Genomic DNA, 72089 nt, shown 5'->3' with positions numbered 1-72089 from the left:
TGACCTCACTCTAAGTGAGTTTTACTACTTGATGCGACCCGGTACACTTGCCGGTTAGTTTTGTGTGTCTGGGATTCGTTTTCCGAAAATACACATCAACCACCATATCAGCAATACCAACCATTTCCAGAGGGATTCAATTGGGAACAATTGCAAGGAGATGTACACCAAATGAAGGAAGACCTATACCATCTAAGGGAGGATGTCAACCAATTCAAGGATAATCAACAACAACAATAGAACCAAGTGAATCAGAGCATACAACAACTCCAAGGGAGTTGGAAGCACATGAGGAAGGAGCAGCAGGAACAGTGTGAATCAGAGCATACAACAACTCCAAGGGAGTTGGGAGCACATGAGAAAAGAGCAGCAGGAACAGTTTGATTGGGGAGAGGTGCAAAGTGTACTTGATAAAATCGTAGAGCAAGGTAAATGGCAACAGAGGTATGATGCTAGAACCATTTCAAGGAGGCAATATGATATCAACGCACAAGCGAAACTGAATCACTTGTGTAAATGCTGTGGCCTCTCTAAACCCAGGATACCCAACATTCATGCAAGGGATGGAGGATTTAAGTGCAAGACAAGAAGAAATTCTGGCCAAGCATAAGAAGGATGAAAGAAACTACATGAGAAGGCTAGGATTTTGGAAGCCTAAGGACAAGAAAGCACAAGAAAGTAGTAAGCAATAAAGACCCAAGGCTCTGAGCATCAACTACTAGGAAGGAAAGAAGCATTAAGAAGCTCCCAAGAGTTAGAGAACCTAGTAGATTCTTGTGGTGAAGATGTGTCAAGAAGAGGCCTGGGCAAGTAAATTCTTAGGGGTGTTTCAACACCTAGTACCCTAAAGCCATCTGGTTTGGGAGTGCTAATTGAAAGCCAAATTAAAGGGTTGTCTTGAGACAAAACACTTAGAAGCATGGCCAATAAATAGAAAAGAAAGAACAACCAAAAAGAAAATGAAATAACTCTTGCAACTTCAAGGTGACAATCAATAAAAGAGGACCCCTAAAGCTTATACTTGAAGGAACCCTCAAGGATCTATGAACCTTTGTGACATTGAAATAAAATTATTCATGCATGTGTTAAGCACTTAGTCCTAATCTTAGTCATGTTTGCATCTATTCAAGGTCAAAGTCTCAAGTCATAAAAAGGGGCTACTCACACTAGTTTGCTTGGGACAAGCAAAGCTTAATTTTGGTGTTGTGATGACTTGCATCATCTACCCTTTTTTCCTGCATAAAAAGGACCATAAAAGGGCATAATCTCATTAAATCATTGCAATTCAGGCATCAATTGATAAACATTACAGTACATTGCTTTGAAATGAGTTTGTGCTGAATTTCAGGAGAAAAAGACATCAAAAAGGGGAAGAAAACAACAAAACAAGCTGGGTGTGCGAAACGGGCGTGCCACTTAAAGCAAACACCACAAAATTGCACTGGCATGGGACGCCAGGAGCTGGGCGTGGCACGTCAGTACTAAAGTCCAGAGAGGATCCCCCAAGCATACACATGGGCGTGCCACGCCAGGAGTTGGGCATGGCACGCCAGTACAACTTTCCAGAGAGCAACAATGAAGGCCACCAAAGGGGGCGTGGCACGCGAGGCTGGGTGTGGCACGCCAAACCCACCACATGAGCCATGGGCGTGCCACTTAGTGTCAAAGGCGTGGCACGCCAGCTTAAAAATAACTTGGGCGTGCCACTTGAGGAACCAGGCGTGGCACGCCAAGCTAAGAAGGACAGAAATGAATGGGCGTGCCACTTGAGCAGCTTGGCGTGGCATGCTGGTACAAAATTCCAGAGAGAAAGTTGAAGGTTAAAAAGGCTGGGCGTGCCACTTGAGCAGCAATGCGTGGCACACCAAGCTTCCACCCTTACTTGGGCATGCCACTTGAGCATCTGGGCGTGGCACACCAAGGTACAAAGAAGGCCAAAGCAAAGGTTGGGCGTCGTACTTGGTGTCGAAGGCGTGGCACGCCAGCTCAAGATCCTTACCTGGGCGTGCAACTTGAATGCTAGGCATAGCACGCCAGCTACTGGAACCAAGGCAAATGTTGAGCGTGGCACACCAACACCTGGGCGTGGGACGCTAGTTATACTATCCAGAGAAGGAGAAACAAGGCCAACCATATGGGCGTGCCACTTGGTATCGAAGGCGTGGCACGCCAGCTTTAAAAATCAACTGGGCGTGCCACTTGAGTTCCAGGCATGGCACGCCACCATCACTAATCACCTAAGAGAAGACCTAGGCGTGCCACTTGAGTTCTGGGCGTGGCACGCCAAGCAGAGGAGCCAAGCATATGAAGGGCGTGGCACGCCAGACCCTGGGCGTGTCACGTTAGTTCAACTTTCCAGAGACAGAGACCAAGCACAAAGCATGGGCATGGCACACCAAACCTTAGGCGTGCCATGCTAGTTCAAATTTTCAGAGGCTAATGATGAGAGGAAAAGGCCGGGGCTTGCCACTTGGGCTCGAAAGCGTGGCTCACCAGGCTAACCAAGGCTTTAAAAATGCCTGGGCGTGCCACTTGGGCTCGAAGGCATGAAACGCCAGGCTACCCAAGGCTTAAAAGAAACCTGGGCGTGCCACTTGGGCTCGAAGGCGTGGCACGCCAGGGTGGTCAGTGAAGGGAGGCATGCAACTTGAGGAATAGGCGTGGCACGCCAAGGCAGAATCAGAGTAGGGCGTGGCACACCACTGAAGCGCCCATCACACGCCAGCTGTGAGATCATGTTTTATGAGTTTCTTTTCCCTCCAAAATATAATTTTACTTTCACTTTTGTATTTTTCTTTATTTGCTATTGCTAGGAGTAGTATATATATCCATTGGAAGTACTGAAAAAGGGATTAAGCAGTTGAGCTATTAGTTGAAGCATAGTTAGATTCACTTTTTCCATCTTTTACTTTTTCTTGAGCTATGATTTGCTAAATTCCCTCTCATTGAGAGAGGGAGCTCTATTGTACTTGATGGATTAATGATAGTGAATTTCTTCTTCTCTTCATCTTCTCTTTGATTTGCTAGAAGGAATTTCGTTCTTCATGCTAGTGTTTAATCACTTTGGAAAAGGGGTTGAATGCAAAATGGGTTTCATGGGAACCTTGGAAAAGGAAACATGAAATCATGCTAGAAATCCCTTCTCACACTTGAGTAGGATCTAGGTTTTGGTGTTTGGATATGGTGACATAAAATCCTGCCTCTACTTGGACCTATGATGATGTGTGGTATAATCAGGAACCAAGCATATCTCTCTTCATGAGCAATTAGACCATGTAATTGGCTATTGATCAAGATCTGAGAGAGTGAGTCACCAAGGAATTAGGGCTCAATCAATCATGATTGCCAAGAGGTCAATGAGTTGCATGATTGAAGAAGATATGAGCTGGATTTGATCCCAAGAGACAACATCTCCTGATCTCAATGAATTCCCCTATTCTTATCTTCGACTTTCTTTATAGCTTTCTTTACATTCTATAATTTCCCCCACTCCCATTTACTATTAAGTCATTTAAGTTTCTGCTCTTTAATTTTGTTGCCATTTTCAATTCTTCTGTTTACTGCTTTCTTTTACCTTTGAGTCATTTATATTTCTGCACATTAATAATTCTGTAATCACAATCTATTCTGCTTAGCTTGACTAATTCACCAATTGATTAAAGTTGCTCAAATCTACCAATCTCTGTGGATACGATCCCACTCCACTGTGGGTTATTACTTGACGATAATTTTGGTGCGCTTGCCAAAAGAACGGATTCACAAATTTTATAATGGGGTGTGAATTCTACTCATCAGTTCTCTCTTTACTTTCTTCCTTTCACTAGTTGCATTCCCTTACTCTTCCTCTTAGTTAGTTCTCATTCATGTTTTGTTTGTTTGTTGGATTTTCTTTCTTTCTTTTTATTTTTTCTTTTGGTTGTTAAAAATGAGGATTACTCTTGCATTGATGAGTTGGATTTCCTTAATTGCTTTCCCTTGCAATGTGTGGTATGCTATGATGATTGATGATGCTTTATGGGATGTTACATTGTCACCCTTCTCTAATTTATGTCATAATAAGGGATGCACACCAAGTGTTTGATGGAAGGCATACATGACTTTTTGAGTTAAATTTGGCTTAGTGTCTTCCACTTAGTGCTCTTTCTCATTCACTTGCTTGTTCATATGAGCATTGAGCTTAGTACTCTTCTTGCTTCATTTCCACATGCTCATCCCTTAACACTTACTTCTTGTTATTGATGCTGAGAGTGTATGCTTCTCATGCTTCTTGTTTGCATGCCTATACCACTCCTACATCCCATGCTAGTGATTGGCCATGATTTTCATTGTTGGCTTAGTTACATGTTGTAGCTGTCATGTATCTAAGTCACTTATTCTCTTACGCTTTATCACTTGCATGATTATTATTTTTTGGTGCTTCTTTAAGTTTAATTTTGCCACCTTTCCCTCTTTTCTAGGATGGTTATTAAGAAAGACAAGGGAAAGGTATCCAAGAAGGCACCCCCACGGTTTGCTAGCAAAGCACACCAAGTGCCTAGCGCCAAGCCCCTCCTCAATAAGACAAGGAGCGTTGCTAACATTGATGTTTTGGAAAAGGACAACCCGGCAAGGGATCCGAACAAGTTTCCCAACCGCAATTGCGAACTTGTCTACCCCTTGATCAAAGAAAGGAACTATCATGCGGAGCCTCTTCTAGCCCCTCCGGTTCATATCATTTCCCTTGTGATGCCCTGCATCGAGTGGCGGCAATGGGAGTTCCTATTGAGGAAGCCACGGGAAGCAAACTTGTCCTGGGTGGTATTTGTGCGTCGAAGACAAGTTCCCGTCACAGAGGAGGCCATTCAAAGTGTGCTTAAAACCGGACCGTTAGCGGAAGTAATTGATGCATATCAAGAGATTTTGTCGGCACGATGCGAATATGAGTTTGATTAGGATGCCATCCTCAAGGTCATTGCTATACCCGAATCATTCTGGATTCGAAGGAGGATGAGACCTCGGCCCAAGGGCATCACCGCACGTTTTATCACCAGGGAGGCTCAGCCGTGGGCCCAAATTCTAGCCTATTATGTGCTCCCAAGTACCCATGGCTCATCTATCACTGCCGAGTTAGCCTTGTTGGTTTGGTGTGTCCTCACAGAGAGGCCGGTGCATATTCCCCGTCTCATTCGCCAAGCTATGGGCCGCATACACGCTAAGGGGAACCTACCCTTTCCCGCTCTAGTGACCGACTTAGTTGCCGCAGCCGGTGTTCCCCGAGAGACCAAGGATCAGAGGGCCATGATCCCGATAGATGGTGATGTTGTTCCAAACGGGAGATATCTCTACCCTCCGGCAGACACAGAGGATCTGAACTTAGCCATCCCCATGAGCATTCCCACCACCTCAACCGTACCACCAAAATCATCCTTGCAACGCATAGAGGACCTCCACAAGAAGCTCGATCGTTATGAGCGGCGTAACCAACACCGATACACTTTTATCAAGAAGCTTCTAAGTTGCTTAGCACCACCTATGGAAGAACCGGATATTTCCACGTCCACTGGCACCGATAATGAAGATAGCGATAATGGAGAAGATGATGGATGTGGTGCACGAAATTGTGATTCACACTTTTCAGAACTCCGCACAACTAACCAGCAAGTGCACTGGGTTGTCCAAGTAATACCTTACGTGAGTAAGGGTCGATCCCACGGAGATTGTCGGCTTGAAGCAAGCTATGGTCATCTTGTAAATCTCAGTCAGGCGGATTTAAATGGTTATGAGGTTTTGATAATTAAAGGATAAATAAAACATAAAATAAAATAAAGATACTTATGTGTATCATTGGTGAGAATTAAATTTTTTATGCTAAGCTTGTTTGAAGAATGTAATTTGGAACATGGATTTTGAGCTAAGAACAAAAGCGAGTCTTGAGCCTAATTGTGTGGCTACATCTTCTAGCCACTTACCTTCCTTCTTGTGTGCGTTGTTCTCTCTCTATGATTGTGATCCTTAATTTGTTTGACTCTATATGTCCATTATTATATGTATGAATGTATGTACATGATTGAGGCTATCAATTCACTCAGCCACTTACCCAAATGACCTTACCTTATAACAACCTTTGCAACCAACTTTAAGCCTACGCTTAACCCACTTATTCTTAATTTTAGCACATTACAAACCAAAAGCGAAAAACCATGAATGTCCTTATTTGAATTCTTGAATAGCTAAGGGTAGAGTGTGTGTCATTCAAGTGTGGGGAAACAGGGGGGACATAGGTTGAGGTAAGAGCATGTTGTTGTTTTTGTTAAAAAATATTGGGAAGTGGATACATACTCATGTATTGATTAAGAGTATAGACCTTATGCATTGATGTTCTTGTATATAGTTTGGAATAAAAATGAGAAAAAAACAAAAGGAAAAAAATATATAAAACAAAAGAAAACAAAAAGAAAGAGAAAATAAAAGAAAAAAAGATAACTAATAAAAGGGGACAAATGCCCCAAAGTTCGACCTAAAAACAAATTAATGCATATGTATAATGATCAAAATTAAATGCATGAGTAAGTGAAAGAGTGAGGAATGGGTAGTTAGGTTAGTACATAATTGTATAGGATGTTATATAGGTTAGGTGGGGAGCTTAAGTTAATCAAAGGATTCAATTTTTAGCCCACTTAGCCAAATATATAACCCTACCTTAACCCTAACCCCGTTACAACCTAAGGAAAGACCTCATGATATATGTATGAATGCATAGAACAATTGTTGATTGTTAGAGGAAGAACAAATTTTGGAAGAGCATGAAGTAGGGGAGAATTGAGTGATCAACCCTATACACCGAGCGAATAGAGTGCAAACACTTCCGGTGAGGGGTTCAAAGCTCAATTCCTTGTTCCCGGCTCTTGCGAGCGTTCTTCATGCAATCTATGCATATTTCACTTTGATGAATAAAATTGGTAGAGTTCATGCATCGCCATCCTCTTGCCCTATGTGCATATATACATGTGTTCTAGGAAGATTGAATTGCTCTTGACGAAGTAGATAATAGCATACACCCTAGTTGAATTCATGTAAGTAGATAGCATCCCACGAGTCTCACTCTCTTGTGATCCTTTGATCTTTTGATTTCCTTTAGCATGAGGACATGCTATACCTTAAGTGTGGGGAGGCAAAACATGCTTTCCTTTCCCCATTTTGCTTCATAGATGAAAACATGCTTCTTTTGCATCAAAATTGATATACTGTAATCCTCCTCTATTACCATTCGATGCCGTGATCGGTTTATTAAGTGGTTTCAGAAGTTATAGGACAAAAATCGCCAAGAGGAGTGAAGGAAACATGCATGAATAGAAGGAGCATGGAATAAATTAGAGTTTCGGAATTTGGACATGGGCGTGCACGCACACCGTACGCGTACGCGCGGATGTGCACCCCCAGAGCCGGCATAGTGGAGCCGAACGAGAAGCCGGCGCGTTTATATGGCTGGGCCAGAAATCCTTGGACGCGCGCGTGCACTGTGTGCCTGCGCGCACACTCGCAAAAAGCCCTAGGGGCGCGTACGCGTACTGTGCGCGTACACGCCGATGGGCGCATGTGATTTTTTAAGAAGAAAATATGACCAACAATTTCAGGCAGTTGCAGGCCCTATTTTGGGGCAGAATTCTAGAGGAAAAGCTTAAGAAGACCAAGGATTAGGGGGGTTGGGAAAATTAGTCATAATTCTAGATATTTTGGGTAGTTAGTTACATTTTGCTTTTAGAGAGAGAAACTCCAACTTCTCTCTAGGATTTTACTCTCTCCATTGCAATTCTCCTTTGATTTCTTGGTGAGATCCATTGCTAATTCACTTTTACTTTGATACAAGTTGTAGATCTATTCTTCTTCTACTCTCAATTAATGTTCTTTTGATTCTATCTGTTGGATCTAGATTTGTGACTTTGTTACTTATAAACTTTGGTTAATGAATTGAAGAATTTCATTCAATTGCTTGATTGCTGATGATTACTTGGATTAGATAGCTTTAATTCAATTCTTTTCTCTCAATTACATCATGTCTTCTATGATTGCCTACCAATTATTTGTGATAATGACAACCCTAGCTATGGAGTAGATTTCTCTTACTTGGCTTAGGGGTTGAGTTGTTGGAGACACTTGAGTAGTGGATATCAATTGTTGATTAGGAATTGAGAATTGCTAATTAACTTGGAGTACACTAAAGCTAGACTTCCTTAGCATGAGACTAGGACTTGTGACTCAAGTTAGTTACTCTCACTTGAAGCAATAATCAATTCTTATCACAATTGGAGGAAGCTATAATGATGGAACTTCCAATGCTCACCCTTAGCCAAAGCTTTTATCTCAATTAATTGTTAGTTACTTTTGTTAGCTTGAATTCTTGTATCAACTCTCAAAACCACAAAAGACTTCCTAATAAATGATGTGCATTCTAAGTCAAATCCTAGAGAGAACGACCCGGGATCAATACTCTCGGTCATAGATTTTAGAATTGTTTGATTCGATATTTGCGTGTCAGTTATACTATACTCACGATTGGATTCATTGCTAATTTCTAATCTGGCAAAAGAATATTCCGTTCATCAAAATGCGGCTGTTGCCGGGGACTTGCTTATGTGTGCCATTTAATTGGTTACTGTAAATATCTTAATATGTGGATACTTGCATTTCTCTCTTGATTGTTTGTTTGCTTGATTGTTAGTTAGGATTAATCTTTGCTTAAGTACTACTTGATGTCATGAGCTTCTTATCTCCTTCATTGTATGACGCATTCACTACCGAATCCGATCTTAGCACCATTTGATTCGGAAATCGAAAGAACTTTGCTTCATATTAGGCAAGTTCGGAGGTGGTTAGACTTTGAGGAAGGTGAAAAGGTTTTTACCAATTCACAAACCATATCACCGTCATCCAACGAAGGCGCTAATTACTCTTCCGTTGATACTACTAATAGTTCTTCATTTGATCTAGGCGTTGACAATATAGCCGCTCAAAGGAGAGTTACTCTCAAGGAAGCGGGTGTACCGGACTTTGTTCTCCAACCTCTTCATGTACTTCATCCCAAATTGAATGCAAACTTCAAACTCAAACCCGCTCTCATCAATCTTCTACCAAAGTTCCATGGACTTCCCGCACAAGATCTAATTAGACACCTCAAGGACTTCCATGGTGTATGCTCGACCACTAGGCGGGAAGGATCCGATGAAGTGGCCATATGGTTGTTTGCCTTCCCTTTCTCTCTTGACGGAAGAGCCAAGGAGTGGTTTTATACCTTACCTAGTGATGTTGTCTCCGATTGGGACTTGCTTAGAATAGAATTCCTTGATAAATTCATGCCCGTAGAAATGACGGACAAGCTAATGAAGGATATCTCTTCTATTGTACATGGCGAGATGGAAACCCTATATGAATATTGGGAACGGTTTCACAAACTTCTTGACTCATGTCCCAACCACATGATTGACACTCAAGTATTGCTTAGCTATGTGTGCCAAGGCAAGAAGGAGAAAGATAAGAATCTATTGGATGCCTCAAGCAACGGTTCTTTTTCAAAGTATAGGACGGCGGAAGAGGCACGGCAACTCATTACCGACTTGGCCGAGTGTACTTAACATGCTAGACGGAGAATCAACCGCCCAAAGGCCATGAATGAAGTCTGTTCTAGTGGTGAGACTGCCACCCTTACCAAAACCTTGTGTGAGATGACAAGCCTTCTAAAGCAACTCCAAGTGAATCAACCACAGCCTCCACCCTCTCCTCAACACCAACAAAGCCAACAATTGATCCCCAAAAAGTATGTGGTATTTGCTCATGCTACTCCCACTACACGGATGAATGTCCGAGTCTCAAGAAGATAACACTCTAGCGGCTACCCACAACTTTTATGATCGCTCCTACTATGATCGCCTTAATCAAGGTTACCACTCATAAGGAAGCAATTTCAACCAAGGGTACCCCCAACAAGGAGGCAATTATAACCAAGGGAGTAACAACTCTAATCAAGGTTGGAGGGATAGTTTCAACCAAGGTTGGCGGGACAATTATCAACAAGGAGGAAGGGACAATGGAGGCAACCAAAGATAGAACACCAACAATCCACAAAACCGATACTCACAAAACCCTCCAAAGCAACAACTTAACTAAGGAAGGAACTACCAAACCTACATACAAACTCATAGACAACCACTTCCACCCAACCAATCACAAGCACCACAAATCACCTATCCTTCCACTTCTTCAAATCAAGATGAGACACTTCGGTCCATACTCCAAGGGCAAAAGGAACTCCAAAATACACTCAACTCAAGTCTTAATAGTCTCACTTCCACCCTCCAAGCCCTCATTGCTCGCATGGATCCACCTTCTACCTCCACTCTTCAAGCTCCAAACTCTAGTGCCATACCTTCTCAACCTCTACCCAACCCCAAGGGTGGCATCAACGCCATAACCTTGAGGTCCGAAACTCAATTGAAAAAAAGAGACTCAAAGGCACCTAGTCCAATGATAGTTACTTAAGAGGAGAATGGAGTTGAGATAGAAGAAATTGAAGAGGAGGAGGAAGCACATGTGATAGTTGAAGATGAAGACCCTCAACCAAGGAGTGAAGTCCCTAGAAAGTGGGTCAACCAATTCCATTTCCTACATTAGCAAGAAAGGCTAAGAAGCATGTAGAACTTGACCCAAAAATAGTAGAGATGTTCAAGAAAGTGGAGGTAACTATCCCTCTCTTTGATGCTATACATCAAGTGCCTAAATATGAGAAATTTCTTAAGGACTTGTGTATGAACAAAGATAGAATCTATGAGTTAGAAACCATTCCGTTGGGAGTTCTATTTCGGCTTTGATGGGAGCCACCCTGAAAAAGTGTGTTGATACGGGCCCTTGCTTAGTCTCTTGTGTCGTTGATGGAGTCTAATTCATTGATTGTATGTATGACCTTGGTGCATGCGTTACCATTATGCCTCTTTCCATTTATCATATGTTGAAGCTCCCACCGTTGAAGCGGTCGGCAGCTAGGTTTTTCTTGGCAGACAGGAGCATAATAATCGTGACAGGTATTGCGAAAGATGTGTTGGTCTACATAAAGGGTTTGATATTCCCAATTGATTTCCATATCCTTGAGATGCCACCAAGTGAATCCGAAAGGACATCATCTATCCTACTTGGGAGGCCATTTTTGAGGACCTCTAGATTAAAGTTGGATGCATATTTGGGAACCTACTCATTTGAGATAGATGGGAGAGTTGTAAGTCTTAGCTTAGAAGAAGCAATGAGGCACCCACCGGAGAACCATTCCATATTCCGGTGTGATTTAATTGACAACATTGTGGTCGAAGTGCATTATGCAAAGCTAGATGAGAAACATATGATTGAAGAAAATGGTGGAGACCCAAGTGAAGAAGTTCAAGTGTCAAGTCAAGAGCAAAAGCTAGAATTGAAGCCACTACCGCCCCACCTAAAGTACTCATACCTTGATGAAGCCCACAAGTTTTCGTTGATTATAGCAAGGGAACTAAATCCTCAACAAAAAGAGAAGTTGCTATGTGTTTTGAGGAAGAACAAAAGGGCAATAGGGTGGAGCTTGGCGGATCTAGTGGGGATAAGTCCCCAAGTGTGTGAGTACCGGATCCTTTTAGAAGAAGAAGCTAGACCCGTTAGACAACCTCAAAGACGATTGAATCCTACTATTTTAGAGGTTGTCAAGAAGGAGGTAACCCAGTTACTCGAGGCGGACATCATCTACCCCATTTCGGATAGTGAATGGGTGAGTCCCATTCATGTTGTGCCAAAGAAATCCGGGGTAACCACAATCAAGAATGAAAGCAGGGAGTTCATAGCAACACGGGTGCAAAACTCTTAGCGAGTATGCATAGACTACCGAAGGTTGAACTTGGCCACTAGAAAAGATCATTTTCCACTTCTGTTTATCGATCAAATGCTCGATCAATTATCTGGTAAATCCCGTTATTGCTTTCTAGATGGCTATTCGGGGTACCTCCAAGTACACATTGCTCTAGAGGACCAAGAAAAAATAACATTTACTTGCCCTTTTGGAACTTATGCCTACAAGCGTATGCAATTCAGCTTATGCAATGTACCGGCACCTTTCCAAAGGTGCATGATGAGCATATTTATGGATTTTCTAGAGTAATGCATGGAGGTATTCATGGATGACTTCACGGTATATGGTGATTCTTTTGATCATTGCTTAGATAACCTTAAAAAATTTTGGAAAGATGTACTAAAGCCAACATTGTCTTGAATTTTGAGAAGTGTCATTTCATGGTTAGGCAAGGCATTGTTTTAGGACATATTATTTCAAAAGATGGTATTTCTGTAGACCCAGCAAAGATTAATGTTATATCTAGCTTGCCTTACCCCTCTTCCGAGAGGGAAGTCCGTTCTTTCCTTGGACATGCAGGATTTTATCGAAGATTCATAAAGGACTTTAGTAAGGTAGCATTGCCTCTATCAAGATTATTGCAAAAGGACATTGAGTTTGATCTAAGCAAGAAATGCATGGAGGCTTTTGACAAGCTCAAGGTAGCATTGACCCAGGCTCCCATCGTGCGAGGGCCGGATTGGAGTCGGCCATTCGAAATAATGTGTGATGCTTCAAATTTTGCGGTGAGAGCTGCGTTAACACAACGCGAGGGTAAGAATCCATATGTCATAGCCTATGCATCAAAAACACTAGATGGAGCCCAATCCAACTACACTACCACCGAAAAAGAACTATTGGCAATAGTTTTCGCCTTGGACAAGTTCTGAGCATATCTACTTGGTTCAAAGGTGGTAGTGTACTCGGATCATGTGGCATTAAATTATTTGTTGGCTAAGAAGGAATCCAAACCGAGATTGATTAGATGGGTTTTATTGATGCAAGAATTTGACTTGGAAATTAAAGATAGGAGTGGTTCGCAAAACCTAGTGGCGGATCACTTAAGTCGCCTTGAAAACACCAAAGGCGATACCACTCTTATTAATGATTCTTTTCCCTTTGAGGGCTTACATGCAATCTCCGAAGCTATTCTTTGGTATGCACCAACTGCGAATTACTTGGTGTCTGGCACTTTTACTCCTAATCTCTCCAAACATCAAAGGGATAAGCTAAAAAGTGAATCCAAATACAATGTGTGGGATGACTGATTGAGCACGGATACCGTCGATAAGGAATTTCATAAGATTTTTTGCGTTGCAAGTATAGTCCTCAACCGACAAATAGTCCGCGAATCAAATTTAGAAGGAATTGGTTGTCACAAGTTCAACCCCAATAAAAGTAACTGAAGTATTCAAACCTCGAGTCGTCTCACAAGGAATGGGCAAACATGTGCTTCAACATTGGTTAGAAATTCGGGGTTGTAAGTCATGAGCAAGAAATTAAACTAGGAATCCTAACAAGCAAGTAATCTTGAAATGCAAGAAACTAATTCAATTGATTAAAGCAAGATGTAAATAATTCCAAACTAATAAAGTAACATCCAATGTAATTCTATTCTAAACTAAACAAGTAACTATAACTAAGACAAAGCAATTAAGATTTTTGGGTTTTCAAATATGAATGATAAAAGCAACTCTTGGCTAGACATGAGAATTGGGGTCACTATCCTTGTCTAATAACCATATCTTGACAATTATGAGGAACCAAACTCATTAAGTCTACTTCTATACTTGAAGTATGTTAAATGGTTTAGTCAACATCAGCCCATAAGGTCGAACCTAACTACTAATTAACTTAGTAGTAGTCTAGTGTCAATGGCTATCAAATTGACCACTAAGGGTTCCCAAATCATCAAATCCATTAAACCCAATGACTCAAGTTTACCTAATTCCCTTAGCTTAGGCCAAGAGTAAAGAGAACTACTCCATAATCAAAGGAAACATTTCATCAAACACATGGTAAGCATTAATAAAAGACCTATTCAAATTGCAATTAAATTGGAACTAACAAGTAACCACTAGCAATTATCAACATACAATCACTCAAACAACACAATTAATCATGGAAATCATCAATGTAACATTAGCAATTCAAGATTCACAAGATTCATGAAATGGGTATAAGATGACAATTGACTAGAAATCATAAATCTAACACAAGATCTAAACAAAAGATATGCTAAGGAATTCAAATTAAGCAATCAAAAATAGTAATTAACAAGATCCAATTCAGAATTCAATAAGGGAAGATCAAATTAAAGCTAGATCTAGAGAGGAACAAGGGTTTCTCTCTCTAGAAGAACAAGAACTAAAAACTAGCTAAAAATTGTGTCTAAGTGTGAATGAATGATCCCCCCCTTTCCCCCTAGCATCCTTGGATCTTTTCCATGCAGAACCAGCTTGAATTTGGGCCTCTTGAGCCTCAAAAATTGCCAGGCATGATTTCTTTTAATGAGGTCATGTGCAGCTTATCGCGCGTGCGTGCGCGTTGGTGGGATTTCTCTGATCCGCGCGGATGCGTCAATTTACGTGCGTCGCTTCCAGCTATCCACATCCACGCGTGCGCTTGAAGTGCGCGTGCATGCCCATGCTGAAGTTTCCAAAATACAAATCTTCATGTTCCTTCCTCTTGTGCGTACTTTCTTTCTCTCTTCTAGGCCATTCTTGTCCTAAAAATTCTGAAATCACTCAACAAATACGTCACGGCATCGAATGGTAATAAAAGACGATCAAAATATAGCAATTTTAAGGCAAAAGAAGCATGTTTTTCATCATGGAGCAATAATAGGAAGAGAACACAAAACCATGCATTTCTTGTGAATAAGTGTGAAAAATATTGACAAAACCCCCCAAATCGCTCGAGTGTATAGGGTTCGTCACTCAATCTACTCCTAATCATGCTTTCCAAGATTTGTCCTTCGTCTAACAATCAACAATTACTTAATGCATGCTCTCAAGTATCATGAGGTCTTATTCATGGGTTGTAATGGGGCTAAGGTGAAGGTATGGATGTATATGGTCAAATGAGCTTAAAAATTTGAATCCTTGATTAACCTAAGATCCCACTAGACACACAGAACAACCTATACAACTATAATACGATACCTAGCTACCCATAGGTTTCACTTTTTCTTTTGCATACTCATGCATTCTTTTCAATTCACATCCCATATGCATTGTTATTATTACTCTGTCTTGGGGCATTTTTGTCCCCTTTCATTGATTTTTCTTTTTCTATTTTTGTTTCTTCTATATATATTTTTTTTCTATTTCTTTTTCTTACATACTCATATATACACATAAAAATTTTTTTTGGTCCCCTTTTTCTTGGGGTTTCATATACAAAAGTTTCAATGCATATGGTTCAATCATTCAATACATGAGTATGTTCCCAAATCCCAGAATTTTTAATTATAATTACAATACACCTCTTTACATCTACCCAAGTTCCCAAGTACACCCTCCCTTTTGAATGATACACACCTCCACTTACCTAAGCTAATCAAGGATCCAAATTTAGGGACATTCATTATTTTTCACTTAGGGTTGTTGATGTGCTCTATTTAAGAACAAAAAGGGTTTAACATGGGCTCAAAATTAGTTAGCAATGGTAGATAAAAGGGTTAAGGCCGTTTGGGAAAAGTGACTATTGAAATGATGGCCTCAATCATGTAAATGCATTCATACACAAGGTAATGGACATATAGAATCAGACAAAGCAAGGATTACAATCATAAAGAAAGAATAATGCACACAAGAATGAAAATAAGTGGTTATATGATGTAACCACGCAATTGGGCTCAAAACTCACATGCTTGCGTTCTTAGCTCAAAAACCATGTTCCAAAATAAATTCTTCAAGCAAGTTCAACACAAAAATTTTTCAAATTGGTAGGGTACCCTAAAAACAGTTTCTTGGAAAAGAAATCATCACCTTCACCAAGTAGTCCTAACATAAAAAGAAGTTATGAAAAATATGTACAAATTCTAACTAGCATGCAACCTACCATGGAACACAACAACTAACAAATAAAGAAATTGGTGTTGAAAAAGGAGGTTGTTACCCATGGAGATCGGTTGGACGACCTCCCCACACTTAGAAATTTGCACCGTCCTCGGTGCATGCAAAGAAGAGCAAGGTGGACGGGTAGCTACAATTGATGTGCTCCTTCAAAATGTTGTGCGGGTGAATGAACGAACTGACTTTTTCTAGTTTAGAATTTTTATTAAAAATAGTCGCATTGTAAGTATAGTTTCTAAACCAACAGAGAATCCTTTCGTATAAAAATTTGGTTGTCACAAGTAACAAAACCCAATAAAATTTATAACCGAAGTATTCAAACCTCGGATCGTCTTCTCAAGGAATTGCAGGGAGGTATGATTTATTATTGGTTATGTAAAAAGATATATTTTTGGGTTTTTTAAAATAAGAAACAAGTAATTTAAATGACAAGAAAAATAAATTAATAATTATAAAAATCTCTTGCAAGGTATAAGAACTGAAAATCCTATCCTAGTTATCCTTATCAACTGTGATGAGAATTGGATTTTGCTCCCACTTAGTTAACCCTTACTAAATAAAGGAAAGTCAAGTGGACCAATCAATTTGATCCTCATGTCCTAGTCAACTCTTGTAGAAAGACTAGCTTTAGAGCAATCCAAATCAATCAACAATTCCCAATCTCAATCTACTGCTGAGTTTGATAACTCAAGTGTTACCAATTATTTAACCAAAGCAAAAAGGGAAAATAAATCATAAATAAAATAAAACAATCATAAATCTGAAATACCTCAAAATATATTAAATAGAACATTCAAATCTTAACATGGAAAAGTTCAAAACCAAATTGGCAATACAAGTAAAAGCATTAGAATGAATAAAAGTAGAAAATAAATTAAAGGAACTTTGAACCTGTGATTGTAAAAGCAATCCTAAAATAAGAGAAATCCAAATCCTAAATCCTAAGAGAGAGGAGAGAACCTCTCTCTCTCTAAACTACATCTAAAACCTAAAAATTGTGAATATGAATGTTGTATATCTTGTATGATGATTGAATGAATGGATCGATTTTCCCACTTTATAGCCTCTAATCTGTGTTTTCTAGGCCAAAAATTGGGTCAAAAATAGCCCAGAAATCGCCCCCAGTGATTTTTGGTATATCCAGGTCGTTGCAAAGTCACGCGGAAGCGTCGTCCACGCGTTCGCGTGGATTGAGTTTTTGCCAGGTCACACGTCCGCATGATCCACGCGTGCGTGTCACCTGGATTCAAAGAAGCCATACTAAGTTATATATCGTTGTGAAGCTCCGGATGTTAGCTTTCCAACGCAACTGGAACCGCGTCATTTGGACCTCTGTAGCTCATGTTATAGTCGATTTAGTACCAAGAAGTCACGCTGGACAGCTTTAGCAGTTCCTTCAGTTTCTTGTATTCCTTCCACTTTTGCATGCTTCCTTTCCATCCTCTAAGCCATTCCTACCCTATAAACCCTGAAATCACTTAATGCACATATCACGAAATTGAATGGTAATAAAAGAGGATAAAATAGCAAATTAAGATCAAAGAAACATGTTTTCAATCATAGCACAAAATCAGGAAGGAAAACATAAAACATGCGAATTGTATGAATAAGTGAGTAAAGAATTGATATAAACCACACAATTGAGCATAAGATAAACCATAAAATAGTGGTTTATCAATCTCCCCACACTTAAACATTAGCATGTCCTCATGCTAAGCTCAAGAGAAGCTATAAAGGATGAAGAGGAATGGTAGAATGTATGAAATGCAACCTATCTATGTGAATGCAACTATATGATTCTTGCCCACTTGGTTAAAAGTAAATAAGTTCTTTAGGACAAACATAAATCAAATTTAACTAATTCAAATTATACAGTAAAAACAGGTAAAATTGTAAGAAGACAGCTCATGAAAGCAGGGAACATAAAATTAAGCATTGAAATCTCACTGGTAGTGTATATGCACTCTAATCTCTCAAGTGTATAAGGTAATTCACTCTAGTCTTCCCTACTCATGCTTTCTAAACTTTGTTCTTTACCTAACCATATTTAATGTACCAATGCAAACATCATGAGGTCTTTTCAAGGTTGTAATGGGGCTAAGGTAAGGGTGAGGATAAATGTATGGCCAAGTGAGCTATAATATGAATCTTTGATTAATCTAAGTTCTCATCTAACACACATATACTCTATGTAACTCTAAATTCATGTCTAGCTACCCATAATTCCCACTTTTTCATCTCATATTCATGCATCAACCTTTCTTTTAATTTTTATCACATATACATTGATCTTTTCCTTAACTTAACTTAGCATTGGGGTAATTTTGTCCCCTTGTTTATTTAAATATTTTTTGAATATTTTTGGATTTTTCTTACTAGGAAAATAAACATAGCTTATCAATGCACATGGATTTTTAATTTTTCTAGTTCACATGAGTAGGTACCCAATTTCCCATTATTTTATCATGACACATTCCCTTATTAACCCTTGTTCCCACAATCTTCCCATACTCAATTAACACACAATTTCTATCTTAAGCTAACCAAAGATTCAATTGGGATATTTAATTATTTTTCTGCTTAAGGCTAGTAATGTGGTAAAATATAGAACAAATGGGATTTAAAAGGCTCAAAGTGGCTAACAAAGGTAATTTAAAGGTAGGCTTATTTGGGATAAGTGAGCTAAACAAGTAATGGCCTCAATCATATGCATGCATATAACACATTAAACATTGGACATATAGGATGGAACAAAATAAAGATTACAATCATAGAGAAGTAAACACACAAGAATAAAATTTTTATGGTCAAATAATATAACCATGTCATTAAGCTCAAAATCTCACGGATTATGTGTTCTTAGCTTTTAACTATGTTCCAAATACAGCTTCAAACAATTTTAACACAAAAGTTTTGATTTAAATTAGTGAAATTTTTCAAAAAGAATAGGGTCTTAGAAGAAACTTATTATTTTTCAATCAAGTAGAACATGCATGCAATTAACCTATTACTATGCAATCTATCCTATTCTATAAAAGAAAAACTAACTAAATATCCTATTTTTTTGATGTTTAGGGAAGAGAAATTACCTCCAGAAGTCAGATACTGACCGACCTCCCCACACTTAAAGCTTTGCACCATCCTCGGTGCCATCTATTAGGAACAAAGGGAGGATGTAGCAGTATCTCCACAATCGGGACCGTCATGGCTCCCTGTGCTGGTAAATGAAGTGGAGTCCAGGGTGTCTGGGTTTTATTCAGGTGGGTGGTTATCAACAATCAGCTCCATTTGTTTTGCCTACTAGTCTAGCTGGCCCAATCTCTGAAGTATCTAAAGGAGCAGCTAATTTGTTGAAGGTGCTTGTCCTTTTCGCTCTTCTCCATGCCGGTGACTTGTTAGAGGCTCTCTCTGTACCCTTTCCTGTTGGCCATCCTGAAAAGGGAGAAGGAGGAAGTAACTTGTAAAGCCAAGGGTTAAAGCAAGCAAGAGGACATAGTACAAGTGATAATCAATGCCAAGGTAAAGAGGGATGTCGTGAACACATGGTCGCGACTACATGTGATCAGTTCATCAAAGGAAATATAGCAAGGGCATATTATGGTAAGTATATGCAAGATGTTTATTAGCATGCCAGCAAAGGCATGAGTAGCATAGATCAAGCATAAAAAAATGTATTATCACTCGTAACAAACTAATCACATTTGTATTGACAATTAATTTCAATGAATAAAAAGATTTGCAAGGGTTTTGTGAAAAATAGGCAGTGGAGTAGAAGAATAGGGTAATTAAAAATGCACAATGCCATACGGGCTTTTCACAAACACTTGGTATGCATGTAAAATATGTTAGGGTAAGTATTAAATATGAACATGCAAGAAACTCAAAAAAAATAATCAAAATTAATTGTCAAATAACACCTAAAAATCCACAAGAAATTATAGAAGAAAACAATCACGTCAATTAAATTTCTAACACCAATGAAAAGAATAATAAAAAGAAAAAGAAAAAGAAAGAAAAAAGAAAACTTATATAATGAAAGTAAAAAAGAAAAAAGAAAAAAAAAACATTAATAAAAATAATAATGGAAAAGTAATAAGGGAAGGAAGAAAGGGGAAAAAAGAAATAAGAAGGGAGAAGAAAAATTAGGATTTGGGGAAAGAAAAGATACGCATGTGACGTGGACGCATGGGTGACGTGGTCGCATGGTGTGCGATATTTTTTAAGGGACGCAGACGCGTGAGGCACGCGGTCGCGTGGTATAATTTGTGCTATTAGCGCGAGTGCAGCCTGGCGTTCGCACAACTCTCTGTCTCAAACTTATTTTGCCAGAATTTAGGGTGACGCGTTCGCGTGGTTGACGCGATCGCGTGAATGGCCTGATTTTGTAAAACGACGCGGCCGCATCGGGAACGTGGTCGCGTGGTAGGGCTGTGTTTCTAGCATCATTCCAGCCCATCTCTATCATAACTCTCTGCCATACACCTCTTTATGTCGATTTTTCGGGGCCACGCGTTCGCGTGGGTGACGTGGACGCGTGGGAGGCTCTTTTTCAAAATGACGCGGATGCGTCATCGACGTAGTCGTGTGGGCATGGTTGTGTGGTGCGCAGAAATCGTGATCGTTCATTCCTTGGAAACGGCGCTGAAAACTTAATACGCACGTCCATAATCTTAGTTCTTTGTCAGAACTTCGCACAACTAACCAGCAAGTGCACTGGGTCATCCAAGTAATAAACCTTACGTGAGTAAGGGTTGATCCCACGGAGATTGTCGGCTTGAAGCAAGCTATGGTCACCTTGTAAATCTCAGTCAGGCGGATTCAAATGGTTATGGTGAATTGATAATTAAAATATAAAATAGGATAGAGATACTTATGCAATTCATTGGTGAGAATTTCAGATAAGCGTATGGAGATGCTTTTGTTCCTTTTGAATCTCCGCTTTCCTACTGTCTTCATCCAATCCTTCATACTCCTTTCTATGGCAAGCTTTATGTAGGGCATCACCATTGTCAATGGCTACTATCTGTCCTCTCAGCAAAAATGGTCCAAAATACGCTGTAACCGCACAGCTAATCATCTTTCGGTTCTCGATCATACTGGAATAGGATTCAGTAATCCTTTTGCGTCTGTCACTACGCCCAGCACTCGCGAGTTTGAAGCTCGTCACAGCCATCCCTTCCCAGATCCTACTCGGAATACCACGGACAAGGTTTAGACTTTCCGGATCTCAAGAATGGCCACCAATAATTCTAGCCTATACCACGAAGACTCTAATCGTAGATCAGAAGGCTAAGAGATACACATTCAAGCTTGTTTGCATGTAGAACGGAAGTGTTTGTCAGGCACGCGTTCATAAGTGAGAATGATGATGAGCGTCACATAATCATCACATTCATCATGTTCTTGTGTGCGAATGAATATCTTAGAGATGAAATAGGCTTGAATTGAAAAGAAAAACAGTAGTACTTTGCATTAATTCATGAGGAACAGTAGAGCTCCACACCTTAATCTATGGTGTGTAGAAACTCTACCGTTGAAAATACATAAGAACAAGGTCCGGGCATGGCCGAATGGCCAGCCTCCAAAAAGTTCTAAGATAGCATAAGACTGGTCAAAGATAGATGTAAATACAATAGTAAAAAGTCCTATTTATACTAAACTAGTTACTAGGGTTTACAGAAATGAGTAAACGATGCAGAAATCCACTTCCGGGGCCCACTTGGTGTGTGCTTGGGCTGAGCATTGAAGCTTTCACGTGTAGAGGTCTTCCTTGGAGTTAAACGCCAGTTTGTAACCTATTTCTGGTGTTTAACTCTGCTTTGCAACCTGTTTCTGGCGTTTAACTCCAGAACAAGGCAGAGAGCTGACATTGAACGCCAGTTTGTGTCATCTAAACTCGGGCAAAGTATGGACTATTATCTATTGCTGGAAAGCCCTGGATGTCTACTTTCCAACGGAATTGAGAGCGTGCCATTTGGACTCCTGTAGCTCCAGAAAATCTACTTTGAGTGTAGGGAGGTCAGAATCCAACATTATTTGCAGTCCTTCTTCAACCTCTGAATCTGATTTTTGCTCAAGTCCCTCAATTTCAGCCAGAAATTACCTAATATAACAGAAAAATACACAAACTCATAGTAAAGTCCAAAATTGTATTTTTTATTTAAAAACTAATAAAAATATATTAAAAACAAACTGAATCATACTAAAAACTATGTAAAAACACTGCCAAAAAGCGTATAAATTATCCGCTCATCACAACACCAAACTTAAATTCTTGCTTGTCCCTAAGCAACTGAAAATCAAATAGGATAAAAAGAAGAGAATATACTATAAATTCCAAAATATCAATGAAACTTAGCTCCAATCAGATGAGCGGGACTAGTAGCTTTTTGCCTCTTGAATAGTTTTGGCATCTCACTTTATCCATTGAAGTTCAGAATGATTGGCATCTATAGGAACTTAGATTTTAGATAGTGTTATTGATTCTCCTAGTTCAGTATGTTGATTCTTGAATACAGCTACTTTATGAGTCTTGGCCGTGGCCCTAAGCACTCTGTTTTCCAGTATTACCACCGGATACATACATGCTACAGACACATAACTGGGTGAACCTTTTCAGATTGTGACTCAGCTTTGCTAAAGTCCCCAATTAGAGGTGTCCAGGGTTCTTAAGCACACTCTTTTTTTTTTTGCTTTGGACTTTGACTTTAACCGCTCAGTCTCAAGTTTTCACTTGACACCTTCACGCCACAAGCACATGGTTAGGGACAGCTTGGTTTAGCCGCCTAGACCAGGATTTTATTCCGTTAGGCCCTCCTATCCACTGATGCTCAAAGTCTTGGATCCTTTCTATTACCCTTGCCTTTTGGTTTTAAGGGCTATTTGCTTTTTGCTCTTGCCTTTTGGTTTAAAGAGCTTTTGGCTTTTTCTACTTGCATTTTCTTTTTCTTTCTCTTTTTTTTGTCATTTTTCTTTTCTCTTTTTTTTCTTATTTTTTTTCACATGCTTTTGGCTTTTTTTTTCTTATGATTTTTCAGATTATCAATAATATTTCTCCTTTTTCATCATTCTTTCAAGAGCCAACATATTTAACATTCATAAACCACAATATCAAAAGACATATGCACTGTTCAAGCATTCATTCAGAAAACAAAAAGTATTGTCACCACATCAAAATAATTAAACTAGTTTCAAGGATGAATTCGTAACTCTGTACTTCTTGTTCTTTTGTTTTTAGAACAGTTTTCAATTAAGAGAGGTGATGGATTCATAGGACATTCATAGCTTTAAGACATAGACACTTAAACACTAATGATAATATAGTAAAGACACAAACATAAATAAAACATAAGGCTCAAAAACCAAAAAATAGGAAAATAAGAACAAGGAGATTAAAGGACGGGTCCACCATAGTGAGGGTGGCGTCTTCCTCTTCTTGAAGAACCAATGGTGCTCTTGAGCTCCTCTATGTCTCTTCCTTGTCTTTGTTGCTCCTCCCTCATAGCTCTTTGATCTTCTCTAATCTCATGGAGGATGATGGAGTGCTCTTGGTGCTCCATCCTTAGTTGTCCCATGTTAGAGCTTAATTCTCCTAGGGAAGTGTTGATTTGCTCCCAATAGTTTTGTGGAGGGAAGTGGATCCCTTGAGGTATCTCAGGGATTTCATAGTGAGGAATTTCCTCATGCTCTTGTTGAGGTCCATGATCTCTTGTTTGCTCCATCCTCTTCTTAGTGATGGGCTTGTCCTCTTTAATGAGGATGTCTCCCTCTATGTCAATTTCAGCCGAATTACAGAGGTGACAAATGAGGTGAAGAAAGGCTAAACTTGCCAAAGTGGAAGACTTATCAGCCACCTTATAGAGTTCTTGAGGTATAATCTCATGAACTTTCACTTCCTCCCTAATCATGATACTATGGATCATGATGGCCCGGTCTATAGTAACTTCAGACCGGTTGCTAGTAGGAATGATTGAGCGTTGAATAAACTCCAACCATCCTCTAGCTACAGACTTAAGGTCCAGTCTTCTCAATTGAACCGGCTTGCCTCTTGAGTCAAATTTCTATTGAGCTCCTTCCACACATATGTTCATGAGGACTTGGTCCAATCTTTGATCAAAGTTGACCCTTCTAGTGTAGGGGCATGCATTTTCTTCCATCATTGGCAAGTTGAACACCATCCTTACATTTTCCGAACTGAAATCTAAGTATTTCCCCCGAACCATGGTAAGCTAAAGCTTTGGATTCGGGTTCACACTTTGATCATGGTTCCTAGTGATCCATGCGTTTGCATAGAACTCTTGAACCATTAAGATTTCGACTTGTTGAATGGGGTTGGTGAGAACTTCCTAACCTCTTCATTGGATCTCATGTCGGATCTCCGGATACTCATTCTTCTTGAGCTTGAAAGGAACCTCAGGGATCACTTTCTTCTTGGCCACAACTTCATAGAAGTGGTCTTGATAGACCTTTGAGATGAATCTCTCCATCTCCCATGACTCAGAGGTGGAAGCAATTGCCTTCCCTTTTCTCTTTCTTGAGGTTTCTCTGGCCTTAGGTGCCATTAATGGTTATGGAAAAATAAAAAGCAATACTTTTACCACACCAAACTTAAAATGTTTGCTCGTTCCTGAGCAAAAGAAGAAAGAAAGAAGGAGAAGAAGAAGAAAAATGGAGGAGAGGGAGAGAGGTGTGTATTCGGCCAAGGGGAAGAAGAGAGGGTTGTGGTGTGTGAAAATGAAGAAGGAAAGTGGGGTTTATATAGGAGTGGGGAGAGGTTTAGGGTTCGGCCATCAGGGTTAGGTTTGGGAGGGAAAGAATATGAATTTTGGAGGTAGGTGGGATGTTTGGGGAAGAGGGGATGGATGTGAGTGGTGAAGAGTTGATGGGGAAGAGTGATTGAGGTGATTGGTGAAGGGTATTTGTGGAAGAGAGTTATGAAAAGGTGTGAAGAGGAGAGAAGAAAAGGTGGGGATCCTGTGGGGTCCACAGATCCAGTGGGGTCAAGGACTTAACATCCCTGCTCCAATTAGGCGTGTAAAATGCCCTTAGTATGCATGTCTGGCGTTAAACGCCAGCTTGCTGCTTGTTTCTGGCGTTTAACGCCACTTCCATGCTCTGTTCTGGCGTTAAATGCCAGTCTGGTGCTTGTTTCTGGCGTTTAACGCCAGCTTGATGCTTCTTTCTGGCGTTAAATGCCAGTTTGATGCTTCTTATTGGCGTTTAAACGCCAGTAAGTTCTTCCTCCAGGGTGAGCTATTTTTAAAGCTGTTTTTTATTCTATTTTTGATTTTTCAGTAGTTTTTGTAACTCCACATGATCATCAACCTAAAAAAAACATAAAATAACAGTAGAAAATAAATAGATATAATTAAATAACATTGGGTTGCCTCCCAATAAGTGCTTCTTTAATGTCAATAGCTTGACAGTGAGCTCTCATGGAGCCTCACAGATGTGCAGAGCAATGTTGGGAGCTTCCAACACCAAACTTAGAGTTTGAATGTGGGGGTTCAACACCAAACTTAGAGTTTGGTTGTGGCCTCCCAACACCAAACTTAAAGTTTGACTGTAGGGGCTTTGGTTTGACTTTGCAGTGAGAGAAGCTTTTCATGCTTACTCTCCATGGTTACAGAAGGAGATCCTTGAGTTTTAAACACAAGGTTGTCCTCTTTCAGTTGAAGGACCAATTCTCCTCTGTCCACATCAATCACAGCTCTTGCTGTGGCTAGGAAGGGTCTTCCAAGGATGATGGATTCATCCTCATCCTTCCAAGTGTCTAGGATTATGAAATCAGCAGGGATGTAAAGGCCTTCAACCTTTACTAGCACGTACTCTACTAGTCCATAAGCCTGTTTTCTTGAGTTGTCTGCCATTTTTAATGAGATTCTGGCAGCTTGTACCTCAAAGATCCCAAGTTTCTCCATTACAGAGAGTGGCATTAAGTTTATTCCTGACCCCAGGTCACATAGAGCCTTCTCAAAAGTCATGGTACCAATGTTACAGGGAATTAAGAATTTACCAGGATCCTGTTTCTTTTGAGGTAATTTCTGCCTATCCAATGCATTTAGTTCATTGGTGAGCAAGGGAGGTTCATCTTTCCAAGTCTCATTACCAAATAATTTGGCATTCAGCTTCATGATTGTACCAAGGTACTTAGCAACTTGCTCTTCAGTAATGTTTTCATCCTCTTCAGAGGATGAATACTCATCAGAGCTCATGAAGGGCAGAAGAAGGTACAATAGAATCTCCATGGTCTCTAGATGAGCCTCAGATTCCTTTGGTTCCTCAAAGGGAAACTCTTTATTGGTCGCTGAGCATCACAGGAGGTCTTCCTCACTAGGATTCACGTCCTCCTCCACCTCTTTGGGTTCGGCCACACCAAATAGGGTAATGACCTTGCACTCTCTTTTTGGATTCTCTTCTGTATTGCCTGGGAGAGTACTAGGTGGAGTTCCAGTGACCCTTTTACTCAGCTGGCCTACTTGTGCCTCTAAATTTCTAATGGAGGACCTTGTTTCATTCATGAAACTTAAAGTGGCCTTAGATAGATCGGAGACTATATTTGCTAAGCTAGATGGATTCTGCTCAGAATTCTCTGTTTGTTGCTGAGTGGATGATGGAAAAGGCTTGCTATTGCTAAACCTATTTCTTCCACCATTATTAAAGCCTTGTTGAGGCTTTTGTTGATCCTTCCATGAGAAATTTGGATGATTTCTCCATGAGGGATTATAGGTTTTTCCATAGGATTCCCCCATGTAATTCACCTCTGCTATTGTAGGGTTCTCAGGATGATAAGCTTCTTCCTCAGAAGATGTCTCTTGAGTACTATTGGATGCAGCTTGAAATCCATTCAGACTTTGAGAAATCATATTGACTTGCTGAGTTAATATTTTATTCTGAGCCAATATGGCATTCAGAGTATCAATTTCAAGAACTCCCTTCCTCTGAGGCATCCCATTACTCACAGGATTCCTTTCAGAAGTGTACATAAACTGGTTATTTGCAACCATGTCAATGAGTTCCTGAGCTTCTGCAAGCGTTTTCTTTAGGTGAATGGATCTACCTGCAGAATGGTCCAATGACATCTTTGATAATTCAGACAGACCATCATAGAATATATCCAGGATGGTCCATTCTAAAAGCATATCAGAAAGACACTTTTTGGTCAGTTGCTTGTATCTCTCCCAAGCTTCATAGAGGGATTCACCTTCTTTCTGTTTGAAGTTTTGAACATCCACTCTAAGCTTGCTAAGCTTTTGAGGAGGAAAGAACTTGGCTAAGAAAGCCGTGACCAGCTTATCCCAAGAGTTCAGGCTATCCTTAGGTTGAGAATCTAACCATATTCTAGCTCTATCTCTTACAGCAAACCAGAAAAGCATGAGCCTGTAGACCTCGGAGTCAACCCCATTGGTCTTAACAGTGTCACAGATCTGTAAGAATTCAGTTAAGAACTGAAAAGGATCTTCTGATGGAAGTCCATGAAACTTGTAATTCTGTTGCATCAGAGAAACTAATTGAGGCTTTAGCTCAAAATTATTTGCTCCAATGGCAGGGATTGAGATGCTTCTTCCATGTAAATTGGAATTTGGTGCAGTAAAGTCACCAAGCATCTTCCTTGCATTGTTATTATTTTCAGCCATGTCTCCTTCTTTTTCGAAAATTTCTGTCAGATTTTCTCCAGAGAATTGTGCTTTAGCTTCCCTTAGTTTCCTCTTCATTGTCCTTTCAGGTTCTGGATCAGCTTCAACAAGAATGTTTTTATCCTTGTTCCTGCTCATATGAAAAAGAAGAGAACAAAAAATAATAGGGATCCTCTTTGCCACAGTAGAGAGGTTCCTTTATGTGAGTAGAAGAGAAGGAAAAGAATTCGAACACAGAAGGAAGGAGAGGGTTCGAATTTTTTTAAGAAGAAGAGAAGTGTTAGTAGATAAATAAATAATTAGGAGGAAGTGAGAGAGAAGAATTTTCGAAAATAATTGAAAAGAAAAGAAAAATATTTTTGTTTTTTATTTAAAATTAAAATTAAAATTCGAAAATTTAAAAAAAAAGGAAAAATGAAATTAAATTAAAGAGGAAGGTGATTTTCGAAAATTAGAGAGAGAATTTGTTAGGTAGTTTTGAAAAAGATATGATTGAAATAGTAAACTTTTTAAAATCAAACAAAAAGTCAAGTAGTTAATTGAAAAAGATTTGAAAGTCAATTTTTGAAAAGATAAGAAGTTAGAAAAGACGTTAGAAAAGATTTTGAAATTGAGTTTGAAAAAGATGTGATTAAAACTTATTTTGAAAAAGATTTGAAAAGAAAATTTAAAAAGATTTTATTTTGAAAGTTAAAGTTGATTACTTGACTAACTAGAAACAAAAAGATATGATTTTAAAATTTAAAGATTGAACCTTTCTTAATAGGCAAGTAACAAACTTTAAAATTTATGAATCAATCACATTAATTGTTAGCATTAATTTCGAAAATATGAAATAGAAATAAGAAAAAGATTTTCGAAAATCATTTTGAAAGTTTCAAAAATCATAAAAGAAAAATGGTTAAGATTTGATTTTTGAAAAAGATTTGATAAAGATAGAATTTTTAAATTGAAAATTTGATTTGACTCATAAGAAACAACTAGATTTTAAAAACTTTTGAAAAAGTCAACTCAAATTTTCGAATTTTATGAGATGAAAAAGGGAAAGATATTTTTTTGATTTTTGAATTTTAATGAAGAAAGAGGAAAACAACCAAAAGACTTAAAACATGAAAATTATGAATCAAAACACACAATGCATGCAAGAACACTTTGAATGTCAAGATGAACACCAAGAACAATTTGAATGTCAAGATGAACATCAAGAACTTATTTTTGAAAATTTTTAAGAAAAGAAAAACATGCAAGACACTAAACTTAGAAATTTTTAATTTTTAGACACTATGAATGCAAGAATGCATATGAAAAACATGATGCAACACACAACAAGAAAATATGAAGATCAAACAAGAGGAGTCATCAAGAACAACTTGAAGATCATGAAGAATGCAATGCATGAATTTTCGAAAAATGGAAGAAAGAGATAAACATGCAATTAACACCAAACTTATAAATTGACAATAGACTCAAACAAGAAACACAAAATTATTTTTGGTTTTATGATTTATTAATTTTTTTTGGATTTTTTGAAAATTAATTGGAAAAAGAAAATTAAGGATTTCAAAATTTCTAATGAGAATTCCAGGAATCATGCAATGTTAGTCTAAAACTCCGGTCCAGGAATTAGACATGGCTTACTAGCCAGCCAAGCTTTCATTGAAAGCTCCGGTCCAAAACACTAGATATGGCCAATGGCCAGCCAAGCTTCAGCAGAACATTACATACAACAGCTAATTTGCTGGAAAAGACAAAGAAGCTCTTCTCTTGAGATAGTTGAAACCTCGGTCCAAAAGATTAGACATGGCTTAACAACCAGCCAGGATTCAACCAATCTCATGAGATTCTAGAATTCTTTCTTAAAAATCCTGAAGAACATAGAATAATTTATTTTTAAATTTTTTTTGTATTATTTTTGAAAATTAAAAATAATAAAAACAAAATGCTTAAAATTAAAATAAAATTACCTAATCTGAGCAACAAGATGAACCGTCAGTTGTCCAAACTCGAACAATCCCCAGCAATGGCGCCAAAAACTTGGTGCGCAGAAATCGTGATCGTTCATTCCTTGGTAACGGTGCTGAAAACTTAATACGCACGTCCATAATCTTAGTTCTTTGTCACAACTTCGCACAACAAACCAACAAGTGCACTGGGTCGTCCAACTAATAAACCTTACGTGAGTAAGGGTCGATCCCACGGAGATTGTCGGCTTGAAGCAAGCTATGGTCACCTTGTAAATCTCAGTCAGGCGGATTCAAATGGTTATGGTGAATTGATAATTAAAATATAATTAAAATATAAAATAGGATAGAGATACTTATGCAATTCATTGGTGAGAATTTCAGATAAGCGTATGGAGATGCTTTTGTTCCTTCTGAATCTCCGCTTTCCTACTGTCTTCATCCAATCCTTCATACTCCTTTCTATGGCAAGCTTTATGTAGGGCATCACCGTTGTCAATGGCTACTTCCCGCCCTCTCAGCGAAAATGGTCCAAAATGCCCTATCACTGCACGGCTAATCATCTGTCGGTTCTCGATCATACTGGAATAGGATTTAGTAATCCTTTTGCGTCTGTCACTAGGCCCAGCACTCGCGAGTTTCAAGTTCATCACAGCCATCCCTTCCCAGATCCTACTCAGAATACCACAGACAAGGTTTAGACTTTCCGGATCTCAAGAATGGCCGCCAATAATTCTAGCCTATACCACGAAGACTCTGATCATAGATCAGAAGGCTAAGAGATACACATTCAAGCTTGTTTGCATGTAAAACGGAAGTGTTTGTTAGGCACGCATTCATAAGTGAGAATGATGATGAGTGTCACATAATCATCACATTCGTCATGTTCTTGTGTGCAAATGAATATCTTAGAGAAGAAATAGGCTTGAATTGAATAGAAAAGCAGTAGTACTTTGCATTAATTCATGAGGAACAGTAGAGCTCCACACCTTAATCTATGGTGTGTAGAAACTCTACCATTGAAAATACATAAGAACAAGGTCCAGGCATGGCCGAATGGCCAGGCTCCATAAAGGTCTAAGATAGCATAAGATTGATCAAAGATAGATGTAAATACAATAGTAAAAAGTCCTCTTTATACTAAACTAGTTACTAGGGTTTACAGAAATGAGTAAATGATGCAAAAATCCACTTCTGGGGCCCACTTGGTGTGTGCTTGGGCTGAGCATTGAAGCTTTCATGTGTAAAGGTCTTCCTTGGAGTTAAACACCAGTTTGTAACATGTTTCTGGCGTTTAACTCTGCTTTGCAACCTGTTTCTGGCGTTTAACTCCAGAATATGGCAGAGAGCTGACGTTGAACGCCGGTTTACGTCATCTAAACTCGGGCAAAGTATGGACTATTATATATTCTTGGAAAGCCCTACATGTCTACTTTCCAACTCAATTGAGAGCGCGCCATTTGGACTTCTGTAGCTCTAGAAAATCCACTTTGAGTGCAGGGAGGTCAGAATCTAACAACATCTGCAGTCCTTCCTCAACCTCTGAATATGATTTTTGCTCAAGTCCCTCAATTTCAGCCAGAAATTACCTGAAATCACAGAAAACACACACAAACTCATAGTAAAGTCCAGAAATGTGATTTTTATTAAAAACTAATAAAAATATATTAAAAACTAACTAAATCATACTAAAAACTATGTAAAAACACTACCAAAAAGCGTATAAATTATCCGCTCATCATTGTGCGTAAGGCACGCCTCCAGCCATGCTTTCGCATGACTTTCTGTTCAATTTTATTTTCTTCCCAACGCAACTATGACGCGGACGCGTCGCGTGCATGTTTTTTTTTTTTTTATGAAAAATGCAGAATGCAATATGCAGATGCTAATGCAAACATTATGAATGACACTAATAAAATTAAAATAAAATAAACTAGGAATAAAAGGAAGGTTTATACCATGGTGGGTTGTCTCCCACCTAGCACTTTTGGTTAAAGTCCTTAAGTTGGACATTTAATGAGCTCCCTGTTATGGCGTCTTGTGCTTGACTTTGTCCAGGAATCTCCACCAATGTTTGTGATTCCATTGGCCTCCGGGATTCGAAACTAGGCGTATAAAGCCTTCAAGAAAGTCAATGCAAGTGACAAGGCCCCAAGAGTGTTAATTGCTAGACTGAATTCTGGGGTCCCAAACCTTGCTTTTGTTCCAGTTGATGAAGGGTTGCATGAAATTGATCTACTGTTTCCTTGAGACGCTCCCGTGATTCTTGGGTCGATGGATATGGACATGGTGCATAGGGGAGTGGTGGTTCTTAGGAGTAATTGGATTGGAATTAGGGTGGATATGGGTTAGGGTCATATGGAGGTGAGTGTTGGTAGGTGGCTTGTGAGTGTGGTGGTTGAGGTGGTTCATAGGTATATGATGGGCTTGTTGGTAACTACAAGGGGGTCCACCATATCTATGATCTTGGTATGCACCTCGGAATGGCTCTTGACCGTAGTAATTTGGTAGGTGATGGTTGTCATGAAGGGGTCTACCATAACTATTGCCTCGACATGCATTATTGAATCGTCCATCTCTGATTGTTTTGACCTTGATGCATGTTCCTGTTATAATTTCCATTCCTTGCAACAACATTGGAACCAAACTCAAAGCGACGGGGGTGAGAACTCATAATAACTAATAAAAATTAAAAACAAAAATAAAAATAAATAAATAAGTAAAATAAAATATTTATAATAACCAATAATAAGGCACACGTTTGCAACTCCCCGGCAACGGTGCCATTTTGAACGAACAAACTTTTGCTAGTTTAGAATTTTTATTAAAAATAGTCGCGTTGTAAGTATAGTTTCTAAACCAACAGAGAATCCTTTCGTACAAAAATTTGGTTGTCACAAGTAACAAAACCCAATAAAATTTATAACCGAAGTATTCAAACCTTGGGTCGTCTTCTCAAGGAATTGCAGGGAGGTATGATTTATTATTGGTTATGTAAAAAGATATGTTTTTGGTTTTTTTAAAATAAGGAACAAGTAATTTAAATGACAAGAAAAATAAATTAATAATTATAAAAATCTCTTGCAAGGTATAAGAACTGGAAATCCTATCCTAGTTATCCTTATCAGGTGTGATGAGAATTGGCTTTTGCTCCCACTTAGTTAACCCTTACTAAATAAAGGAAAGTCAAGTGGACCAATCAATTTGATCCTCAAGTCCTAGTCAACTCATGTGGAAAGACTAGCTTTAGAGCAATCCAAATCAATCAGAAATTCCCAATCTCAATCTACTGCTGAGTTTGATAACTTAAGTGTTACCAATTACTTAACCAAAGCAAAAAGGGAAAATAAATCATAAATAGAATAAAACAATCATAAATCTGAAATAACTCAAAATATATTAAATAGAACATTCAAATCTTAACATGGAAAAGTTCATAAGCCAAATTGGCAATACAAGTAAAAGCATTAGAATAAATAAAAGTAGAAAATAAATTAAAGGAACTTTGAACCTGTGATTGTAGAAGCAATCCTAAAAAAGAGAAATCCTAATCCTAAATCCTAAGAGAGAGTAGAGAACCTCTCTCTCTCTAAAACTACATCTAAAACCTAAAAATTGTGAATATGAATGTTTTATATGTTGTATGATGATTGAATGAATGGATCGATTCCCCCACTTTATAGCCTCTAATCTGTGTTTTCTGGGCCGAAAACTAGGTCAAAAACAGCCCAGAAAGTCACGCGGAAGCGTCGTCTACGCGTTCGCGCGGATTGAGTTTTTGCCAGGTCACGCGTCCACATGATCCACGCGTGCGTGTTGCCTGGCTTATGGCAGCTATGGAAAATTATATATCATTGTGAAGCCCCGAATCTTAGCTTTCCAACACAACTAGAACCGCGTTATTTGGACCTCTGTAGCTCAAGTTATGGTCGATTTAGTACTAAGAGGTCAGGCTGGACAGCTTTAGCAGTTCCTTCAGTTTATTGTATTCCTTCCACTTTTGCATGCTTCCTTTCCATCCTCTAAGCCATTCCTGCCCTATAAACCCTAAAATCCCATAACGCACATATCACGGCATCGAATGGTAATAAGAGAGGATTAAACATAGCAAATTAAGATCAAAGAAATATGTTTTCAATCATAGCACAAAATCAGGAAGGAAAACATAAAACATGCGAATTGTATAAATAAGTGAGTAAAGAATTGATATAAACCACTCAATTGAGCATAAGATAAACCATAAAATATTGGTTTATCAGTGAACTTGTTTGTTGCCCCATTTAGAAGCTTTTCCTGCCCTTTCCTTCTTGGTGGCCAACCTAAAAAGAAAGAAAGAGAAAGAAAATTAAGCCTACAACAAAGATATCAAAGCAATTAGAACATAGGCCGGGGCTAATACCAAATAAGAGTAAGGTTCTCATTACATGGTAGCTACAACATGTGAGTGAGAAAACAATATAAGCTAAGGCATATTAACTAATATTTGATGCAAGAGTAAAGTCAAAGCATGAAGAGCACTCAAAAGCATCAAGTTCAACTAGAAAGAGTGGGTCATGAAAGACATGCAAGTTCATATCAATGCACAAAGAATATAAGAGTCATACAAGATTAAGTATTGATTTAGAAGTTTCATCACCAAACAATATCAAACAAGTCAAGAAGCACTAAAATAACCAAGAAATTCTCAACAATTGAGTAAGAAAATTGAACACCATTATTCAGATAAGAAGCTCAAAAAAAGAAGGTAAAAAAAAGCTATAAAAATAAAATGAAAATGCAAAGAATAAAAGTATGCGAATGCAATGGACAAAAGAAAATGGAAGATGAGAAAAAGACTCTCTTTTTTTTACCGGCGCGGACGCGTCATATACACGCTGATGCGCAGTTTGGCAGAAGGGACAAGCGACGCGGACGCGCACAGTACGCGTATGCGTGCTTGATGAAGTTGGTGACCGACGCGGACGCGTCACGTACGCTTGTGCGTCAGGTCGCGGGCATAGAGTAGGCACAACTTTGGCACAACTCTCTGGTTTTTGTACCAAGAGTGTGAGATGCACCACCGACGGGCGCACGCAGAGCACGCTTGCGCACGGATTTCTCTTTTTTTTTTTAAGCACAACATAGAGGGGGCTATTCTAACACATTCTTGGCAGGTGTTTAAGCTAGTAGTTAAGAGAACACTTCACAAATTCATGCACTATTCAAAATATAGCATTCTCTCTACTTCAACAATTCATCCATACCAAAATGATGAAATCTATCTAAATATCCTAGTTATCCAACAAGAACAATAAAACTAGCATTCATAAGCAATCAACAACATCAAGAAGTCACAAAATTCACAAGAATCTAAAGCTAAAAACAAAACGGTATACACAAGGAAGATCTTACCACAGTGGGATGCCTCCCACCAAGCACTTTTCTTTAACGTCCTTAAGTTGGACACTCAGTCGCTCAATCTTCTCCTCCTCTAGGTGCATCCGTTAGTAGGAACACCTCTAGCTCTTTTGGGAGCTTGTAGCCATGGTATTTCTTCACTCTCTGTCCATTCACCTTGAAAGTTGTTTCACTTTTAGGATCAAACAATTCCACTACTCCATAGGGCTTTATCTCCTTCACCTTGAAGGGTCCTTCCCATCTAGAACGGAGTTTACCAGGCATGAATCTAAGCCTCGAATTGTAGAGGAGAACCTCATCACCTTCTTGAAAATCATTCTTCCAGATGTGATAATCATGAAATGCTTTAGTCTTTTCCTTGTAAATCTGGGCATTCTCATACGCTTCGTTCCTCAAACACTCAAGCTCCTGTAGCTGTAATTTCCTGGCCACTCCCGCCTTGGTTGGATCCATGTTGTACTGCTTTACCGCCAAATAGGCTTTATGCTCGATTTCCACCGGAAGGTGGCATGCCTTACCATAGACGATCCGGAAGGGACTCATCCCTAATAGAGTCTTGTAGGTCGTCCTATACACCCACAGTGCATCTCCTAGCCAGAAGCTCCAATCTTTCCTTTGTGGATTTACCACTTTCTCCATGATTCTCTTAATCTCGCGGTTGGACACTTCCGCTTGCCCGTTGGTCTGTGGGTGATAAGTAGTGGCAACCTTATGAAATACCCCATAGCGCTTGAGCAGTGCCTCTACTTTCTTGTTACAAAAGTGGGATCCTTGGTCGCTCACGATTGCTCGTGGCGACCCATAATGGCATACAATGTGATTTCTAATAAAAGAAATGACGATATTAGCGTCGTCAAGGCAGGTAGGTATTGCTTCTACCCACTTTGACACGTAGTCAACCACTAACAGAATATATAGATACCCACTTGAGCTAGGAAATGGTCCCATAAAGTCAATGCCCCATACATCAAATATCTCACAGAACAACATAGGTTGCTGAGGCATCTCATTACTTTGGGACGTGTTTCCTGACTTCTGACACTGATGGCAAGACAGACAGAACCGATTAGCATCCTTGAATAAAATAAGGTTGGCCACCAGAATCCACAATGCAACACCTTTTTAGCTGTCTTTTGTGGGCCAAAGTGGCCACCACATTCGGACGAATGGCAAGCTTCAAGAATAGGTTGAATTTCAAATTCTGGCACACATCTTCAAATTACTTGGTCCACGCCCCTCTTCAATAAGTGAGGGTCATCCCAAATGTAGTATTTGGAGTCACTCCTCAACTTGTCCCTTTGGTTTTTAGAAAAGTTGGTAGGGAATATTTTTGCAACGAAGTAGTTCGCCATTGGGGCAAACCAAGGAAAGCTATCCGACACAGCATGCAAACTATCCATTGGGAATAAGTCATTAATCAGAAATGGGTCAAATTTTAAATTCTCAAGGCAGCTTAAATGATCCGCAACTAAGTTTTGAGACCCACTCCGGTCCCTAATCTCAATGTCGAATTCTTGCAAAAGCAAGATCCAATGTATGAGTCTAGGTTTTGACTCATTCTTTGTTAATAAGTACTCTAAAGCTGCATGATCCGTGTATACCACTATCTTGGATCCTAGCAAATAAGATCTGAATTTATCTAAAGCATGAATAATAGCTAGGAGTTCCTTTTCTGTAGTGGTATAGTTGGATTGTACTGCATCCAGTGTTTTAGAAGAGTAAGCAATGACATAAGGGAGTTTACCATCGCGTTGTGCAAGCGCGGCACCTACAACATGGTTTGACGCATCGCACATTATCTCGAATGGCAACGTCCAGTTGGGGCCTCGCACAATCGGTGCCGTTGTGAGAACTCTCCTTAACTCTTCAAACGCTTTCACACATGCACTGTCAAACTCAAAGTCCACATCCTTGGGGAATAGGCACGACAATCGCAAAGCAATTTTTTTGAAATCTTTGATAAAGCGCCTGTAGAATCCTGCATGTCCCAAAAATGAGCGGACCTCCCTCACAGATGAGGGTGAAGTAAAGTGGTGATAACATTGACCTTGGCTGGGTCTACAAAATGCCTTTACTAGATATCACATGTCCTAACACTATGCCTTGTCTTACCATAAAGTGACATTTTTCAAAATTTAAGACAAGGTTAGTGTCAACACATCTAGCTTAGACCTTGGCCAAGTTCTCCAAGCAACAATCAAATGAAGTTCCATAAATACTGAAGTCATCCATAAAGACTTCCAGACAATTCTCCATTAGATCGGAAAAGACACTGGTCATACACCACTGAAAGGTAGCAGGTGTATTACATAGTCCAAATGGCATCCTTTTGTAGGCAAAGGTGCCAAAAGGGCAAGTGAATGTGGTCTTTTCCTGATCTTCAGGAGCAATATGAATCTGGAAGTAACCAATGAATCCATCAAGAAAGCAATAATGGGATTTACCCGCCAAACTGTCCAACATCTGATCGATAAAGGGCAAAGGGTAGTGGTCCTTCCTTGTAGTGGCGTTCAATCTTCTATAATCGATGCACACTCGCCACGCATTTTATACTCTCTTGGTGACCACTTCACCATCATCCTTTTTAACCGCAGTGATGCCCGATTTCTTGGGAATAACTTGGACCGGGCTCACCCATTCACTGTCAGAAATTGGGTATATGATACCCGCATCAAGTAGCCTAGTGACCTCCTTCTTTACAACATCAAGGATGGTCGGGTTGAGCCTCCTTTGCGGTTTCCTAACCGGCCTAGCTCCCTCTTGGAGAAATATACGATGCATGCACTTGCGAGGGTCAATCCCCACAATATCGGCTAGGCTCCAACCAATTGCCTTCTTGTACTTTCTTAGAATATCTAGGAGCTTCTCTTCTTCTTCACTAGAAAGCTCACTAGCAATAATGACTGGAAACTTTTGGTTGTTCTCTAAGAAAGCATACTTCAAATGAGATGGAAGAGGCTTCATTTCACTTTTTGCCTCAAGCTGAGGTTCCTTTTCATCAAGCTCACGGAGTTCATTCTCAACAACTTTCTCATGTTCGCCCTCTTGGTCATTCGTCTCTTCAACAATAGGGTAGCATAACTTGTTGTGGTCTTCTTCCCACACTTCCGCTACCACTTCATCGATTAGATCACATCGGAGAACAGAATGCTCTTCGGGAGGATGCTTCATGGCTTCTTCTGAATTGAACTTGATAGTCTTGTCCCAAACCTCAAAGGAATATGTGCCGGTGAAGGCATCTAACTTGAATTTAGAGGTCTTAAGGAAGGATCTACCAAGTAGAACGGAGGATGATCTTCTATTTTCTGTTGGAGGCATTTCAAGGATGTAAAAGTCAACCGGAAAGAGCAAGTCCTTGATTGCCACAAGTACATCTTCTGCTATTCCCATCACAGTGATCACACTCTTATCGGCTAAGGCAAACTTCACCGCCGACTTCTTTAATGGAGCTAAATTCAACTGCACAAAGATAGAAAGTGGCATGATGCTTACGCAAGCTCTTAGATCACACATACAGTCATGAAAAGTGCACCCACTAATACAACAAGATACCAAACAAGGTCCAGGGTCACCACATTTCTTCGGAATAGGTTCCATCAAGGAAGAAATTGAACTACCCAAGGATAATGTCTCCAACTCTCCTATCCTATCCTTGTGAGTACACAAGTCTTTCAGAAATTTTGCATACTTCAGAATTTGTTGGATGGCATCAAGAAGTGGTATGGTTACCTCAACTTTCTTGAACACTTGAAGCATGTTCAAATCAAATTCCAGGGTGTTCTTTGCTTTCTTCACCAATGAAGGGAATTGATGAGCGGATAATTTATACGCATTTTGGCATTGTTTTTACATAGTTTTTAGTATGATTTAGCTAGTTTTTAGTATATTTTTATTAGTTTTTAAATAAAAATCACATATCTGAACTTTACTCTGAGTTTGTGTGTTTTTCTGTGATTTCAGGTATTTTCTGGCTGAAATTGAGAGACCTGAGAAAAAATCAGATTTAGAGGTTGAAGAAGGACTGTAGATGCTGTTGGATTCTAACCTCCCTGCACTCAAAGTGGATTTTCTAGAGCTACAGAACTCCAAATGGCACGCTCTCAATTGTGCTCGAAAGTAGACATCCAGGGCTTTCCAGCAATATATAATAGTTCATACTTTGATTAAGGATAGATGATGTAAACGGGCATTGAACGCCAGTTCTATGCTGCATTTTGGAGTCAAACGCCAAAAACAGGTTGCAAAGTGGAGTTAAACGCCAGAAACAGGTTACAAACTGGCGTTCAACTCCAAGAAAGACCTCTACACGTGTAAAGCTCAATGCTCAGCCCAAGCACACATCAAGTGGGCCCCGGATGTAGATTTCTGTATCAATTACTCATTTCTGTAAACCCTAGTAACTAGTTTAGTATAAATAGGACTTTTTACTATCTTTGTAAGATCTTTCATTAGTTTTTATGCTATCGTAGACTTTCATGGAGGCTGGCCATTCGGCCATGCCTGGACCACTATCACTTATGTATTTTCAAACGGTAGAGTTTCTACACACCATAGATTAAGGTGTGGAGCTCTGCTGTTCCTCATGAATTAATACAAAGTACTACTGTTTTTCTATTCAATTCAAGCTTATTCCTATTCTAAGATATCCATTCGCACCCAAGAACATGATGAATGTGATAATTATGTGACGCTCATCATCATTCTCACTTATGAACGCGTGCCTGACAAACACTTCCGTTGTACATACAAACAAGCTAGAATGAATATCTCTTAGATATCTAATACAGAGGACCGAGTCCGAAAAATTAGAATCTTCGAGGTATAAGTTAGAACCCATGGATGGCCATTCTTGAGATCCAGAAAGTCTAAACCTTGTCTGTGGTATTCCGAGTAGGATCTGGGAAGGGATGGCTGTGACGAGCTTCAAACTCGCGAGTGCTGGGCGTAGTGACAGACGCAAAAGGATAGTAAATCCGATTCCAGTATGATCGAGAACCGACAGATGATTAGCCATGCAGTGACAGCGCATTGGACCATTTCCATAGAGAGGATGGGATGTAGCCATTGACAACAGTGATGCCCTACATAAAGCTTGCCATGGAAAAGAGTAGGAATGGTTGGATGAAGACAGCAGGAAAGCAGAGGTTCAGAGGAACAAAAGCATCTCTATACGCTTATCTGAAATTCTCACTAATGAATTACATAAGTATCTCTATCCTAGTTTATGTTTTATTTATCTTTTAATTATTAAAACTCTATATCCATTTGAATCTGCCTGACTGAGATTTACAAGGTGACCATAGCTTGCTTCAAGCCGAAAATCTCCGTGGGATCGACCCTTACTCACGTAAGGTTTATTACTTGGACGACCCAGTGCACTTGCTGGTCAGTTGTGCAAAGTTGTGACAAAGAATTAAGATTATGAACGTGCGTATAAAGTTTTCAGCGCCGTTACCAAGGAATGGAACCGTCACGATTTCTGCGCACCAAGTTTTTGGCACCGTTGCCGGGGATTGTTCGAGTTTGGACAACTGACGGTTCATCTTGTTGCTCAGATTAGGTAATTTTATTTTAATTTTAAGCTTTTTATTTCTTATTTTTGAAAAATACAAAAAAAAATTCTTCTTTTTCGTTTTTCCCAATTAAATTTTCGAAAAATAAAAAAAAAATTTAATAAAATCATAAAAGAAAAAAATATTTTGTGTTTCTTGTTTGAGTCTAGAGTCAAGTTTTAAGTTTGGTGTCAATTGCATATTTTTAATTTTCTAAAAATTATTTTCGAAAATTTCATGCATTGCATTCTTCATGATCTTCAAGTTGTTCTTGGTCAGTCTTCTTGTTTGATCTTCATATTTTCTTGTTTTGTGTTTTTTCTTGTTTCTCATATGCATTCTTGAAACATTAATGTCTAAAGAATAAGAATTTTTAAGTTTGGTGTCTTGTATGTTTTCTTTTCTTGAAAATTTTTTAAAAATAAGTTTTTGGTGTTCATCTTGACATTCAAAGTGTTCTTGGTGTTCATCTTGACATTCATAGTGTTCTTGCATGCGTCACATGTTTTGATCCAAAATTCTCATGCATTGAGTCTTTTTGATGTTTTTCTCTTTGTTCATTAAAAATTCAAAAAATCATAAAAATATCTTTCCCTTTTTCACTCATAAAATTTGAAAATTTGAGTTGACTTTTTCAAAAAATTTTAAAATCAAGTTGTTTCTTATGAGTCAAATCAAATTTTCAATTTAAAAATTCTATCTTTTTCAAATCTTTTTCAAAAATCAAATTTCTTTCAAAAATCTTTTTCTTATTTCTATTTCATATTTTCAAATTTAATACTAATAATTAATGTGATTGATTCAAAAATATTAAGTTGTTACTTGCCTATTAAGAAAGGTTCAATCTTTAAACTCTAGAATCATATCTTTTTAGTTTCTTGTTAGTCAAGTAATCAACTTTAATTTTCAAAATCAAATCTTTTTAAATTTCTTTTTCAAATCTTTCTCAAAATAAATTTCAATCACATCTTTTTCAAAATCAATTTCAAAATCTTTTCTAACTTCTTTTCTAACCTCTTATCTTTTTAAATTGATTTTCAAATCTTTTTCAATCAATCTTATCTTTTTGTTTCAATCATATCTTTTTCAAAACTACCTAACTAATTCTTTCTTTAATTTTCGAAAATCCCTTCCCTCTTTTTCAAAAAAAATTCCTTTTTAATTAATTAATTGTTTTAAAAAATTAATTTAATTTGATTTCAATTTTAATTCTAATTTAATTAATTTTTGAAATTTTCTCTCTCTCATCTCCTTCTAATTATTTATTTATTTATTTATTTACTAACACTTCTCTTCATCTCAAAATTCGAACCCTCTCTTCCTCTTGGTATTCGAATTTCTCTTCTTCTATTCTTATCTTCTTCCACTCACATAAAGGAATCTCTATACTGTGACATAGAGGATTCCATATTTTCTGTTCTCTTCTTTTTCATATGAGCAGGAACAAGGATATGAACATTCTAGTTGAAGCTGATCCTGAACCTGAAAGGACTCTGAAGAGGAAGCTAAGGGAAGCTAAAGCACAACTCTCTGGAGAAAATCTGACAGAAATTTTCGAAAAAGAAGAAAACATGGCCGAAAATAATAACAATGCAAGGAAGATGCTTGGTGACTTTACTGCACCTAATTCCAATTTACATGGAAGAAGCATCTCGATCCCTGCCATTGGAGCAAACAACTTTGAGCTTAAACCTCAATTAGTTTCTCTGATGCAACAGAACTGCAAGTTTCATGGACTTCCATCCGAAGATCCTTTTCAGTTCTTAACTGAATTCTTGCAGATCTGTGATATTGTTAAGACCAATGGGGTTGATCCCGAGGTCTACATGGTTATGCTTTTCCCATTTGCTGTAAGAGACAGAGCTAGAATATGGTTGGACTCTCAACCTAAAAACAGCCTGAACTCTTGGGATAAGCTGGTCACGGTTTTCTTAGCCAAGTTCTTTCCTCCTCAAAAGCTTAGTAAGCTTAGAGTGGATGTTCAGACCTTCAAACAGGAAGAAAGTGAATCCCTCTATGAAGGTTGGGAGAGATACAAGGAACTGACCAAAAAGTGTCCTTCTAACATGCTTTCAGAATGGACCATTCTGGATATATTCTATGATGGTCTGTCTGAGTTATCAAAGATGTAACTGGACCATTCTGCAGGTGGATCCATTCACCTAAAGGATACGCCTGCAGAAGCTCAAGAACTCATTGACATGGTTGCAAATAACCAGTTCATGTACACTTCTGAAAGGAATCCTATGAATAATAGAACGCCCATGAAGAAGGGAGTTCTTGAAATTGATACTCTGAATGCCATATTGGCTCAGAATAAAATATTGACTCAGCAAGTCAATATGATCTCTCAGAGTCTGAATGGATTGAAGGAATCATCCAATAGTACTAAAGAGGCATCTTCTAAAGAAGAAGCTTATGATCCTGAGAACCCTGCAATAGCAGAGGTGAATTACATGGGGGAACCCTATGGAAACACCTATAATCCCTCATGGAGAAATCATCCAAATTTCTTGTGGAAGGATCAACAACAGCCTCAACAAGGCTTTGACAATGGTGGAAGAAACATGTTTAGTAATAGAAAGCCTTTTCCATCATCCACTCATCAAAAGACAGAGAGTCCTAAGCAGGATCCATCTAGCTTAGCAAATATAGTCTCTGATCTATCTAAGGCCACTTTAAGTTTCATGAATGAAACACAGTCCTCCATTAGGAATTTGGAGGCACAAGTGGGCCAGCTGAGTAAAAGAGTCACTGAAACTCCTCCTAGTACTCTCCCAAGCAATACAGAAGAGAATCCAAAAAGAGAGTGCAAGGCCATTGATTTAACCATCATGGCCGAACCTACAAGGGAGGGAGAGGACGTGAATCCTAGTGAGGAAGACCTCCTGGGACGTCCAGTGATCAACAAGGAGTTTCCCTCTGAGGAACCAAAGGAATCTGAGGCTCATCTAGAGACCATAGAGATTCCTTTGAACCTCCTTATGCCATTCATGAGCTCTGATGAGTATTCTTCTTCTGAAGAGAATGAAGATGTCACTGAAGAGCAAGTTGCCAAGTACCTTGGTGCAATTATGAAGCTGAATGCCAAATTATTTGGTAATGAGACTTGGGAAGATGAACCCCCATTGTTCATCAATGAACTGAGTGATCTGGATCAACTGACATTGCCTCAGAAGAAACAGGATCCTTGAAAGTTCTTAATACCTTGTACCATAGGCACCATAACCTTTGAGAAGGCTCTATGTGACCTTGGATCAGGGATAAACCTCATGCCACTCTCTATAATGGAGAAACTGGGAATCTTTGAGGTGCAAGCTGCCAGAAACTCATTAGATATGGCAGATAACTCCAGAAAACAGGCTTATGGATAAGTAGAGGACGTGCTAGTAAAGGTTGAAGGCCTTTACATCCTTGCTGATTTCATAATCCTGGATAAAGACCTTTCCTAGCCACAGCAAGAGCTGTTATTGATGTGGGCAGAGGAGAGTTAGTCCTTCAACTGAATGAGGACAACCTTGTGTTTAAAACTCAAGGATCTCCTTCTGTAACCATGGAGAGGAAGCATTAAAAGCTTCTCTCACTGTAGAGTCAACCAAAACTCCCACAGTCAAACTCTAAGTTTGGTGTTGGGAGGTTCCAACAATGCTCTGAACATCTGTGAGGCCCCATGAGAGCTCACTGTCAAGCTATTGACATTAAAGAAGCGCTTGTTGGGAGGCAACCCATTGTTATCTAATTATATTTATTTATTTTCCATTGCTATTTTATGTTTTCTTTAGGTTGATGATCATATGAAGTCACAAAAACTATTGAAAAATCAAAAACAGAGTGAAAAATAGAATGAAAAATAGCACACCCTGGAGGAGAACAGTCTGGCATTTAAACGCCAAAAACAAGCATCTGTCTGGCGTTTAACGCCAGAAATAGGCACCAAGCTGGCATTTAACGCCAGAAACAAGCATCTACTTGGCGTTAAACGCCAGAACAGAGCATGGAAATGGCATTTAACACCAGAAACAGGCAGCAGTTTGGCGTTAAATGCCAGGATTGCTTGTATAGGGCGTTTTACACGTCTAAAGGGTACAGGGATAAAAAATCCTTGACACCTCAGGATCTGTGGACCCCACAGGATCCCCTCAGGATCTGTGGACCCCACAGAATCCCTACCTAACCCTATTCTCTCCTCTTCACACCTTTTCATAACTCTCTTCCCCAAATGTCCTTCACCAATCACTTCAATCCCTCTTTTCCATCACCCCTCACCACTCACATCCATCTTCTCTTCCCCATAAACCCCACCTACCTTCAAATTCAAAATATTTTCCCTCCCAAACCCAATCCAAAATGGCCGAACCCTAAACCCCTCCCCACTTCTATATAAACCCCTCATTCCTTCTTATATTTCACACAATACAACCCTCTCTTCTTCCACTTGGCCGAAACCTACTCTCTCTCCCTCTCCTCCATTTCTCTTCTTCTTCTAATTCTTTCTTTCTTCTTTTGCTCTTGGATGAGCAAACATTTTAAGTTTGGTGTGGTAAAAGCATTGCTTTTTATTTTTCTATAACCATTTATGGCACCTAAGGCCAGAGAAACCTCTAGAAAGAGAAAAGGGAAGGCAATTGCTTCCACCTCTGAGTCATGGGAGATGGAGAGATTCATCTCAAAGGTCCATCAAGACCACTTCTATGAAGTTGTGGCCAAGAAGAAAGTGATCCCTGAGGTTCCTTTCAAGCTCAAAAGGAGCTGGAATTGACATAGAGGGAGATATCCTCATTGAAGAGGATAAGCCCATCACTAAGAAAAGGATGGAGCAAACAAGAGATCATGGACTTCAACATGAGCATGAGGAGATTCCTCACCATGAAATCCCTGAGATGCCTCAAGGGACGCACTTCCCTCCAAAAAACTATTGGGAACAAATCAACATTTTCCTAGGAGAATTAAGTTCCAACATGGGACAACTAAGGGTGGAGCACCAAGAGCACTCCATCATCCTCTATGAAATTAGAGAAGATCAAAGAGCTATGAGGGAGGAGCAAGAAAGACAAGGAAGAGACATATAGGAGCTCAAGAGCACCATTGGTTCTTCAAGAAGAGGAAGACGGGCGAAAAAAGAGAAAGAAAAAGAAAAAGCAAGCAGAAAAAGCCAAAAGCTCTTTAAACCAAAAGGCAAGAGCAAAAAGCCAGTAGCCCTTAAAACCAAAAGGCAAGGGTAATAAAAAAGGATCCAAGGCTTTGAGCATTAGTGGATAGGAGGGCCTAAAGGAATAAAATCCTGGCCTAAGCGGCTAAACCAAGCTGTCCCTAACCATGTGCTTGTGGCGTGAAGGTGTCAAGTGAAAACTTGAGACTGAGTGGTTAAAGTCAAGGTCCAAAGCAAAAAGAAGAGTGTGCTTAAGAACCCTGGACACCTGTAATTGGGGACTTTAGCAAAGCTGAGTCACAATCTGAAAATGTTCACCAAGTTATGTGTCTGTGGCATTTATGTATCCGGTGGTAATACTGGAAAACAAAGTGCTTAGGGTCACGGCCAAGACTCATAAAGTAGCTGTGTTCATACTGAACTAGGAGAATCAATGACACTATCTAAATTCTAAGTTCCTATAGATGCCAATCATTCAGTACCTCAATGGATAAAGTGAGATGCCAAAACTATTCAAGAGGTAAAAAGCTACATGTCCTGCTCATCTGATTGGAGCTAAGTTTCATTAATATTTTGGAATTTATAATATATTCTCTTCTTTTTATCCTATTTGATTTTCAGTTGCTTGGAGACAAGCAACAATTTAAGTTTGGTGTTGTGATGAGCGGATAATTTATACGCTTTTTGGCATTACTTTTACATAGTTTTCAGTATGATTTAGTTAGTTTTTAGTATATTTTTATTAGTTTTTAAATAAAAATCACATTTCTGGACTTTACTATGAGTTTGTGTGTTTTTCTATGATTTTAGATATTTTCTGGCTGAAATTGAGGGACCTGAGCAAAAATCAGATTTAGAGGTTGAAGAAGGACTGCAGATGCTGTTGGATTTTGACCTTCTTGCACTCAAAGTGGATTTTCTAGAGCTACAGAACTCCAAATGGCGCGCTCTCAATTGCGTTGAAAAGTAGGCATCCAGGGCTTTCCAGCAATATATAATAGTCCATACTTTGATTAAGGATAGATGACATAAACTGGCATTGAACGCCAGTTCCATGCTGCATTCTGGAGTCAAACGCCAGAAACAGGTTGCAAAGTGGAGTTAAACGCCAGAAACATGTTACAAACTGGCGTTCAACTCCAAGAAAGACTCTACACGTGTAAAGCTCAATGCTCAGCCCAAGAACACACCAAGTGGGCTCCGGAAGTGGATTTCTGCATCAATTACTCATTTCTGTAAACCCTAGTAACTAGTTTAGTATAAATAGGACTTTTTACTATCTTTGTAAGATCTTTCATTAGTTTTTATGCTATCTTAGACTTTCATGGGGGCTGGCCATTCGGCCATGCCTGGACCATTATCACTTATGTATTTTCAAACGGTAGAGTTTCTACACACCATAGATTAAGGTGTGGAGCTCTGCTGTTCCTCATAAATTAATACAAAGTACTACTGTTTTTCTATTCAATTCAAGCTTAGTCCTATTCTAAGATATCCATTCGCACCCAAGAACACGATGAATGTGATGATTATGTGACGCTCATCATCATTCTCACTTATGAACGCGTGCCTGACAAACACTTCCGTTCTACATGCAAACAAGCTAAAATGAATATCTCTTAGATATCTAATACAGAGGACCAAGTCCGAGATATTAGAATCTTCGTGGTATAAGTTAGAACCCATAGATGGCCATTCTTGAGATCCGGAAAGTCTAAACCTTGTTTGTGGTATTCCGAGTAGGATCTGGGAAGGGATGGCTGTGACGAGCTTCAAACTCGCGAGTGCTAGGCGTAGTGATAGACGCAAAAGGATAGTAAATCCTATTCCAGTATGATCGAGAACCAACAGATGATTAGCCATGCAGTGACAGCGCATTGGACTATTTTCACAGAGAGGATGGGATGTAGCCATTGATAACGGTGATGCCCTACATAAAGCTTGCCATGGAAAGGAGTAGGAATGGTTGGATGAAGACAGCAGGAAAGCAGAGGTTCAGAGGAACGAAAGCATCTCTATACGCTTATCTAAAATTCTCACTAATAAATTACATAAGTATCTCTATCCTAGTTTATGTTTTATTTATCTTTTAATTATTAAAACTCTATATCCATTTGAATTCGCCTGACTGAGATTTACAAGGTGACCATAACTTGCTTCAAGCTGACAATCTCCGTGGGATCGACCCTTACTCGCGTAAGGTTTATTACTTGGACGACCCAGTGCACTTGCTGGTCAGTTGTGCAAAGTTGTGACAAAGAATTAAGATTATGAACGTGCGTATAAAGTTTTCAGCGCCGTTACCAAGGAATGGAAACATCAAGATTTCTGCGCACCAGAAATGGGATAGGAATGGACTCATCCACTATAGCTTTCCTCTTGGGTTCCTTAAGGCTTACTCCTTCTTCATCATGCCTTTTGTCTATCTTCTCCTCTTCATGTGGAGCTTCAACGACCACCTCTTCTTCATGGATGTCTTCCATGAGCCTAGGAGGTATCTCCTCCAATGTATTCCCCGACCGTAGAGTGATGGCGTTGAGACCGCCCTTGGGGTTTGGTTGGGGTTGGGAAGGAAGGCTAGAAGAGCTTGAGGGTTGGTTGGTGTTGTTGGAGGAGGACTGATAAATTCCACTTTTGTGGTTTATATTGTGTAGAATTTGGGGGTTTTTTTCAACATTTCTAACACTTATTCACAAGAAATGCATGGTTTTATATTCCCTTCCCAATATTGCTCCATGATGAAAAACCTACTCCTTTTGCCTTAAAATTGCCATTTTTTAATCCTCTTTTATTGCCATTTGATGTCATGATGTATTTGTTGAGTGATTTTAGGAATTATAGGGTAGAAATGGCCTAGAAGAGAGAAAGGAAGCATGCACAAGAGGGGGGATCATTCATTTTGACACTATTCACAATTTTTAGCTAGTTTTTGGTTCTTTGTTCTTCTAGAGAGAGAAACCCTTGTTCCTCTCTAGATCTAGCTTTAATTTGATCTTCCCTTGTTGAATTCTGAATTGGATCTTGTTAATTACTAGTTTTGATTGTTTAATTTGAATTCTTTAGTATAATTTTGCTTAGATCTTGTGTTAGTTTTATGAATTCTTGTCAATTGTCATTTTATACCCAATTCATGAATGTTGTGAATCTTGATTTGTTGATGCTACATTGATGGTTTCTATGATTAATTGTGTTGTTTTAGTGATTGTATGTTGATAATTGTTAGTGGGTACTTGTTAATTCCAATTTAAATGCAATTTGAACATGTCTTTTGTCAATGCTTACCATGTGTTTGATGAATTGTTTACCTTGATTATGGAGTAGTTCTCTTTACTCTTGGCTTAGGCTAAGGGAATCGGGTAAACTTGAGTCATTGGGTCTAATGGATTTGATGATTTGGGAACCCTTAGTGGTCAATTTGATAGCCATTGACACTAACCTACTATTAAGTCAATTAGTAGTGAGGTTAGAACTTATGGGTTGATATTGACCAAACCATTTGACGTACTTCAAGTATAGAAGTAGACTTAATGAGTTTGGTTCCTTATAATTGTCAAGATATGGTTATTAGACAAGGATGGTGACCCCAATTCCCATGCCTAGCCAAGAGTTGCTTTTATTATTCATATCTAAAAAACCAAAATTTTTGATTACTTGTCTTAGTTATAGTTACTTGTTTAGCTCAGAATAAAATCATATTGGATGTTACTTTGTTATCTTGGAATTATTCACATCTTGCTTAATTATTTGAATTAGTTTCTTGCAATTTAACATTACTTGCTTATTAAGACTCATAGTTCAATTTCTTTCTGATGACTCACAACCCCAGATTTCTAACCAATGTTGAAGCACATGTTTGCCCATTCCTTGTGAGACGACCCGGGGTTTGAATACTTCGATTATTTCTATTGGTGTTGAACTTGTGACAACCAATTTCTTTTCTAAATTTGATACTCGAGGATTGTTGTTGGTAGAGCTATACTTGCAACGCGACTTTATTGAGAAATTCTTTACCGATATAAATCCTCTACATCAAATTTTTGGCGCCGTTGCCGAGGAATGGTTGCAACATATGCCTTGATATTGGTTATGTGAATATGTGAATATTGTAGATAGTTTAATTGCTTTCAATACTTAGCTATAGTTTAGATTTCTTTTATATTTGTGCTATGACTCTCAAGTTTGATGACTCGATCTCAACCGAATTCTAGCTTAGCCGATTTTGATCCCGAGATTGAAAGAACTTTGTTACATACTCAGCAAGCTAGACGGCGGTTGGATTATACGGCTAGTACTTCGGCCTCTCTTGAGGAACACACCGAATCACTAGGTGGTACCGAGAGTGACTTGGAGTCTGCTACTTCCTATTCTTCTATTAGCACTAATAATACATTTTTGCATCCTACAGGTGAGCCACACATGGCAGAGCCATGACGGATCACTTTGCATGAGCAAGGAGCTCCGGATATCATACTTCAACCGTTGCAAGCAAGGTATCCTAACCTTGATCCAAACATTGAATTGAAGAGTAGCTTGATACATCTACTTCCTAAATATCATGGGTTGCCGAGTCAAGACCCCATTCGACATCTAAGAGATTTTCGAGTTGCTTATTCTATGGCTCGAAGGCATGGAGGCGATGAGGTGGCTATCATGGTTTTTGCCTTCCCTTTCTCTCTTGAAGGGCAAGCGAAGACATGGTTTTATTCGCTACCGGATGAGATTGTGACCAATTGGGATTTCTTGAGAAGAGAGTTTCTAGATAAATTCTTCCCACCGGAGAAGAACGATTACATCCGGAAGGAGATTTTGGGTATAATGCAAAAACTCCAAGAGAGTTTGTACGAGTATTGGTCTCGGTTCAAGAGGCTATTAGAATCTTATCCACATCATGGAATGAACACTCACTTGCTCATTAGCTACTTCACCGGAGGTCTTTGTGTGGAAGATAGAAGATTGCTCAACGCTTCTAGTGGTGGTTCCCTTTCGAAAAACAAAACGGAGGGAGAATCTTGGAATTTGATAAAGGATGTTACCGAGGCTACACAACATACAAGGGTGAGAAGTAATTCTCTCAAGGGTGTGGTAGAACCATCTCCTTCCGAATCAGGCCTAACCAAAGCACTTGGGGATATAACCACCATCCTCACGCAAATACAAAAGGATCAAAAGGAATACTACTCCATCCAAGCCGTCCAAGCCCCACCTCCAATTGCTCAACTTGAAGGCCCTCCTAGGATTTGTGCTTTGTGCTCTAGCACCACACATTACATCGATCAATGCCATCAAATTCAAGAGGAACATGCTCTTGTAGTGGCCATGTGAATTACAACAATCGTCCACCCTATCCTTCTCAAGGCCAAAACAACTACCCTCATGGTAGTAATCAACATCAAGGGTGGAGGGATAATGCACAAGAGAGAAATCAAAACCAAAGATGGAATAACTCTTCTTCTCATTACAACAACAACCAATCTTCATCCCAATACCACCATAACAACACCAACTACCAAGCCAACCAAGGCCACTCCAACCAAAACCAAAACAACTACACCAAATACCAAGTACCACACCATAGACAACAATCCAACCAAACTTCTCCATCTTCCAACAATCAAGTTGATGAGCTTAGAGCCGCCATGGAGAAACGAGACGAGAGCAACAAGGTTCAATTTGATGCCTTGGGCGCCCAATTGGCTACCCTCACCAACATGCTTTAAAAGATGGCCATGTCAAACCAACCCTCAACCCCCAACAACAACACCAACCAACCCTCAAGCTCTTCTAACCTTCGATCCCAACCCCAACCAAACCCGAAGGGCAGTCTCAATGCCATCACTCTACAGTCGGGGACTACATTGGAGGAGATACCTCCAAGGGTCATGGGAGACATTCAAGAGGAAGAAGTGATTGTTGAAGCTCCACATGAAGAAAAGGTGGTAGACAAAAGGTATGAGGAAGAAGGAGTAAGCCTCAAGGAACCCAAGAGGAAAGCTATAGTGGATGAGTCCATTCCTATTCCATTCCCATCCATGGTGAAGAAAGCAAAGAAAATACCGGAATTTGATTTGAACATGCTTCAAGTGTTTAAGAAGGTTGAGGTAACCATACCACTTCTTGATGCTATTCAACAAATTCCAAAGTATGCAAATTTTTTGAAAGACTTGTGTACACACAAAGATAGGATAGGAGAATTGGAGACATTATCCTTGGGTAGTTCAATTTCTTCCTTGATGGAACCTATTCCAAAGAAATGTGGTGACTCCGGACCTTGTTTGGTGTCTTGTTGTATTGGTGGGCACACTTTTCATGATTGTATGTGTGACCTGGGAGCTTGTGTAAGCATCATGCCGCTTTCTATCTATGTGCGGTTGAATTTAGCTCCATTAAAGAAGTCAGATCTGAGGTTTATCTTAGCCGATAAAAGTGTGATCACGGTGATGGAAATAGCAGAAGACGTACTTATGGCGATCAAGGATTTGGTTTTTCTAGTTGACTTTTACATCCTTGAAATGCCTCCAACAGAAAATAGAAGCTCATCCTCCATTTTACTTGGTAGACCCTTTCTCAAGACCTCTAAATTCAAGTTAGATGCCCTTACCGGCACACATTCCTTTGAGGTTGGAAACAAGACTTTCAAGTTCAATTTAGAAGAAACCATGAAGCATCCTCCCGAAGAGCATTCCGTGCTCCGATGTGATGTAATTGATGAAGTGGTGGCGAAAGTGCAAGAAGAAGACCACCACAAGTTGTGCTACCCTATTGTTGAGGAGACGGATGACCAAAGGGATGAACATGAGAAAGTTGTTAAGAATGAACTCCATGAGCTTGATGAAAAGGAACCTCAGCTTGAGGCAAAGAGTGAACTGAAGCCCCTTCCATCTCATTTGAAGTATGCTTTCTTAGAGGACAACCAAAAGTTTCCAGTCATTATCGCTAGTGAGCTTTCAAGTGAAGAGGAAGAAAAGCTCCTAGATGTTCTAAGAAAGTACAATAAAGCAATTGGATGGAGCCTAGCTGATATTGTGGGGATTGACCCTCGCAAGTGCATGTATCGCATATTTCTCCAAGAGGGAGCTAGACCGGTTAGGCAACCACAAAGAAGGCTCAACCCAACTATCCTCGATGTGGGGAAGAAAGAGGTCACGAGATTACTTGATGCGGGTATCATATACCCAATTTCTGACAGTGAGTGGGTGATCCCGGTCCAGGTTATTCCCAAGAAATTGGGCATCACTGCGGTTAAAAAGGATGATGGTGAAGTGGTCACCAAGAGAGTACAAAATGCGTGGCGAGTGTGCAAATATTATATTAGATTGAACGCCGCTACAAGAAAGGACCACTATCCTTTGCCCTTTATCGATCAGATGTTGGACCATTTGGCGGGTAAATCTCATTATTGTTTTCTTGATGAATTCACTAGTTACTTCCAGATTCACATTGCTCCTGAAGATCAGGAAAAGACCACATTCACTTGTCCGTTTGGCACCTTTGCCTATAAAAGGATGCCATTTGGACTATGTAACGCACCTGCTACTTTTCAGCGGTATATGACGGGTGTCTTTTCCAATCTAATGAAGAATTGTCTGGAAGTCTTTATGGATGACTTCAGTGTTTATGGTACTTCATTTCATTGTTGCTTAGAGAACTTGGCCAAGGTCTTAGCTAGATGTGTTGACAATAACCTTGTCTTGAATTTTGAAAAATGTCACTTTATGGTAAGACAAGGTATCTTGTTAAGACATGTAGTATCTCATGAAGGCATTTTTGTAGACCCGGCCAAGGTCGATGTTATCACCACTTTACCTCACCCCTCATCTGTGAGGGAGGTCCGCTTGTTTTTAGGACATGCAGGATTCTATATGTGCTTTATTAAAGATTTTAGCAAGATTGCTTTGCCATTGTCGCGCCTACTCCAAAAAGATGTGGATTTTGAGTTTGACAGCTAATGTCTGAAAGCTTTTGAAGAGCTAAGGAGAGTTCCTACCACGGCACCGATTGTACGAGGCCCCAACTGGACGTTTCCATTCGAGATAATGTGCGATGCGTCAAACCATGCTGTAGGTGCCGCGCTTGCACAGCGCGATGGTAAACTCTCTTATGTCATTGCTTAATCTTCTAAAACACTGGATACAACACGATCCAACTATACCACTACTGAAAAGAAACTCCTAGCTATTGTTTATGCTTTAGATAAATTCAGATCTTATTTGCTAGGATCAAAGATAGTGGTATACACGGATCATGCAACTTTAAAGTACTTATTGACAAAGAATGAGTCAAAGCCTAGACTCATACATTGGATCTTGCTTTTGCAAGAATTCGACATTGAGATTAGGGACTGGAGTGGATCTCAAAACTTGGTTGCAGATTATTTAAGCCGCATTGAGAATTTAAAATTTGACCTATTTCCGATCAATGACTCATTCCCATTGGATAGTTTGCATGCTGTGTCGGATAGTTTTCCTTGGTCTGCCCCAATGGCGAACTACTTGGTTGCAAAACTCCTCCCTCCCAACTTTTCTAAACACCAAAGGGATAAGTTGAGGAGTGATTCCAAATACTATATTTGGGATGACCCTAACTTGTGGAAGAGAGGAGTGGACCAAGTAATTCGAAGATGTGTCCCGGAGTCTGAAATCTAACCCATTCTTGAAGCTTGTCATTCGTCCGAATGTGGTGGCCACTTTGGCCCACAAAGGACCGCTAAAAAGGTGTTGGATTGTGGATTCTGGTGGCCAACCTTATTCAAGGATGCTAATCGGTTCTGTGTGTCTTGCCATCAGTGTCAGAAGTCGAGAAACACACCCCAAATGGATGAAATGCCTCAGCAACCTATGCTGTTCTGCGAGATATTTGATGTATAGGGCTTTGACTTTATGGAATCATTTCCCAACTCCAATGGGTATCTGTATATTCTGTTAGCGGTTGATTACGTGTCAAAGTGGGTAGAAGCAATACCTACCCACCTTGACGATGCCAATACCGTTGTTCCTTTTATTAGGAATAACATTGTATGACGTTATGGGTCGCCACGAGGAATCGTGAGCGACCAAGGATCCCACTTTTGTAACAGGAAAGTAGAGGCATTGCTCAAATGCTATGGAGTGTCGCATAAGGTTGCTACTGCTTATCATCCGCAAACCAATGGACAAGCAGAAGTGTCCAACCGGGAGATTAAGAGAATTTTGGAGAAAGTGGTCAATCCACAAAGAAAGGATTGGAGCCTCCGGTTAGGAAATGCACTATGGGCGTATAGAACGGCCTACAAGGCTCCGTTAGGGATGAGTGCCTTCCGGATCGTCTATGGCAAGCCATGCCACCTTCCGGTGGAAATTGAGCAAAGAGCCTATTGGGCGGTAAAGCAGTGTAACATAGATTTGACCAAGGTGGGTGATAAACCACTATTTTATGGTTTATCTTGTGCTCAATTGAGTGGATTTTATCAATCTTTCATACACTTATTCATACTATTTGCATGGTTTTACATTCTCCTTCCTGATTTTGTGCTATGATTGAAAACATGCTTCTTTGGCCTTATATTTGCTAATATTAATCCTCTCTTATTACCATTCGATGCCTTGATATGTGCGTTAAGTGTTTTCAGAGATTACAGGGCAGGAATGACTTGGAGGATGAAAAGGAAGCATGCAAAAGTGGAAGGAATAAGTTGAAGAAATTGCTAAGCTGTCCAGCCTGACCTCTTCGCATTCAAACAGTCATAACATGAGCTACAGAGGTCCAAAAGACAGAGTTCTAGTTGCATTGGAAAGCTAACGTCCGGAGCTTCGATTTGATATATAATATGCCATAGTTGCTCTGAAGCTAGGTGAAGCAAATGCGTGCTCCACGCGGATGCGTCGCAGTGACAAAAATCAGCGTGGCAGATTTCTTCTCCAGCGATTTCTGGGCTATTTTCGGCCTAGTTTTCGGCCCAGAAAACACATATTAGAGGCTATAAAGTGGGAGAGTCCATTCATTCATAATCATCAGCTTCATACATTCACTTTTCATATTTTAGATGTAGTTTTTAGAGAGAGAGGTTCTCTCCTCTCTCTTAGGATTTAGGATTAGGATTCCTCTTAAAGGAATTAGGATTTCTTATTATTTCAACTTTATTATTTCAACTTACAATTTTTTCCGAGTTCTAGGATTAATGTCCTTTTTATTTATTTTATCAATTTAGCTTATAAACTCTTTATGTTTGGATTAATTTCCTTTTATTAATGCAATTGAGGTATTTCAGATTTATCTTTAGCTTTTTATATTCTTGGCTTTAATTGATTAACTAGAGGCTCTTGAGTTATCAAACTTATCGTGATTGATTGTTATGTCTGCTAATTGAATTGAATTCCACTCACTCTAGTCTTTCCTTAGGAGTTGGCTAGGACTTGGGAAATCTAACTAATTAGTCCACTTGGCTTTCCCTTGCTTTCGTAAAGGTTAACTAAGTGGGATTAACTTCAATTCTCATAAGAATAACTAGGATAGGCATTTAATTTTCTTGTCATTTACTTTTCCCGCCAATTTTACATTCCGCAATTCTCATCTCAAATCTTGATTCCGCTCAACTAGAACAAACTTCTAATCCGAATTGCTCACTCAACCAATCCTTGTGGGATTCGACCTCACTCTATTGTGAGTTTTTACTTGACGACGATAACCGGTGCACTTGCCGGAAGGAATTTTGCCGATCGTGCAATTTCCTAATCGTAGCATAACTAGTTTTATGCACATCAAGGACTTCCGAATTTTCATACCTTGCCGAGAGTTTATTTTATAGTTATTTATTTATTTTACTTGTCATTTAAATTACCTGTTCCTTACTTTCAAAACCCCCAATTTACAAGACTCATAACCAATAATAAGAACACCTCCCTGCAATTCCTTGAGAAGACGACCCGAGGTTAAATACTTCTGTTATCAATTTCAAAGGGGTTTGTTACTTGTGACAACCAAAACTTTTGTAAGAAAGGAATTCTTGTCGGTCTAGAAGCTATACTTACAACGGGAGTTTATCTGCGCTAATTATAGATCGCGCGAGAGTTTCATTCTTCAAAATGGCGTCGTTGCCGTGGAACTGCAAACGTGTGCCTTATTATTGGTTATTGTAAATATTTGCTTTTTGCTTGTTTATTTATTTTTATTTTTGTTTTTTCATAAATTAAGAGGTTATTGGTTTTTATTTAGTTATTAAAAAAATTTTCAGATTTTTATTTTAAAATTTTTATCTTATCTTATCTTAGTTTTAAATTTCAAAATTTAAATCTTTTTCAAAAATCATATCTTTTTCAAAATCTTATCTTATCTTATTTCAAAATCAAATTTCAAATTTCAATATTTAAATTCCAAAATTCGAATTTCAAATTTCAATATTTAAATTTCAAAATTCAAATTTCAAAATTCAAATTTTAAATTTTAAAAATCAAACCTTTTCAAAATTTAAATCTTTTTCAAAACTTTATCTTATATTGTTGACTTTTGCAAAATTCAAATTTCAAAATTTAAAATTCAAATTCAAAATTTAATTTTCAAATTCAAAATTTAAATTTCAATAACCTTTTAATTTAAATTTATTTTTATTTTCGTTTTTAATTTTTATTTGCTATTATGAGTTCTCACCCGCATCGCTATGAGTCTGGTTACAATTATGTTGAAGGAAGAAGAAATTACAATGAGAACAGGCATCAAGGTTGGAACAATCAAAGATGGGAGGAGCCACAAGGATTTGATCAACCCTCATGGCAACAACCACCTCCAATGGACTATCAACAACCACCACCATATGCCTATGAACCCTTTCCTCAACATGACTTTGGAACACCAGACTCACAAACCCCTTTCCACCATTCACCTCCATATGACCCTAACCCGTATCCACCATACCAACCACCTTATGAGCCAAATGAACCATACACAGAACCACCCCCATTCCAACACAACTACTCTCATGAACCACCACCTCAATATACACCATCTCCTTATCATTATCAAGATGAACCCCCCTCCTATCCACCCCAAACCTCCATGGAGAAAGCACTTACCGATTTAAACTCTACTATACAAGCTCTCGTCGCCCAAATCAGACCACCAAATACCTTCAACAATCAACCCTCAAGCTCTAGTGCACTTCCTTTTCAACCACAGAATGAACTCTCCATCCCATCACCATCATCCATGGAAGAGCACCCACATCCATCAATCCAAGAGAAACATGATCCCAATGATGCTATTGACATAGAACAAGAGAGAAGGGATCATCTTCACGAATCCATACTTCTTAAGGAGCTAGAGGAGGCCCTAAAGGTGAAGGTAGTAAAGACCCTTGAAGTCGAAGGAGTGGTTGAAGAATTAGTGAAGGAAGACATCAAGGAGGAGTCTGATTTTGTCTTAGAGCAAGAGGAGGCCCAAAATGTGGAGATAGGAGAGACCCTTGAAGATGAAAGAATAGTTGAAAGGAGTTGTCATGGAAAGAAAATCATCAAGGATGAGTATGATTTTATATTAAAACTACTGGACAAAGTAGTAATTACTGAAGAGGAAAAAGTGGTTGAAGACTTGCGAGATGCTGAACCTCCATGGGAAAGTCAAGACAAAGAGCCTCCTTCCAAGACGGTTGCATTTGATGTTGAGGAGGGTGTACAACCTCCAAGGCATGTCATGGTTAAGGACTTAGAAGAGGTCGATCAAGAGATGGCGACTCAAGAAGAAGAAGCACAACCTCCCATGCCCTTGAAAAGCAGTGAAGAGGAGATTGAATTAGAAGAAAGCTACCAAGAGGAAGAGGTTGAAATTGAAGAAGCTTACAAGGAGGTGGAAGGTTTTATTTGTTTTCGAGTTTTATTTGTATTGATTGTATTGAACCTGGAGTTTTGCATAACATTCATATTAGCATTGCATTCTGCATACTGCATTATTAAAAAAAAAAACACGCACGCGACGCGGCAGCGTCGCTGATGCGTCCGCATCATCAGTGCGTTGTGAAGAAAAGAAAGTAAACAGAAAGTCACGCGAAAGCGTGGCTGGAGCGCGCTTTAGACACAAACATGCCCACGCGTCCGCGTAACTCACGCGGCCGCGTCATTTGGAAAAATAGCCTCCCACGCGTCCGCGTCACCCACGCGAACGCGTGCTCCAACAAATCGACGTAAAAGGGGTGCATGGCCGAAAGTTGTGCTGGAGTAGGGCTGGACTGGCGATAGACGCACAAGCCTTACCACGCGAATGCGTGCCCCACGCGTCCGCGTCATCCTCCAATCTTGGCCATTCACGCGACCGCGTCCACCATGTGAACGCGTCACCTCGAAAATTGGCAACAATGAGTTTTGAATAGAGAGTTGTGCGGGCGCGAGGCTGCCCTCGCGCCAGTAGCACAGAACGAGTCACGCGTCCGCGTGACCGACGCGTCCGCGTCGATTCCTATAAGCGCAATTCGCACGAACGCATACCCCGCGCGTCCGTGTTGCTAGCGTCGCACAACCTATCCAGATTAGTTCCAATTATCTTATCTTTTCTTCCCCAATCCTAATTTTTCCTCCCTCCTTTCTTACTTACTTCTTCTTCCGTCCTTTCCCTTCTCATTCTTCTTATCTTTCATTTCATTTTATTTAATTTATTTGCATACTTTCATTCATTACATTTTAATTTTGTGCATATTTTCTTTTCTAAATTCATTATTTTTCCTTTGGAGTTGAATTTTCTTATTTCATTGTTGCCTCTTCTGTTGAATTATTTTAGGTGCTTAGAGACTTGTTTTATTCTGGTTAGGTAATATTATTTAAATCAATGCCAATCTTTTATACCTGTATTAATTTTGCATTGACATGAATTTACATTACCTCTCCTTACCCACACTCTCCCTCATTGTTGCAAAATTTTGCACCACTGGTATGCCATGTGCTTCTATTGTTTTCTCACTTGCATGTTGTAGCTACCATGTAATTAGGACCCTTATTATCTGGCATTAACACCCATATTTTATTTATGTTCTTATCTTTATTTCTGGGTTACTTTCCTTCTTTTTCTCTTCTTTCAGGATGGCCACCGAGGAAGGGAAAGGAAAAGATTCTAACTGGGTAGACAGTCAAGTCAATCTGCACAATCTATAGAGAAAGACATCAGTTCGAGCAGCCCGTCCACTTGTACATCTTAGCATGCACCGAGGACGGTGCAATCTTTAAGTGTGGGGAGGTCGATATCGATCTCCATGGGTTAGTTACTCTTCTATCTCAACACCTATGGTTTATTTTCCTTGTGAGTTATTGCATTTACATGTTTGATTGCATATTTATTTGATTTTGTGCATTTAGTTACTACTTGGTTGAAGTAATATTTTCTTTTTCAAGAAATTTTTATAGTATTTCACTAATTTAAATTAAAACTTTTGTGTTAAATTTGTTTGAAGTTGTATTTGGAACATGGTTTTTGAGCCAAAGAACACACACCCCGTGAGATTTTGAGCTTATTTACATGGTTACATTATTTAACCATAAATTTTTATTCTTGTGTGTCTTCTTCTCTATGATTACAATCTTTACTTTGTTTCAGTCTATATGTTCAATATTTAGTGTATTTATGGTGCACGAAATTGTGATCATCAACAATGGCGCCAAAGGACTTAGAGCTCTCAAACGTGAATCACACTTTGTCACAATTCCGCACAACTAACCAGCAAGTGCACTGGGTCGTCCAAGTAATAAACCTTACGTGAGTAAGGGTCGATCCCATGGAGATTGTTGGCTTGAAGCAAGATATGGTCATCTTGCAAATCTCAGTCAGGCGGATTCAAATGGTTATGGAGGATTGATAATTAAAAGATGAATGAAACATAAAATAAAGATAGAGATAGAGATACTTATGTAATTCATTGGTAGGAATTTCAGATAAGCGTATGAAGATGCTTTATTCCTCCTGAACCTCTGCTTTCCCATTGCCTTCTTCCAATCATTCATATTCCCTTCCATGGCAAGCTTTATGTTGGGCATCACCGTTGTCAATGGCTACTTCCCGTCCTCTCAGTGAAAATGTTCTACGCACGCTGTCACCGCACGACTAATCATCTGTCGGTTCTCGATCATGTTGGAATAGGATCCATTGATCCTTCTGCGTCTGTCACACGCCCAACAATCGTGAGTTTGAAGCTCGTCACAGTCATCCCTTCCCAGATCCTACTCAGAATACCACAGACAAGGTTTAGATGTTCCGGATCTCAGGAATGGCCGCCAATAATTCTAGCCTATACCACGAAGGTTCTAATCTTAGATTAGAAACCCAAGAGATACACATTCAAGCTTGTTTGCATGTAGAATAGAAGTGGTTGGTAGGCACGCGTTCATAGGTGAGAATGGTGATGAGTGTCACATAATCATCACATTCATCATGTTCTTGGGTGTGAATGAATATCTTGGAGAAGAAATAGACTTGAGTTGAATAGAAAAACAATAGTACTTGTATTAATTCATGAAGAACAGCGGAGCTCCACACCTTAATCTATGGTGTGTAGAAACTCCACCATTGAAAATACATAAGAACAAGGTCTAGGCATGGCCGTGAGGCCAGCCTCCAAAAGCGTCTAAGATAGCATAAGACTTATCAAAGATGAAAATACAATAGTAAAAGGTCCTATTTATAGAGAACTAGTAGCCTAGGGTGTACAGAAATAAGTAATTAATGCAGAAATCTTCTTCCGGGCCCACTTGGTGTGTGCTTGGGTTGCGCATTGAAGCTTCCATGTGTAGAGACTTTTCTTGGAGTTAAACGCCAGCTTTTGTGCCAGTTTGGGCGTTTAACTCCAGCTTTTGTGCCAGTTCTGGCGTTTTGACGCCAGAATTCTTAAGCTGACTTGAAACGCCAGTTTGGGCCATCAAATCTTGGGCAAAGTATAGACTATTATATATTGCTGGAAAGCCAAGGATGTCTACTTTCCAACGCATTTGAGAGCGCGCCAATTGGGCTACTGTACCTCTAGAAAATCCACTTCGAGTGCAGGGAGGTCAGAATCCAACAGCATCTGCAGTCCTTTTTCAGCCTCTGAATCAGATTTTTGCTCAGATCCCTCAATTTCAGCAAGAAAATACCTGAAATCACAGAAAAACACAAAAACTCATAGTAAAGTCCAGAAAAGTGATTTTTAAATAAAAACTAATAAAAACATAATAAAAACTAACTAAAACAAACTAAAAACAATGCCAAAAAGCGTATAAATTATCCGCTCATCAATTTACCTGCTTGCTTATGATTGAGGCCATTATTTGTTATTATGAGAGAGCTTAGGTTAATTAAAGATTCATATTATAGCTCACTTAGCCATACATATATCCTCACCCTTACCTTAGCCCCATTACAACCCTAAAAAGACCTCATGATGTTTGCATTGGTATACTAAATATTTGTTGATTGGTTAGATGAAGAACAAAGTTTAGAAAGCATGATTAGAGAAGAGTAGAGTGAATTACCCTATACAATTGAGAGACTAGAATGATATACACTACCAGTGAGGGTTCAATGCTTGATTCTATGTTCCCTGTTTTCATGAGCTATCTTCTTACAAGTTTACTTGTCTTTATTTTATATGATTTAAATTAGTGGAATTTGAATTATTTTTGTCTTGGAGAACTTATTTACTTTTAACCAAGTAGGTAGAAACATTTTGCATGTAGTTGCATTCATATAGATAGGTTGCATTTCATACATTCTACCATTCCTCTTCACTCCCTTATAGCTTTTCTTGAGCTTAGCATGAGGACATACTATTGTTTAAATGTGGGGAGGTTGATAAACCACTATTTTATGGTTTATCTTGTGCTCAATTGAGTGGATTTTATCAATCTTTCATACACTTATTCATACTATTTGCATGGTTTTACATTCTCCTTCCTGATTTTGTGCTATGATTGAAAACATGCTTCTTTGGCCTTATATTTGCTAATATTAATCCTCTCTTATTACCATTCGATGCCTTGATATGTGCGTTAAGCATTTTCCGAGATTACAGGGCAGGAATGGCTTGGAGGATGGAAAGGAAGCATGCAAAAGTGGAAGGAATACAAGAAGTTGAAGAAATTGCTAAGCTGTCCAGCCTGACCTCTTCGCATTCAAACAGTCATAACATGAGCTACAGAGTTCCAACGCAATTGAGAGCCCGCCAATTGGGCTTCTGTAGCTCCAAAAAATCCACTTTGAGTGCAGGGAGGTCAGAATCCAACAGCATCTGCAGTCCTTTTTCAGCCTCTGAATCAGATTTTTGCTCAGGTCCTTCAATTTCAACCTGAAAATACCTGAAATCATAGAAAAACACACAAACTCATAGTAAAGTCCAGAAAAGTAATTTTTAAATAAAAACTAATAAAAACATAATAAAAACTAACTAAAACAAACTAAAATCATACTAAAAACAATGCCAAAAAGCGTATAAATTATCCGCTCATCACAACACCAAACTTAAATTGTTGCTTGTCCCCAAGCAACTGAAAATCATATAGGATAAAAAGGATAGAATATATAATGAATTCCAAAAACATCTATTAAGATCAGTATTAATTAGATGAGCGGGGCTTTTAGCATTTTGCTTCTGAACAGTTTTGGCATCTCACTTTATCCTTTGAAGTTCAAAATGATTGGCATCTATAAGAACTCAGAATCCAGATAGTGTTATTGATTCTCCTAGTTAAATATGTTGATTCTTGAACACAGCTACTTTATGAATCTTGGTCGTGACCCTAAGCATTTTATTTTACAGTATTACCACCGGATACATAAATGCCACAGACACATGACTGGGTGAACCTTTTCAGATTGTGACTCAGCTTTGCTAAAGTCCCCAGTGAGAGGTGTCCAGGGCTCTTAAGCACACTCTTTTTGCTTTGGACCACGACTTTAACCACTCAGTCTCAAGTTTTTACTTGACACCTTCACGCCATAAGCACATGGTTAGGGACAGCTTGGTTTAGCCGCTTAGGCCAGGAATTTATTCCTGTGGGCCCTCCTATCCACTAATGCTCAAAGCCTTGGATCCTTTTTATTTTACCCTTGTCTTTTGGTTTAAAGGGTTACTGGCTTTTTCTGCTTGCTTTTCTTTCTTTCTCTCTTTTTTTTTCTTTTTTTCGCTTTTTTTTCGGCAAGCTTTTCACTGCTTTTTCTTGCTTCAAGAGTCAATTTTATGATTTTTCAGATTATCAAATAACATTTCTCCTTTTCCATCATTCTTTCAAGAGCCAATAATTTTAACATTCATGAACAATCAAATTCAAAAATATGCACTGTTCAAGCATTCATTTAGAAAGACATAGTATTGCCACCACATCAAAATAACTAAACTGTTTTAAAATTTGAAATTCATGCACTTCTTTTTTTTTTCAATTAAAAACATTTTTCATTTAAGAAAGGTGATGGATTCATTTTCATAGCTTCAAGGCATAGACACTAAGACACTAATGATCATGTAATAAAGACACAAATATAGATAAACATAAAACATAATTTTCGAAAAACAGAAAATAAAGAACAAGGAGATTAAAGAACGGGTCCACCTTAGTGATGGAGGCTTGTTCTTCCTCTTGAAGATCTAATGGAGTGCTTGAGCTCCTCAATGTCTCTTCCTTGCCTTTGTTTCTCCTCTCTCATGACTCTTTGGCCTTCTCTAATTTCATGGAGGAGGATGGAATGCTCTTGGTGCTCCACCCTTAGTTGTCCTATATTGGAACTTAATTCTCCTAGGGAGGTGTTGATTTGCTCCCAATAGTTTTATGGAGGAAAATGCATCCCTTGAGGCATCTCAGGAATTTCATGATGAGGAATTTCCTCATGCTCTTGTCCATGAGTGGGATCTCTTGTTTGCTCCATCGTTTTCTTAGTGATGGGCTTGTCCTCATCCATGAGGATGTCTCCCTCTATGTCAATTCCAACTGAATTGCAGAGGTGACAAATGAGGTAAGGGAAGGCTAACCTTGCCAAAGTAGAAGACTTATTCGCCACCTTGTAGAGTTCGTGGGATATAACCTCATGAACTTCTACTTCCTCTCCAATCATGATGCTATGGATCATGATGGCTCGGTCTATAGTAACTTCAGACCGGTTGCTAGTGGGAATGATTGAGCATTGGATGAACTCCAACCATCCCCTAGCCACGGGCTTGAGGTCTTGCCTTCTCAGTTGAGTCGGCTTCCCTCTTGCATCTCTTTTCCATTGGGCGCCCTCTTCACAGATGTCCATGAGGACTTGGTCCAACCTTTGATCAAAGTTGACCCTTCTAGTGTATGGGTGTGCATCTCCTTGCATCATTGGCAAGTTGAATGCCAATCTTACATTTTCTGAACTAAAGTCTAAGTATTTCCCCCGAACCATTATAAGCCAATTCTTAGGGTCCGAGTTCACACTTTGATCATGGTTCTTGGTGATCCATGCATTGGCATAGAACTCTTGAACCATTAAGATTCTGACTTGTTGAATGAGGTTGGTGAGAACTTCCCAACCTCTTCTTCGGATCTCATGTTGGATCTTTGGATACTCATTCTTTTTGAGCTTAAAAGGGACCTCGGGGATCACCTTCTTCTTGGCCACAACTTCATAGAAATGGTCTTGATACACCCTTGAGAGAAATCTCTCCATCTTCTATGACTCGGAGGTGGAAGCTTTTCCCTTCCCTTTCCTCTTTCTAGAGGTTTCTCCGGCCTTTGGTGCCATAAATAGATATGGAAAGACAAAAAGCAACGCTTTTACCACACCAAACTTAGAAGGTTTGCTCGTCCTCGAGCAAAAGAAGACAGAAGATAGTAGAAGAAGAAGAAATAGAAGAGATAGAGGGGGCTTAATGTTTCGGCCAAGGGGGAGAAGTGGTGTTTATGTTATGTGAAAATGAAGGAGTGAAGATGGGTTTATATAGGAGTGGAGAGGGGGGTAAGGTTTGGCCATTATGGGTAGGTTTGGGAGGGAAGGTGGTTTGAATTTGATAGGTGAGGGGTTTTGGGGGAAGATGTATTGAGGTGATTGGTGAATAGGTGAAGAAGAGAGAGAGAGGTGGGGTAGGTGGGGATCCTGTGGGGTCCACAAATCCTGAGGTGTCAAGGATATCTCATCCATGCACCAAGTGGCGTGCAAAACGCCCCTTTCTGCCAATCCTGGCGTTAAACGCTAGGCTACTGCCCATTTCTGGTGTTTAATGCCAGCTTCTTGCCCTTTTCTGGCGTTAAACACCAGTCTGGTGCCCTTACTGGCGTTTAAACGCCAGTAAGCTTCTCCTCCAGGGTATTCTGTTTTTAATACTGTTTTCCCTTCTGTTTTTGCTTTTTCAATTGTTTTTGTGACTTCACATAATCATCAACCTATAGAAAATATAAAATAACAATAGAAAATAGAGATTTAACATAGATAATTAAAGATTGGGTTGCCTCCCAACAAGCGCTTCTTTAATGTCAATAGCTTGACAGTGGGCTCTCATGGAGCCTTACAGATGTTCAGAGCAATGTTGGAACCTCCCAACACCAAACTTAGAGTTTGAATATGGGGGGTTCAACACCAAACTTAAAGTTTGGTTGTGGCCTCCCAACACCAAACTTAGAGTTTGACTGTGGGGGCTCTGTTTGACTCTGTATTGAGAGAAGCTTTTCATGTTTCTTCTCCATGGCTACAGAGGGATATCCTTGAGCTTTAAACACAAGGTAGTCCTCATTCACTTGAAGGACTAATTCTTCTCTGTCAACATCAATCACAGCTTTTGCTGTGGCTAGGAAGGGTCTGCCAAGGATGATGGATTCATCCATACACTTCCCAGTCTCTAGGATTATGAAATCAGCAGGGATGTAATGGTCTTCAACCTTTACCAAGACATCCTCTACAAGTCCGTAAGCCTGTTTCCTTGAATTGTCTGCCATCTCCAGTGAGATTTTTGCAGCTTGTACCTCAATGATCCCTAGCTTCTCCATTACAGAGAGAGGCATGAGGTTTATGCTTGACCCTAGGTCACACAGAGCTTTCTCAAAGGTCATGGTGCCTATGGTGCAAGGTATTGAGAATTTTCCAGGATCCTATCTCTTTTGAGGAAATCTCTGCCTAGTCAAGTCATCCAGTTCTTTGATGAGCAATGGAGGCTCATCCTCCCAAGTCTCATTACCAAATAACTTGGCATTTAGCTTTATGATTGCTCCAAGGTACTTAGTAACTTGCTTTTCAGTAACATCTTCATCCTCTTCAGAGGAAGAATACTCATCAGAGCTCATGAATGGCAAAAGTAAATTCAATGAAATCTCTATGGTCTCAGTGTGAGCCTCAGATTCCCATGGTTCCTCATTAGGGAACTCCTTGGAGGCCAGTGGACGTCCATTGAGGTCTTCCTCAGTGGAAATCATTGCCTCTTCCTCCTCTCCAGGTTCGGCCATGTGAGACGTGTTTATAGCTTTGCACTCTCTCTTTGGATTCTCTTTTGTATTGCTTGGGAGAATACTAGGAGGGAGTTCAGTAGTTTTCTTACTCAGCTGACCAACTTGTGCCTCCAAAGTTCTAATGGAGGACCTTGATTCAGTCATGAAACTTTGAGTGGTTTTAATTAGATCAGAGACTATAGTTGCTAAGTCAAAGTGGCTCTGCTTAGAATTCTCTGTCTGTTGCTGAGAAGATGATGGAAAAGGCTTGCTATTGCTAAACCTATTTCTTCCACCATCATTGTTTTTGAAACCTTGTTGAGGTCTCTGTTGATCCTTCCATGAGAGATTTGGATGATTTCTCCATGAAGGATTATAGGTGTTTCCATAGGATTCTCCCATGTAATTCACCTCTTCCATTGCAGGGTTCTCAGGGTCATAAGCTTCTTCTTCAGAGGAAGCTTCCTTAGTACTGCCTGGTGTATCTTGCATTCCAGACAGACTCAGAGAGATCATATTAACTTGTTGAGTCAATATTTTATTCTGAGCCAATAAGGTATTCAGAGTATCAATCTCAAAAACTCCTTTCTTTTGATTTGTCCCATTATTCACAGGATTCCTTTCAGAAGTGTACATGAATTGGTTATTTGCGAGATTTTTGAATATTGATATTAGAAAAGGAATTAAGTGATTTTTTGAAAAGGATTTTGACATTAGAAATTAAAAAGATATGATTGAGAATTAATTTTGAAAAAGATGTGATTGAAAAGATATGATTGAGAATTTATGATTGAAAATCAATTTAAAAAAAGAAAGTTTTAAAATTAAAGTTGATTACTTGACTAACAAGAAATTAAAAGATATGATTCTTAAAATTTAAACTTTGATCCTTTCTTAATAGGCAAGTAACAATTTGAAAATTTTGAAGTAAGTCATTAATTTTAGCAAGAATTTTTGAAAATAGTAAAAATAAAAAAAATGGAAAGAAATTGGTTTTGAAGAGATATGATTGAAAAGATATGATTTGAAAAAGATTTGATTTTGAAAAATTATGAAGATTTGAAAAAAATTTGAATTAAAAACAAAATCTTCCCTCTAGTGTCCTCTTGGCGTTAAACGCTCGGAATGGTATCCATTCTGGCGTTTAACACCCAAAATACTACCTTTTTGGGCGTTAAACGCCCAGCCAGGGTACCTGGCTGGTGTTTAAACGCCAGTCTTCCTTCTTCACTGAGCGTTTTGAACGCCCAGCCTTTTCTGTTTAATTCCTCTGCTGAGTGTTCTGAATCTTCAATTCTCTGTATTATTGACTTGAAAAGACATAATTTTGAAAATATTTTTAAATTTTTAATGATGAGAAACAATAAAAAAAATGCAACTAAGATCAAGTAAACAATGCATGCAAGATACCAAACTTAAGAATTGACACTAAGATACATAAAATATTTTTTATTTTTATGATTTTATAAATTTTTTTTTTTGTGATTTTTCAAAAATTATATGGAAAAGAGAATAAAGAGATTCAAAACTTTTAATAAGAATTCCAGGAATCATGCAATGTTACCTAATCTAAGCAACAAGATGAACTGTCAGTTGTCCAAACTCGAACAATCCCCGGCAACGGCGCCAAAAACTTGGTGCACGAAATTGTGATCATCAACAATGGCGCCAAAGGACTTGGAGCTCTCAAACGTGAATCACACTTTGTCACAATTCCGCACAACTAACCAGCAAGTGCACTGGGTCGTCCAAGTAATAAACCTTACGTGAGTAAGGGTCGATCCCATAGAGATTGTCGGCTTGAAGCAAGCTATGGTCATCTTACAAATCTCAGTCAGGCGGATTCAAATGGTTATGGAGGATTGATAATTAAAAGATGAATAAAACATAAAATAAAGATAGAGATAGAGATACTTATGTAATTCATTGGTAGGAATTTCAGATAAGCGTATGAAGATGCTTTGTTCCTCCTGAACCTCTGCTTTCCCATTGCCTTCTTCCAATCGTTCATACTCCCTTCCATGGCAAGCTTTATGTTGGGCATCACCGTTGTCAATGGCTATTTCCCGTCCTCTCAGTGAAAATGTTCTACGCACGCTGTCACTGCACGGCTAATCATCTGTTGGTTCTCGATCATGTTGGAATAGGATCCATTGATCCTTTTGCGTCTATCACACGCCCAACAATCGCGAGTTTGAAGCTCGTCACAGTCATCCCTTCCCAGATCCTACTCAGAACACCACAGACAAGGTTTAGATGATCCGGATCTCAGGAATGGCCGACAATAATTCTAGCCTATACCACGAAGGTTCTAATCTTAGATTAGAAACCCAAGAGATACACATTCAAGTTTGTTTGCATGTAGAACGGAAGTGGTTGTCAGGCACGCGTTCATAGGTGAGAATGGTGATGAGTGTCACATAATCATCACATTCATCATGTTCTTGGGTGCGAATAAATATCTTGGAGAAGAAATAGACTTGAGTTGAATAGAAAAACAATAGTACTTGTATTAATTCATGAAGAACAGCAGAGCTCCACACCTTAATCTATGGTGTGTAGAAACTCCACCGTTGAAAATACATAAGATCAAGGTCTAGGGATGGCCGTGAGGCCAGCCTCCAAAAGCGTCTAAGATAGCATAAGACTTATCAAAGATGAAAATACAATAGTAAAGGGTCCGATTTATAGAGAACTAGTAGCCTAGTGTTTACAGAAATAAGTAATTAATGCAGAAATCTTTTTCTGGGCCCACTTGGTGTGTGCTTGGGCTGAGCATTGAACCTTCCATGTATAGAGACTTTTTTTGGTGTTAAACGCCAGCTTTTGTGCCAGTTTGGGCGTTTAACTCCAGCTTTTGTGCCAGTTCTAGCGTTTTGACGCCAGAATTCTTAAGCTAACTTGGAACGCCAGTTTGGGCCATCAAATCTTGTGAAAAGTATGGACTATTATATATTGCTGGAAAGCCCAGAATTTCTACTTTCCAAATCAATTGAGAGCGCGCCAATTAGGCTTCTGTAGCTCAAGAAAATCCACTTCGAGTGTAGGGAGGTCAGGATCCAACAGCATCTGCAGTCCTTTTTCAGCCTCTGAATCAGATTTTTGCTCAGGTCCCTCAATTTCAGCCAGAAAATACCTGAAATCACAAAAAAACATACAAACTCATAGTAAAGTCCAGAAAAGTGATTTTTAAATAAAAACTAATAAAAACATAATAAAAACTAACTAAAACATACTAAAAACATACTAAAAACAATGCCAAAAAGCGTATAAATTATTCGCTCATCAATTTACATGCTTGCATATGATTGAGGCCATTATTTGTTATTAGGAGAGAGCTTAGGTTAATTAAAGATTCATATTATAGCTCACTTAGCCATACATATATCCTGACCCTTACCTTAGCCCCATTACAACCCTGAAAAGACCTCATGATGTTTGCATTGTTATACTAAATATTTGTTGATTGATTAGATGAAGAAAAAAGTTTAGAAAGCATGATTAGAGAAGAGTAGAGTGAATTACCCTATACACTTGAGAGACTAGAGTGATATACACTACCAGTGAGGGTTCAATGCTTGATTCTATGTTCCCTGCTTTCATGAGCTATCTTCTTACAAGTTTACCTGTCTTTATTTTATATGATTTGAATTAGTGGAATTTGAATTATTTTTGTCTTGGAGAACTTATTTACTTTTAACTAAGTAGGTAGAAACATTTTGCATGTAGTTGCATTCACATAGATAGGTTGCATTTCATACATTCTACCATTCCTCTTCACTCCCTTATAGCTTCTCTTGAGCTTAGCATGAGGATATGCTATTGTTTAAGTGTGAGAAGGTTGATAAACCACTATTTAATGGTTTATCTTGTGCTCAATTGAGTGGATTTTATCAATCTTTCATACACTTATTCATACTATTTGCATGGTTTTACATTCTCCTTCCTGATTTTGTGCTATGATTGAAAACATGCTTCTTTGGCCTTATATTTGCTAATATTAATCCTCTCTTACTACCATTTGATGCCTTGATATGTGCATTAAGTATTTTCAGAGATTACAAGGCAGGAATGGCTGGGAGGATGGAAAGGAAGCATGCAAAAGTGGAAGGACTACAAGAAGTTGAAGAAATTGCTAAGCTGTTCAGCCTGACCTCTTCGTATTCAAACAGTCATAACATGAGCTACAGAGTTCCAAACGACGCGGTTCCAGTTGCGTTGGAAAGCTAACGTTCAAGGCTTCGATTTTATAGATAATATGCCATAGTTGCCCTGACGCTAGGTGACACGAACGCGTGGTCTACGCGAATGCATCGCAGTGACGAAAATTAGCGTGGCAGGTTTCTTCTCCAGCGATTTCTGGGCTGTTTTCGACCCAGTTTTCGGCCCAGAAAACACAGATTAGAGGCTATAAAGTGGGGGAGTCCATTCATTCATAATCATCAGCTTCATACATTCACTTTTCATATTTTAGATGTAGTTTTTAGAGAGAAAGGTTCTCTCCTCTCTCTTAGGATTTAGGATTAGGATTTCTTATTATTTCAACTTTATTATTTCAACTTACAATTTCTTCTGAGTTTCAGGTTCAATGTCCTTTTTATTTATTTTATCAATTTAGCATATGAACTCTTTATGTTTGGATTAATTTCCTTTTATTAATGCAGTTGAGGTATTTCAGATTTATCTTTAGCTTTTTATATTCTTGGCTTTAATTGATTAACTGGAGGCTCTTGAGTTATCAAACTTATTGTGATTGATTGTTATGTCTGCTAATTGAATTGAATTCCACTAACTCTAGTCTTTCCTTAGGAGTTGGCTAGGACTTGGAAATTCTAACTAATTAGTCCACTTGGCTTTCTCTTGCTTTCGTAAAGGTTAACTAAGTGAGATTAACTTCAATTCTCATAAGAATAACTAGGATAGGACTTCTGAATTTTCATACCTTGTCGAGAGTTTATTTTATAGTTATTTATTTATTTTACTTGTCATTTAAATTACCTGTTCCTTACCTTCAAAACCCCCAATTTACAAGACTCATAACCAATAATAAGAACTCCTCCCTGCAATTCCTTGAGAAGACGACCCGA

This window comes from Arachis ipaensis, chromosome B08, assembly GCF_000816755.2.
Source record: "Arachis ipaensis cultivar K30076 chromosome B08, Araip1.1, whole genome shotgun sequence".
Lineage (NCBI taxonomy): Eukaryota > Viridiplantae > Streptophyta > Magnoliopsida > Fabales > Fabaceae > Arachis > Arachis ipaensis.
Note: the sequence above shows the minus strand (reverse complement) of the source record.